The following is a 72,089-nucleotide window of genomic DNA, read 5'->3' as shown; positions in this document are numbered from 1 at the left end:
CTCTCTCTCTCTTCCTTTACTCAAACTCAGCTTCTCATATCTTCCTCGTTTTTTCTTGACTTTAACTTATTATTAAACCCATAACAAAAACCAACACTTCAAGCAATCAACTATCACACATTTCCCTAACTTACTAAATGAATAACGAATACAACATTTGGCCTAAAAATCATCCAATAAATCACATGTCACCGCTATTTCGATGTTTACCTTCACACCTAAATTTACTAGACTCAAATTAAACACAGACTAAGAAGGTGCCAATCCCATTAATCCATCCTACTGAATCAAAACCAACCGCCTATCGTGACCTTAAGCTTTTTCATATCTCTGGGTGGTATTCTAGTATAATTAGAAAGCTTACTAACACCTCCTCCTTACCGATTTATTTCTCATTCTTCTCCGTTACTCTTCCGTGTTATTCATGCAATCTATGTCGATGTTCAAAAGGCATAAAGTAAACCAGAGGATAATAATGAGTAGTTTGGAAAATAAATCGTTAAGGAAGATGTGTTGGGGAGCTTCCTTACCTGACCAGCATACGGACCTTTACCTCTTTATCGTAACTACCGGTAACCCGATGTCGTACAGTTTACATTGGCTGCTATCTTCCTTTAATAAACCCAGAATGAATAATTAACTACAAATGACTTTATTTTGTCGTATTTTATCCATTTTTTCCTATTCCATCTACAGTCAAACGCCTTAATCCCGGAAGGGGTGGCCACAAACCAATCACCTTCATGTCATCTTGTTCATACCATCAAGCTGCCCTTTCTCCTATAATACTTACACTACCCTCCCTCATATAGCTCTCCATCCCATTCTTCCATCTCATCTTCGGTCTCCCTCCATCTTCCCCCTCAACCTCACATACACTCATCTATAGTCAGCCCTCCCATTCTCCATCCTCTCCACAAGGCCAAACCATCTCAAAGTATTTCTCTTAATTTCTTCCAGCACATCCACAACATTATTGCAACAAAGTCAATATTCAACTTTCTTTATTTTCCTACCATATCAGATCCAAAAAATATTTATGAATCACCGGTATGCTAGGTAGGCCGATATTCATCTTCACACAATATTCTGTCTTACTGAATCGGAAACCAATAGCCTATCATACGAGGTTAAAGTTCTGCAATTTCTCATTATTGCAGCCAAGTCAATATTCAAGCTGCAAGTTTTCCTTCCTTACTGTACTCTCCCCCAAAATTAAATATATATGTAAAGCAATAATCAGCTTTTTTCAATATCCCCATGAATAAAAAGGGTGGCCTGAGAGACTGACTAGGAGTGAGTGGGATGGAGGGGAAGGTGGGGACGGGGAGACTGAGGATATGGAGGGATGGGTGTGAAGAAGGGAGGGGTGAGTTGAAGAGAAGGCATCCTGATGAAGAAAGGCAGAATGGCATGGGAGTTACTGAGAAACTGATATGGAGAGTTGGGGTGGGGAGATATGAATGAGAAGGGGGGAGGTGGGAGTTGAAGAGAAGGCACCCTGATAGAGCAAAGAATGGCGTACAGTCGATAAGTTTATGGCCACCTTTTCCAGGATTAAGGCGTCTCACTACCATATATATATATATTTTTTTTACCTTACCAAACCCTAATACACAAACTACATAAGCCAATCTTCACATTCACCAATCTTCCTATAAATGCTACTGGATGGACAACAAACCGTAATATCCTACAACCTATACCCTTTTCACCAGAACTTGGCCCAAAATTGCTATCCCTCCATATTGCATGCTGAGCTATGAGAACAGATTAATACTGGAATACGATGCTAGTCACAAAGAGCTAATATGGAGATGCAAAGCCACAACACTGTCTTTCCCTGCTACTGATTTACGTTATATAAGCTGTAAAGGGACGAAAATCTGGGCCAAGTCAGAGTAAAAACAATAGCTGAAGTTTCCAGTTTCTCATCGGTTTATTGTAGCTAAGGTAAGACTCACCCTATGTAACATTAGGCTTTCTTATTATAAAAACAAATACGTAAGCCATATCAGTATATATCTTCATACATCTTCCTCCCATCGACCGCATCAAAGTCAATATTTAACTTATATGTGCCTCACTTTCCTATACGGTGTGCTAAGAACTATAAACAAGGTAAGCAAACACGCCTTCACTCATATCCTTGCTTTACAGACTCCTAAACAGACAAATATCCTGAGAAAACGTTTGTCTCCTGTAACCTAACACTGGCTACACAATGCACGAGATGACCCCACCCAATACGGCCTGACCAAAAAATAAATAAATAAATACCGGTAAATCAAAATAAATTGTTCTTAATTATGGGTAAAGCTTAAATACCCAACACAAAATTACTGTTTTATGGTTAACTAGGAAAACGTGTTGGAGAGATGCCTTCATGTGGTGGCACTGTTATACATGAGCGACTCCACTGCCCGGTTGTAAACATCACTCAATTCCCTCCCCATACCCCAAAAAGCTGAGGATGGTGATCTGCACAGACGGGCAACTTCAGCCTGCAGTACACCGGGCTCACGTTCAGAGGAGCCTGGGGTTGCAACTAATATGCTGTATAAACTACGCTGATTTTACACCTAACCAAGAAAACCTCAAAAAGAAAAAAGAAAAAAGGAACTAGTCTGAATTTAGAAACATCCACAACAACCCGATTTTACGACTAACCAAAAAAAAAACTCAAAAAGAAAAAAGAAAAAGAAAAAAGGAAAGAACTAGTCTGAATTTAGAAACATCCCCACCAATAACCTAAAAACAAGTCTAACAAAACTCAAAATGCAAAAATGAAAAAGGAAAATCCAGTAAAATGCGTCCAGTGACAGGTCATTAGGCTATAATCCATTAAATCTAACGGGGACCAATAACAGTAGCCATAAACTTGCCCAAGATACAACTAAAAAAAAATACATTGACAAAAATACACACACACACACACACACACACACACACACACACACACACACACACACACAGAGTTAAATCTATTATAATAATCAGCTTGCAATCTAATATTATGGTCCAGTCAGTAGCGTAGTCTATTCAATATAATACCCTAATGACATTTCCATAAACCAGGCAAAAAAAAAAAAAGTTTGTCAACCTACGCTAAATAAATAGTACATAAATAACGAAAATAATTTAAGATGTATTGTATTTGCTGTTTAGACCATTGTTATGTAAATGCGTAACATGCACACGACCGCACATAATAATAATAATAATAGCAGTTGCAGTAATAACAATAGTAATAATATTTCTCGAGCAACCTATAGCCTCCAACATGACTTTTTCCCCGCTTCGGTAACAGGGAATGCAAGATCTGACGTATCAACCCATGCGTCACTCAGCTCACCTAGTTTGACGTATCTTTTGGGCGAAATGCTGTCGTGCCAAGCGTGTGTGGCCACGGAGAGGAGTGCCACAGCCGCAGCCGCAGCCCACAGTAAGAACACCTGCACCCCCATCTTGCTGTGTGATTCTGTACCACGGTGAGACGAACGCTGTGTGCTGAGTCTTGAGTATTCGAGTTTTCGGGATGTATCTGAGAGTTATTTATCCCTATGCCGTGTTATCCACCAGTAGCTATTTATTCTGGTATTCAGTGATGCTCCCGTTATTTCGCTATGCCGTATTATCTATCAGCAACTAATTTATTCTGGCCTTCAGTAATCCTTCCCTTATTTCACTATGCGGTATTATCCACCAGTAGCCTATTTATTCTGGCCTTCCGTGATGCTTCCTTCATTACTTGTTATCCAATGGCTTTATTTCTTACTTTTTGAGTATTAACGCTGTGTGCTCGGGCTATCTTGCAAACTAACAAGCCTTAGGAACCAACAGCCTATTTTGCCTTCAGTATCTCCTTTATTATTCCTTACTATTCCCCAGCTTACTCTATGTTATTCGGCTTACTTTGTTTATTCAGCACTGCTTCCTCTATTACGCAGCATCCACTGGCTTTACTAGTACAGTATAAATGCTTTATTGTTGGGCTAGGTTGCAAATGAGGCCGTATTAACCAGTACCTCTTCCTTTATTCCCTTAATTACCACTTGCTTTATTTCCCACTGTATAATCACTTGTGTATCTGATCTTACCTACTTGAAGACTTAAGACCAGTTCACGTCAAAACAATCTATTCAAAACACAGCTATATTTTGGAGATTGGAATTTTATCGGTACACAAAGTAATCCTTTATCTTTCCTCCTGGGTTTCTCTTACTTTCGCCTTCCTTTCCTCCGTTTCTCTTAATCTATCCTTAATCTATCATTCGCAGAGTTGACCAGAGGGTAGATGAGGGTAATCGATAGGACACTTTATAATGGGGGGCGGTCACGCTTATTTCCCTTGATACTTAAGGCCTTTATACACACAGAATTGGGGTGATGGGTAGGACACTTGCGTACACAGACTACAGTGAATGGCGAAGGCGTAAAGAATCCACCAAACAGGAGCGGCGTAGAAGTGTACTATGATGTATCACTTAAGCGCAGATATGCCAAATACAAACGCTTGATCTAGTGGAATGCTTGATCCGACCTCCTTTTTTCACCACTTCTTTACGATGATTTCTGAGGCTGGTATAGATGTGGTGTGGATGTGGTATGATTCACGGGTTTTCTCTATCCCACTCTCTCTCACATGGAAGACAGGTTCAGGGGAGAATGTGAGAGTAGCAGTGAGAGGAGTCCCCCACACCGCTCCCTTGCTCGCCTTGTCTCATGGCAGAGCGATCTCTCCCTCTCCTCTCGTCTCTCCCTCCTGGTCGCCGCCGTCTAAATGGGGAGCATCAGCCTAAAAAAGTAGGTTAGGACTTCTTTTTCACTCTATCTCTCACATCACGTCATGGTCGGAGCAATAAGGAAAAAACGCTAGCAAGAGACGCCGGAGCCGAGACGCAACCCTCACCTCACGGCAGCCTACTGTTAACTGCTGCCCCGCCACGACTTGTTTACAAAATCGATGGCGGAGCGACCTGTGACGTCACACGCGCAGCATCACTGCCATCTCTTGGCCGCCAAAGTAACTAAACGCCTTTCTCCCTTTCATTTTCATTCTAAAACACACTTCACCCGTGCAGAAGTGTACCAGGCTTAATGCAGATCAATTAAAATCACTTCAAGACACATTCAGTAACCCAAAAATCAAAATAAATCGGGTTTATAAGACGATAACTGGAAAAGCTACACTTCTGTCCCTTACATCACCTCATCTCAGTACCCACACGGCAACAACGAGAGCACTTCATTCACTTTTTCTTAAGGATACTTCTTTCACTTCCATTCTTGAAAACGCTTCAATCACTTCCATTCCTGAAAACACTTTTCACTTCCATTCAAACACTTCATTCACTTCCATTCTTAAAAACACTATTCACTTTCGTTTTCGAACACTTCATTCATTTTTTAAAAACACTTCATTCACATCCATGTGTATCATACTTCAAGCAAATCAAGGGAAATAACTTCAGAACATATTAAGCATTTCAAAATTCAACATACACTTGTTTCAGATTTGTAGAATGCAACATACGTAATCCAATATTAATACAGCGATCGTATTTCAATCATTCATTTAAAAGAAATTCACCAATAGCCAACTTCTCTACTTAAATCTAATCAAAGGAAATACTCTTAACATATATACAATAACCCCCCAAATCAGTATGTTTTTAAAGACTGTAGAAATTTATATTACTATTTTTTATAGCTTAAATCTAATCAAGTGAAAGGAATTAACATATATACACTTAGCCCAAAATCAACATATACTGTGTTTTTATAGATTGCGGAATTCACACTACTCTTCTTAGCCTATCTTCATACTTATAACGATACTATTACATTCATTTTCACACTAAAACACACTTAATCTAGATCCAAGTGTATCATACTTAATCCTAATCACGGAAATTAAACATTAATTCGAAACTCAACCAAACTCGTGTATAAATGAAGATAACTAGACACTTTTTACTCTAACTTGGCCTACGAGTGCCATCTCTCCCCCTTGGTGCTCAAAGGTAACAGATTAATACTAAGTTACGATCCTAGTCACGAAGAAGTGCTATGGAAAGGTTGTAGAGCCAAAGTATGTATATCTGTGCCACTGATCGACATGGAATAAGCTGCAAAACGACGAAAAATTAGGACCAAAGAAAAAATACAAATAAAAATACACGAAAGCTAAATATTTTTCTCCTCTCAAAACAATTACAGTATGAACGGGCTCCTATGACCCACTTAGCAAAAGAGTCATCTGACGTGACATCGAACTGAATATCTGAGTTGTCCCGATCATGAGAGGGTTAACAGATCCATATATAAGCGCATCAAACCCGTATCTAACGAGCGAGAGGAATAATACACCTTAATTCCGAATTCGCCAACATCCACGCCTCGCCACACACCCACAAAGACCTTTTATTTCGCATTAGTGGAGATTCGGTAACACGTATTTCCACGGCGATATGTATTTCTCTCTCTCTCTCTCTCTCTCTCACACACACACACACACACACACACATTAACCTTCTAATGATCTGGGAAACTCTAGCACCCTATTCTAGCAACACCACACTAGTATATTCACCCGAGCGAGTCATAGGAGCTCTGGAGTTAATACACCCACAAAATACGCGTATCAATCATGTATCTGAGTAGTGACCACAAATAATACACATTTAATTCCGTATTCGTCCACATCCCCGCCTCTACACACATACACACACACACACACACACACACACACACACACACACACACACAGACTCTACTCGTGCTACTGGATATTTCGTATCTTATTTCCTCGGTAATGTATATTTTGCTTCTGTCCCTTCAGTATCAAGACATCAAATATCTACCTATCTATCTAAAGCAAGACGCCTTAATCCCGTACAGGAGGAGCCACAAACCAATCGCCTCCGTGTAGCCCTGTCCTCTGCCATTTGGATGCCTTTCCTCTAATTCACACATCCCATCTCTCATATCTCACAACTCAATCTCTCCATCTCATCCTTGGTCTCCTCTTCCACCTCACTCACATACTCTTCTAGTCGTGTCATTCTCGGTCTACACATGGCCAGATCATCTCAGAGTATTTCTCAACATTTACAATCACATCCAAATCAGCATCGTAATCTTCCTATACTTCCTCATTTGTCTGTCTGTTTCTTCATGTAACTCCACATGCTCATCGTAGGTATAACTCAATTCTAATGCTCTACTGAACTGCATCCTTCCAACAGGGTCCAAGCTTCACTTCCGTACGTTAGAGTGGGGATCACCATTCGGTCATGCAGCGACTTTTTTACTTCCATACTCACTTCCCTCTTCCTTATCAGTGCTACCTGTGAACCAGCAACCTTCATCCCCTGCTGTACTCTTATGCACTTCATCCTCTCATCCTTTACTGCATTATTATTCACTTCCTTTCTTTCGCACTGTATAATCACTAAAGGTTTGTGTAGCTGCTCTTTTCTGCTTGAAGACACCTCACCCAAAATTAACTCTCTAATTAGTCAAAAGTAGCCTGGGAGTTATTTACCGTCACCACACTCCTTCACGGTCGGCACAACTCTGGTACACACACGCACACGAGAGAGAGAGAGAGAGAGAGAGAGAGAGAGAGAGAGAGAGAGAGAGAGACATTCCTAAGTAAATCAGCGTCAGTACGATCACCCCTCCAACAATACCAGTCTTCTATTCCACATAATTCCAGACGATTTGATTCGGCGAAGAGTGAGTCACAGGAAGAAGAGTTAACAGATTCATAAATACGCGTCTAAGTCATGTATCCGGGGAGCGGTCACGAATAATGCAGCTTCATTTCAGTGCTGGCAGACATCCACGCCTCTCTCTCTCTCTCTCTCTCTCTCACACACACACACACACATACACACACTTTGAAGTAGCGCAAAGGATAGGATTACGTTGCTTTCGTTTCAACGCATTTACCTACTTTACATTATACTCTCCACACCCTCAACAGCAAATACATAAGGTAAGGCAAAACATGAATAGCAGAGACGATACGTGTAGAGAAACTGCACAAGAGAATCAGCATACGTATGTCTTATCGTTAATGGACAGGTAAAGGAAACTCATGTATATCGTCAAAGAAGAGATGTCACGTAATAATAATAATAAAAATAATAATAATAATAATAAAGTCAGCGTTATCGTAGTGGAGGGACTGATAAGGAAAAATATGGAATGCTTGTGTAGGGCTTGAGGCACATTTTAACTGACGAAAAATGGAAATACCGAAAGGGGAGTGTGTGTGTGTGTGTGTGTGTGTGTGTGTGTGTGTGTGAGAGAGAGAGAGAGAGAGAGAGAGAGAGAGAGAGAGAGAGAGAGAGAGAGAGAGAGAGTGTGTGTGTGTGTGTGTGTGTGTGTGTGTGTGTGTGTGTGTGTGTGTGAGAGAGAGAGAGAGAGAGAGAGAGAGAGAGAGAGGTGTGTGTGTGTGTGTGTGTGTGTGTGTGTGTGTGTGTGTGTGTGTGTGTGTGTGTGTGTGTGTGTGTGTGTGTGTGTGTGTGTGTGTGTGTGCTTTGATGTGTGGCAATAAGCAGATATTACCCGTGTTGGACCTGAAACGATTCCATTATTAGAAATTCACAGGGGTAGGGAGTAGCCATCATCATCATCATTTTCAAGTTTAAAATAATTCCAAAATCATCTTTTTCTTATATATTCAATTCATACCATCTATCATCACCTTTATCATCATCATCAAAGCAGCGACAGCAACAACAACAATAATAATAACTAATAATAGTACGGTAATAATAATAATAATAATAATAATAATAATAATCTGAACTAAGGTGCAAAACCGAAGTACTCAGATGACCTCAAGGTAATTTTCGTAATAAGGGGGCCACACCTAAATAAAAAAGCATGAACTAAGTCTCGTCACTCAAACTTGACTTAAAACTGCCCTCTTTCCATCGTCAATGCTGAGTTGTGGCAATAGGTTAACACGAAAACATGGTACCAGTCATGAAGAAATATATAAGAAGCACAGATAAAAAAAAGAGTGAGCAGGGACAGGGGCTGCACAAACTTAGTCCTAAATCCTGACCGGTCTCAGAACTCCCTGGAGAATATGGGCCCAAACTTTTTTTTTTAACTCATATCAAAGTAAATGATGGCTCCTGCTAATATAACTTTTTCTCGTTTTACGTTATTTTTTTTTATTTTTTTTAAGGCTTAGATCTGGCCGCCTGCCGTTCTAATGCCGCTTCCCCTCCGCTGGGTGAACAGGAATAAGGTAGAAACAAACTCGGTCCTAGATCCTGACCGGTTCTAAAGTGCCTACAAACAAGCCAAAAAATATATAGGCTATACACATATACAAGTAAAATATGGAACAAGAACAAGGGCTAAACAAACCTAGTCCTAGATACCTACCGGTCCACGAATCCCAGTTAATATACAAAATAAGGAGGGCGAGAAAAACAGAAAAATTCCTACACTCATATTAAAGTAAAAGGTGGCTGCTACTAATTTCACTCTTTCTCATTTTTACACACAACACTTTATATTTTTACCAGCTTAGATCTGGCCATTTCCCGATCTAATACTGCTTTGCCTCGCTGTGCTAATGCGATTTTTATGCAGCGTGTGTGTGTGCGTGTGTCGGTGCGATGCAGTGCTTGATAATGTTGTTAGCTGATTCTTTTTTTCTTTTTTCTTTTTTTTTTGGCTGAAATTTCATGATCTTTTTTAACAGGTTTAATCTGCGTGCGAATTTGTTGGTGTATTTTTTTATTACACACATGGATGGATAGATGGACAGACAGATGGATGGATGGGTAGAGAGACAGATCGATGGATGAATGGATGGTTGAAAAGATGGCTGACTGATATAGAGAGACAGATGTGAAAGTATATACTGGAGAGAGAGAGAGAGAGAGAGAGAGAGAGAGAGAGAGAGAGAGATTCATATACACCCATAAACATGCAGATTAGCTTTCTTCCACACTCTCCTCCATTTATACATACAGATACTTTATTTTTCTGGCTTAACTAAGAAAATTACACAAACACCCATCTCTCCCAACACCACCTCTCTCCATATTCACCCGGCCCTCCAACAGGCTACTCTCCCTTCAACTCACATCACCCTGAATCACATACCTATCCCCATATTCACCCTACAAATTGATTCACCCTGCCCTCCCTGCAACTCACCACCCCCAATCACATAAACCCCATATTCACCCTACACAATGATTCATCCTGCCCTCCCTTCAACTCATACCCCCTTCAATCACATCCCTATCCACACATTTATCCTTTAAGTTCACATCCTTTATGAATATTACTTCTGAGTGGTTAACATCCCCCGAAGACGCAATTATGCTGAAAATGCACCTGTCTCAGCATTTTCCTAATTACTACTGTTAATAAGTGCTAATATCATGGTAGTGTGTTGTTGTAGTAAGCCCTTCAGCCCGATTACGTCTTATATAGGGAGCCTGAAAGTGCTGGTACGGCCCCCCACTACCCCTCTCACGGTCGGAACAACTCTAGTGCTCTACTGCAATTAACCCCAGACGATTTTATCCAGCCGAGTCGGTCACAGGAGCCTGAGATTATATGGAGGTAGAACAGGTGACCAGGGTTGCCAAGGTCGCGGTTTTCCCGCCAAATTGGGCTCGTTTTGAAGCTCTTCCGCGGGCAGATTTTACCGGTCGCGGGTTGCGGTTTTTTGGGCTGGTTTGAAAACTGTCGCGGTTGTTTGGGCTAGTATGGAGTTAAACCACATCACGACAATATACTGAGAGAGAGAGAGAGAGAGAGAGTTTAAACATATGGCGGAGAGAGACCCCCTAATACTCCCACAGGGGACCAGTGGATGCGGCCAGTGCGGAGACTCCGGAGAGAGTTTTGTTTTATCCCAATTATCGTTGCCAGCAAGCACTGCTGCAGTAGAGAGGATTTTCTCTCAGTATAATTTAGTGAAAAGTAAATGAAGAAACAGACAGCAACATGAAACAGTTGAAAACACTCTTCATGTTAGAGCAATATGCGGACATAAAATCTGTTGTAATGATTTCACAAACAAAATTATGTTAGCAAATTTCACATATGACGTACACAGCAACGAAACACAGTGATGATGATCATATAGATTTTTGAATAATATAAGTGTGATGGAAAGTTGACTCAGAGGGAGAGAAAATACCTTCACTTGCATGTTGTATTACCTAGTGTAATGATAAGTATATTTCAACAGAATCATTGTTGTTTTATGGGCAATAGTGTTTTTATGGGAAATAGGGAAAGTTTAAGTGAATCAAGTGATCATTTCAGGCATTACTAGGGACCTATATATGAATTATTAATATAAAACACTAATTTCGCATAAATAGAGGATTTTTAAAATAATTATTGGTGTTGGGCTACTTTTGGGCTGGTTTTCCGTTGGGTTTCCGCGGGCAGAGCAGGGTGCGACTTGGCAACCCTGCAGGTGACTGCTACTCTAGTGTGGGATGGCCAGAACACACACACACACACACACACACACACACACACACACACACACACACACACACACACTCAATCTTCCACTTTTTCCTGACTCCCTCAATACATTTTCTGCTGATCTGACCTCTCTCTCTCTCTCTCTCTCTCACACACACACACACACACACACACACACACACCAATTATTTCTCTGCTTCACAACTTAATTATTTCTTCAGCAGGGCAGGATCTGGGTACAAGCGATCTCTGTCTCTAATGGCCCCGAAATAATAAATATATACGGTAAATGAATAAGTAGTTTAAATTCCACTATATCAAATTCAGCTCAGATGAAAATGAAGTTGAATAATAATAATAATAATAATAATAATAATAATAATAACAATCTTTATATATATTTTTCATCCAATATAGTGACCTAATCAAGAATCAACATCACTGAAAAAACAAACACTTGATAGAAAATTGACTGGAAAAAAAAAAACAGTTCGATTACACTCCTTTAGGCACTACTAAAAAACGCACTAACCATATAAAACACATTAAAAGGATCGGGCTCGTTCTAGCGATTTTTCGGGTCATGCAGAGCGGGATTTTAATATTCTTTCCGTACAGATTTGCTCAGTGTTATGTGCCATTACCGTAATGCTTATGAGCTTAATTGCCAACAGGTAAAATCCAGGTAGATATATTAAGGGGTCGCCGAATATAATCCCGCTTTGGGCTCCCAGACGGATAGATCTGGCACTGATTTGTTGATTTGACTTTTCCCTTCCTCCCTCCCCCCCCCTCTCTCTCTCTCTCTCTCACACACACACACACACACACACACACACACACTCTGTTGATATTAACTTTCCTCATCCCCTCTCTCACTCACACGCACACACACACACACACACACACACACACACACACACACTTGCTGATATAGCTTTTCTCATCCCCCTCACACACACACACACACACACACACACACACACACACACACACCATCACCCAAACACCTATTTCTTCCCACTCAACAGAAACATGGGCAGCCAAACAGGTCATAAAGAGAAATTCACAAAACAAATCGCTAAGGAAGAGGTGTTACGGCGCTTCCCCGACGAGAATACAAACCCGGATCTTCCACTCAAAATCCGCGAAGAAAATTATGAGCAAATAAAATATCCTACTAGGGACGCGAAACTCTAAATTCCATAAACATGTTATTTTCGTTTTTTTTTTTTTCCTGCCTTTGACACGGAGCTCATATATAAATTCATTACTTTGCCTACACAGACGCCCCCAAGCAAGCAAGAATGTAATATAGCCAGAAAAGCGTGGAGATTCGGCTTCTCGTGTATTTTTATTTTTTTTCCTTGATACCTTCCACCCGAGGACGTAATTTCCTTTTCTCTCTACCTGCACCAAGATTTATTTATTCATTTATTTACTTTTTTTTTTTTGCTACTTTCTGCCCGAGAACGTAATTTCCTTTTCCACCGTACCTCCCCCAACGAAATAGGAAGAGGTAATCTATGTTGTTTTTGTCTGTCTGTCTCTACAATATATCTCAGGAAGTTGTTGTCGGAGAGCAGTGGAAATTTTGTAGATGCGTGGACACCGGGTCAAGGAACAGGTGAGTTGATTTAGAGGTGTATCCGGATGCAGGCAACCATTAATGTTATTGGCGCTGGTGGAGGTATGCGCTCTCTGTGATTGTGTTACGGGAAAAACAAAGGAACAAAGCAAAAGGGTATACCGGCTAATATGATGCAAAATTACTCGGTCCATTCCAACATTACGAAAACCAATTTGGTAAGACTAACACTAACTAAAACGATGAATAAAGAGCTAATTAACTGTGAAGCAAAAAATATAAGTAGTGAGGCAAGAGTATGTGCAAGAAAGAGAGAAATCTAAACGATGAGGCAAGAGCATATACAAGGAAGAGAGAAATCTAAGTAATGAAGCAAGAGTATGTCCAAGAAAGACAGAATTCTAAGCAATGGGGCATGAGTGTGTGCAAGAAAGAGGAAAATATAGGTAATGAGGCAACGGTACGTGTAAGAGAAAAATATGTATGTTCATGTACACACACGATTAATTTAAAGATAATTAATAGTGGACCAGTTTATGCCAACTGGGAATTTCATAAATGATATAGTTTACCCCCTTAAAATAGCTGCCAAGAAAGAAAACGGATAGTCATTCTGGTACACGTTTGTATTACTATTCCTATTATTATTATTATTATTATTATATTTATAATTAATTTAAAGAGTATGTGCGTTAATGTTATACTCTTAAAAGGTGAAATGTATATGATAAGGTTTGGCAGGCTATTTATCTATACAAATAATTAATAATATTAATATGCTAAGGGTTCCCTCACACCTTTCCTGAGCGATTCATTTTATCACACCTTACTTTTCCGTTACATAGATCCTTCCAATATGGTCAAACTCTGCACAAATAACATTCAAACGGATATTAACCAGTCATATCCAAAAATAAATCGCTAAGGATGAGCTGTTAGGGAACTTCCTTACCCGACGAGAATGCAAGATCACATTAGTCTATCAAAACACCTCTGCTCAATATTTCCTCTATGTTTCACCGACAGTTTATGAACACGGGATATATAAAATGTATAAGACGATTTAATACGGAGGCTCCTATGACTCACTCAGCTGAGGATAATCGTCTGACTTGCTGGTATAAAACAGTAGTTATAGTAGTAGTAGTAGTAGTAACGGCGGTGGTGGTAGTAGTAATGCTGTAGTAACAGTAGTAAAATAAACAGTAGTAGTAGTGGCAGTAGTAAATTATTAGTAAAATAAATAGTAGTAGTAGCAGCAGTTGCAACCCTAGCTCATTTGAACAACACAGCGTGCTATAAAGCTGCCCTCCCCTTGCAGTTCACCATCCTCTCTTGGGGGGATAGGGACGCAGCTGAGGGACAAGCGTAGAACCACGCAGTGGAGCCGCCCGGCTTTATCAGTGCCACTCCGTGAAGGCCTCTCTCTCCAACGCCAGCACGAGGGATAACCATGACATTTAGCGGGTGTGAAATAAATCGCTGAGGCGGGGATGCTGAGTAAACCCCCCAACGCTTGTTTCGTGTGGAGTGGATTATTTTGTGATTAAATTTAACCTCGGCCCTGTCATCCTCGCAGCCCCCCATCTTTTACAGGCATGAGAGAGAGAGAGAGAGAGAGAGAGAGAGAGAGAGAGAGAGAATGGCGTGATGGGATAAGGGAGAGAGGGGAGAGAGACAGACAGGCAAAAGAGTGGGGGGAGACAGAGAAGTGAGATATTGAGAGGGATGACAAAATGGGAGAGACAGAGAGGTAAGGAGATAGAGAAGGATGGTAGAGGGATAGACAGGGAGATGAGGAGACAGAGAGGGAGATAGAGCTGAGACTGAGAGGAGTAAAGAGACAGAAGGGGGAGAGATCGAGAGTTGAGGAGACAGGGTGAGGGATAAACAGAGGGGAGGAGATAGAGAAGGCGACAGACAGGGGGACAGAAAGGGAGAAAAATAGAAGCGAGCGAGCGAGAGAGAGAGAGAGAGAGAATGTGTGTGTGTGTGTGTGTGTGTGTGTGTGTGTGTGGTTCCAAGAGTAGTGTGCATTAATCCATATCTGTATGTACATGCATCCGTTGTATTTAATGTTGTACGGCACGTATTCCGCATGTGTGTTTGTACAAGATTCCTGTACGTGCGTGTATGCATGTACGCATCCATGTGAGTGTGGCCATGTATGCGTATGGGATCGTGTGTATGTGTCTGTGTGTGTGTGTGTGTGTGTGTGTGTCGGAATCTAAGCGAGCAAACTGCAGCTTCTCTTTAAAAGCCTCAAAAATACCTCCCTAAAGCGGCCCGTCCCTGCCCACATACACCACCACACCACCTGCCCTATACACTCTGGCGGATAATCCCTCCCCTCCCATGCCTCCCCCTGACCCCTCTCCCTGCCCTGCTATGCCACCCTTGACCCCCACTGCTCCCTCTCATTCCTATCTCTTGCCCTCGATACCTCCTAATGCGACCTAACTTAACCTACCCTAACCTTCCCCCCTGCCCACCACACCACAAAACCTGCCCTACACACACACTGCTGCATGATCACAGCCCTCCCATGCCACCCCTTGCCCCCTCTCCCCTCACCACCTACCTTCTGATTCCTGCCCCTTGCCCTCCTGTACCGGTACCTCCTAACCTACCCTAATCTTCCACACGTCCCATCACAACACACTAACTTGCCCTCTACATTCCTGGTTAATCCCTGCCCTCCCCTGCCTCCCTGTGCCCGATCTCCCTTGCCTTTTAACCTCCTCACCCCTTGCCCTGCATTCACCACTTACCCTCTACGTTCAAACAGATACTACTTGCACTCCCTACTCCTTGCCTCTATCCCCTATCTTCCCTATCGTCTCTACTCCCTGTGCTTGCCCTATTCCCTACCCACTGCCCCTAGCCTTGTTTTCCTGTCGTCCCTATTCTCCCTAACCCCAGCACCTGCTCCGGTCTCCTGCTTCTTACCTCTTTTCAACTTCATCCTTTCCCTGTCTCCATATTTCATGTCCCTTGTCCCTACCCCTTGCTCTCTGTCCCTCCTGTCCCTGTCGCGTCCTCTGTATCCCTATTCTCTGCCGTCCATCTCACAATCCCTATCTCAAGTCTTGTGCACCCCCGTTCAATCCCCCTACACACTATGCCACACCACCACACCACACCACACCACCATCCTCATACGCCGAGCTAAAAAATCCATACCCCCAGTACTCCCTATCCCCCTGTCTGCTCATCACCCCGCTTGCACCGTTTAGTGCCTCCGCTTCTTGCCCTCTGTATTCTTTTCTCCTTGTCCTCAGTCTTCTGCTCCTTGCCCTTACACACACACACACACACACACACATTTATTCTCCATTCTGTCTTCTGTTCCCTGCCCTTACTGTACACACACACACACACACACACACACACACACACACACACAGCAGACTAAAATACCAATTACCCACAGAACACAATGACGGGGACTCCTAAGTACATCAAAATCGTCTGGTAGCAGTAAACACATAAATAAACACTAAAAATTACGTCCTATGGCTGAACTGATAGAAATACCACATATCAAAATCTACATCACTCTTCAAAGTAAAATATGACATAAGTAAGATTATTAAGTGATGCAAATATATGAGTACACTAAATGCTGCCATCAACTCTCTCTCACTCTTTCCCCAGCCACTTAAGTTCATTTAAAAATTCCAAATGGAGTAACCCGACCTGTTCCATCCCTTGTTTCACCCCTCTGTTCCCCATCTCTCTCTCTCTCTCTCACACACACACAAACTTTACCCATTAGTTTCTTCACTCCCTCTCCCTATTTTTTTTCACCTTTTTCTGATAGAATTTGTTGGCTTTTCTCTTTTCCTATCAAACCGCTTCGTTCCTATGACGTATTTTACATCCAGTTTTTGCAATCTATCTTTCTGTTATCTTCCTATCTATCCATACTTCTGTATTATCTTTTTATCTATCTATCCATCTCTCCACCTATCTGTCCATCTGTCTATCCATCCATCTATGTGTCTCCATCTATCGATCCATGTGTCTATCTATCTGCGTATCTATCACTGGTCAGATCTCTTCCTCCCAGACTGGGTGGTCACGTACGAATTCCCTACATTTCATCCAGTCCTCCGGCATCAGGCTATCCTTTCTCGAACCTACCTCCCTTCACTCATACTGTGTACCCATCCACCCCTTCCCTCCATCTCATCATGTCTACCTCTCCTTCCTCCCTCCCTTTCCCTCCATCTCAACATCAGTTCACCCCTTCTTCCTTCCTCCCTTTCCCTCCATCTCTTCCTGTCTCTCCTTTCTTCCTCCCCTCTCCATTCCCCTCACATAAACTTTCCTAGCAACCTCTCGTTCTCCATTCTCTCCACATCTCAAGTATTTCTCCTAACGCTTTATGTTGCACCCACATCACAATGCTCCTTTACTTCCTCATTTGTTTGTCTGTCTCTCCATGTAACTCCACATGCTCCTCTCTGATAACTCATTTCCACTGCTCTCACTCTTGATTTGTGTCCTTTCACAACAGGGTCCAGGCCTTACTTCCACACATCTGAATGGGGATTACAGTGTTAAAGCGCGGATTTTTTTTTACTTCAATGCTAACTTACTTCTTTCTTTTAACATACATCGTACGAACGTATGTATGTATGTATGCAAGTATGTACCGGTATGTATGTATGTGGGTCCATTCGCGAGTAAATATATAAATAAATAAAAAAAAACGATTAGTGCTTTTCATCCCGTACGCATGTTACGATTATTAGCTTCAATTTTACTTCTACTTCCTGCAACTCACATTGGAAAACCTTCAGGTAAGTAGTGGAAGGTGTGGCTCTTACCTTTTTCCTATAGGGCTGACTGTCGGGCGGTGTGGTCGGTGGGGGAGGGCCTTTTGGGTTGGTATCCTTTTCTTGCACTTCTGTAAAGAGATTTTTCATTAATATTTGGATCCGGCCACCTCTCTCTCTCTCTCTCTCTCTCTCTCACACACACACACACACACACACACACACACACACACACACACACACACACACAAACGTTATCAGGTCGGGGGGGGGGAGTAAAAGATGGCGCTGATATACTCTTTCCACCTTCAGTTTATTTCACGCACCTCAAGGGCAGAAATAAAGAATGCCTTGGCCCTACATCTCTCCCACAGCACTTCTTCGTTACTAGCACCCTACCTAAGTATTAATCTACTGCTACAACTCAGCATTCAAGACTGAGAGATGGTAATTATGGGCCAAGGTAAAACAGAGAGAGTATAGTACCAGGTAATACATCCTTTATCACGCTAGAATTAAAGAATATCCGCCTCTACCATAAGTCAGTCAGTTATCCGGCTCTATACCTTAAACCAGTCACAGTGTATCACAAAAGCCACAGTTTTCAGGGCGATATGATAGAGCAGCGGGGGTAATCCTCACTCCCGGTGGTTAAACAGTATTTTTGAGTGGCTTGGGAGGTCAAAGCCATCACAGCGCTAACGAGGGCAATTATGTACCGCTTCCTAATGGCTGGTTCGGTAGTTTAGGCGAATACACAGGCTCACACACAAGCGAATACACAAACAAATACACAAGCGGATACACATGGGAATACAGGAGAAAACAGGCGAATACACAGGCGAATACACAAGCTGATACAAAGGTGAATACACAGGCAAATACACAGAATACACAGGAGAATACACTCACCCCACTAACTAAAAGATGCACGGTCATCTCTCATCCCCTCCCTGTACCCGGGATTATGGGGATGATTTTAACAGGGCATTTGTCAATAGTATGAATGATGAGTGATAAATACGCGTTTTGATAAAGGGGGATACTGCCCTACTACCACTGGAGAGAGAGAGAGAGAGAGAGAGAGAGAGAGAGAGAGAGAGAGAGTGTGTGTGTGTGTGTGTGTGTGTGTGTGTGTGTGTGTGTGTGTGTGTGTGAGAGAGAGAGAGAGAGAGATTTTTAGACCCAGTTACAAGTGTACAATCCTACAGGGAGCAATTTCAGGCCAAATCGAAGAAAGGCATCAGCAAGAATACACCCAAATCAGCCTAAATGGGCATAATTAACATTATGGCCGCAGCAATTACAGTAGCCCAGTTCCGTCAGATAAAAAAGAAAAAAGCTAAAGAATCCTCACTAACCTTTGTTCTGTACAAAATCGTCAGGTTGTAGCAATACCGAACTAAATCAACCTAAATGGGAATACTTAACATCATAATCACAACAATTACAGTAGGCCAGTTCCGTCAGATAAAAAAGGAGGGGGGTTACAATATCCTCCACTAATCTCTGTGCTGTCTAAAATCGTCAGGCGGTAGCAAGAATGAACTAAATCAGCCTAAAAGGGCAAATTTAACATCATAATCACAGCAATTAGATTAGCCCAGTTCCGTCAGATAATAAAGAGAAGGGGGGGAGGGCTTACAGAATCCCCACTAACCTTTATGCTGTCTAAAATCGTCAGGCGGTAGCAAGAATGAACTAAATCAGCCTAAAAGGGCAAATTTAACATCATAATCACAGCAATTACATTAAGCCAGTCCCGTCAGATAAAAATAAATAAAAAAATAAATAAATGAAGAAGAGCTTCAGAACCAGAACCAACATTAACCTCTACTCTGTATAAAATCGTCAGGTTGTAGCAAGAACGAAATAAATCATGCTTAAAGGGCAAATTTAACAGCCTGGCTACAGCAATTAAGGGTGGGTGAAACTGCCTCAAACTTCTGCCTTTTCTTTTTCCACACAACACAAACCATAATTAAACTTTTTAAAACTTGGACCAAACCACCAGATAAATACCCTTTGATGAAAACCAGGAAGTTGGGAGAGAGAGAGAGAGAGAGAGAGAGAGAGAGAGAGAGAGAGAGAGAGAGAGAGAGAGAGAGAGAGAGAGAATTTTCCTTTTTTTTTGGGGGGGGGGGGGGAGGTCGTGCGGAAGAGTTGACCACCGATGAAAGGAGAAAAATAAGTGAGAAATATAGGGGAGAAATGAGAGAAATATCAAATGAATATAAGACAGAAACATAACGAACATTTAAGGATGAAATAAAGGAGAATATATTTCGCATAAGACATAAGGAATAAATTAGAAACAAAAGACAAATGCAGGAGCCATTAACAAGTAGAAGGGAAAATATAAGAAATTTTTAGTGAAATATATATACACAGAGAAAATGAGAGAATATAAAACAAGTATAAATAGTATTAAGGAAGTCTGGCTCGTGGAGTTTAACCCTTTCAGCCCAATGACGTACTGGTATTCTTCTATTTTTGTTAGAGCTGGCGAGGGACGCCTTTACGCCGTGGTGACAAAGATATAACCAGGTCACTCTACTCTCTGGTTTTACAAACGCCTCTCAACTCCTTCCCTATCCCCAGAAAGGAGGATGGAGGACTGTAGAGGGGAAAATGCAGCCTGCAGTCCACCGGGTTCACGTTAAGATATGTCACAGGCCACAACAATGACGAATTTACACACCTTAGGAGCAACTTGTCGAACGTTAGATAATGTCAGATAAAAACTGAGTTAAAGTTTGTTAGATAAAATGTGCATAAGGTAAGGTCTGATAAAGCTAAATAAAGTTTGATAAGTTAGCAAAATAGTCAATGGAATGAATGTTACTGAGGTATTTAATTTCAACTCGAAAAGTATATCTCAAGGTAAAGAAAATCGTCGGAAAATGGAATAAAATGAAATCTACGTCACCCGGTTGAAGGGGTTTACACACACACACACACACACACACACACACACACACACACACACACAATAACCACCTCCCTCTTAAACTTCCGTTCAGTCGTTACCAGTACTTCATGTATCGCATGTTTTACATGAAGAGGAACTCATCATCATCATCATAATTATCATCCTATACTGATATATGAGGTGGATGAGAAAAACGAATTATAGCTTCATTCTAACCAAGAAAATCATTATCATTGTCATCATCATCATCACCACTCTCCACTCACAAACACATGGGGTAGGTACCAAAAGAAAATATACCGTATGAAAAATATTCTAATCCATCACCATCACCATTACTACCACAATCACCACCACCACTACCACCAGCACCATCACACCACCACCACCATCATCGCCACCACCACCACCATCAATGCCACAACCATCAACACCACCACCATCCACACTAACACAAGGGATAGACACAAAATAACCAAAATCTAACTCTAATACCCCTTTCAGTTTTCAAAAAGCTAGAGACGCAAATAAAAAAGCATCGGATTCTGTAACAAGTAGTATTTAATTCCACTGTGTGCCTGAAAGACCGAAATGTTTGCTCGTTTTATCTAGATTTGCCACTGCGGAGAGAGAGAGAGAGAGAGAGAGAGAGAGGCGGGGGGGGGGTACATGCACTTGTTTCCAGATATATGCACAAACCCTCAGAGGTAGAGAAACACCACAGACAAACGCACACACAGACACAGATGGACACAGCCACAAACGTACATTCAAACTTGTGTAAACATGGACTGACTAATGCACAGACACTCATGCAGACGTACAGCCACTCACGCAGACGAAAAAGGACGTTAATGAGCACACACATTCATGCAGACTAATACGTACACAGCCACATGTACCGTACACAGTTATGCGCCTAAACAACAAAGTACACAAACTCAATGTACACACACACAACGTTCAATACATTCATCCAAGCAGACAGACAAGGACAGGCGTAAACAACAACCATGTAAACAGACAGATCAAGACAGGCATACGCAACATAAAAAAAAAAAGGCCGGCGTACACATCAAACATACACAGCCACCCACGTACACAACCAGCCATGTAGACAGATGGAAACAAACCATGTAAACGTACACAGCCAAGCATGTACACAATCAAAACACGTACACAACCACCCACAGTGACACTCACGGAATCAGACATGTACACAAACACTGATGTGAACAGACTGACAGGCAGACTAACAGACAGGGAGAGATGTTTTTCTTATGGACAGAGTTGTGAAAGCAGTGAAGACAAAAATGCTGTCAGCTGGTGAAAGGTGGGCGATCACACACACACACACACACACACACACACACACACACACACACCATATTACCACACCCACATATACACACGCCATACAACCACACTCCAACTACGCACGCTCACATACACACATACAAACACCCCATACATCCACACACCATGCCCTCCTCACACACGCACACACCCACTCCCCCAAATATACACACACCCAAACACCTAAATACGTATATACACCCAAACACGGCCACACAGAGCCATGTTTGTTTATGCCATGAATAAATGGAAAAAGGCCAGCTATCTGATCGAGAAATTTTCACCCTCAGATGAACTCACGCCGCATGTGTGTGTGTGTGTGTGTGTGTGTGTGTGTGTGTGTGTGTGTGTGTGTGTGTGTGTCAGCCCGGGTAATTGTGAACGTCTGTCTGTCCCTCTACTTAGGTGACTGTGTATGTATGTATTCATGTCTGCATGTGTAACTGTCCTAGCATATGTCTACATGGTGACTGTGTGCGTGTTTGTCGACATGGTGGCTGTGTGCGTATCTACATGGTGGGGTGTGCGTTTATTAACATGGTAGATGTTTACATGTATACACGGTGGCTGTGTGCGTGTGTAGGCTACATGGTGGCTGCATGCGTGTTTGTCTATATGCCAGATGTGTGTGTCTACATTGTGGGAGGGTGCGTGTTTGTGTACATGGTGGCTGTATGGTGGTCGTGTAGGCGTTTGTCTGTATGGTGGCTGGGTATGTGATTGTTTACATAATGCTTTTGCATGTTTGTGTACATGGTAGCTGTGTGTGCATGTCTATTGGGTGGCTGTGTGCGTTTGTCTACATGGTGGCTGTGTGCGTTTGTCCATATGATGGCTGTGTGCGTTTGTCCATATGATGGCTGTGTGCGTGTTTGCCTACATGGTGGTAGTGTGCCTTTCTCTACATGGTGGCTGTGTGCGTTTTTCTCTACATGGTAGGTCTGTGCGTTTGTCTAATGGTGGCTGTATGCGTTTGTCTACGTAGTCGTAGTGTGCATGTCTACATGGTGGTAGTGTGCGTTTGTCTACATGGTGGCTATGTACGTGTTTGTCTACATGGTGGCTGTGTACGTGTTTGTCTATATGGTGGCTGTGTACGTGTTTGTCTATATGGTGGCTGTGTACGTGTTTGTCTACATGGTGGCTGTGTACGTGTTTGTCTATATGGTGGCTGTGTACGTGTTTGTCTACATGGTGGCTGTGTGCGTGTGTCTACATGGTGGCTGTGTACGTGTTTGTCTACATGGTGGCTGTGTGCGTGTTTGTCTATATGGTGGCTGTGTACGTGTTTGTCTACATGGTGGCTGTGTGCGTGTGTCTACATGGTGGCTGTGTACGTGTTTGTCTACATGGTGGCTGTGTGCGTGTTTGTCTACATGGTGGCTGTGTACGTGTTTGTCTACATGGTGGTAGTGTGCGTTTGTCTACATGGTGGCTGTGTACGTGTTTGTCTATATGGTGGCTGCATGCGTGACTAAGCTTCATGTACGACTGTGTGTATTTACGTGAGCGATCGTGTAAGCCTGACAGACTTTTCATGGGTGGCTGTAGGTGTACAAGCACAGAAATATTTTGAGGGAAATATGGGGTTGCGAGATGTTTGCAAAAAGTGAGGAAAAAAGTGACTCCTGTTAGGCATATACATTGCACGGTATAATAATTACGAAATCCACGGTTACACTACTCTTGCTAAAGGAATTAGATAAAACCTTCATCAACCGCAAGACACTGAGTTGGAAAAAATATAGTCGGATGATGACAGGGATAACACAAAGTCGTTAACAGTAAAAAAGCGTCAGCGTGCTCAACCTGAAGCTTCCTGTGTAATGGCGGCTCAAGATGATTTAAACTGCCCAGTGAGATACAACAGCAAAACATAAACTGTGATCAAAGCATCCTTATTAATATGTTCAGTATACTCTATACATATTCGCAGTTATTTATACTTACGGCCTGCCTCCCCTAGATGAGTAAGACGCCGAAGAATCGACAAATTCAAGGAAGAAAAGCACACACAATACATAAAGGTACGAGTGAAGTGCGAGGAGGTTGGCGTCCTGTGTATTCCTCCGCGGCTGCCGAGTGCAGGTGGGCAGCACCTGTGTATTCCTCCGCGGTGGCCAGGTGAGAGGTGGGTTGCGCCTTCGTATATTCGTCTGAAGCTGAGGATGTCTTCCCTGACTAAATATTTTGCTTATTACCCCTTATTTTCTTCAGTTATTTAACAGATGTAATATTCTTTTTTACATCAACACTGCATTAACAGTAAAGTGTCACAGACAGTAAGAAACTGGCAAGCAAAAGCTGCTTGTCTCCCAAACTGAAAAGAATGTGTCAATTGGCGGAGAATAGTAGTGCGTGATGGGTTAGGCTTTCCAGTAACTCCTCCCTAGCTACTTCACGTAGTGTGCATAATGCGCCCTATCACTCCCTTGCAATATCATTTTTAAAAAATATAAATCGACACTGTTATAGTGCCTCAAAAAGAAATAAACAAGTAGGGAAGAGAATCTTCAAAGCTTCTGACGAGAATGTTGCTCCGCCTCTGACAAGAAGTGTTGCTCCCCGAGAAAAAGTAGTGCGTAAAGTGACAGGTTTTGTATTAACTCCTATTCACCTTATACACTTCGTGTACTGCGCCCTGCCATTCTCTTGCAATACTTATAATTTTTATATCGACAATGACTCCATAAATAATAAACAGAGTAACATTAAAGGACCATAGACTAAGGAAAAGATGCTGATTTGTTTCCTAAGATGACGAGAGTGCGTGTTGCTCCGTGGAAGAAAGTAGAGAAGTCGGAGATGTGTTTGGCTTCTCCCTAATTCTATTATGCCCTATCATTCTCTTGTGTGTAATTCATAAGACAAATGTACGTTCCTTGTGTATGGTTTGTCTAATAGCCTATCTGTGACCGGATCAAGTCACTCTCCATCTTCCTACTCAACACCCAACAAGGCCATAGCGCATTTCCTCTAATCTGACAAAGCGATAATTCTACTACTAATAAAATTCCTTGGTAAAATGCAATACATAATACTACCACCACCAATAATAACAACGTAAAATACAGTATCACCACTGCAACAACAATAATAATAACTATAGTCAGCACCGCTGAGACAAATTTGTTCCTTCATCAGTAGTTTTATTATATACATACCAGTACGATTTTTTTTTTTTAAGGGTATTAATCATGGATTTCAACATTTTTACCAAAACGTACACCATGGGAAAATTCCGCCTGCCAGTTGGGACCTTTATGCGTGAAACAACGACTACTGAAGCAGTAGCCAGACACTCAAATGTCCGGTAACACTCTGTGGAAGGGGAGAGGTTAGGGTAGAAGGCATGGGGAAGCTGATAGCTCCTACCCCTCCCTCTTCCATCTCCATCCTTCTCACCCAGTTACCAGATATATGAACGTTGGCTACTGCTTCGTTTAACACTTGTCTCACATATACTATTTCGAAGTGGTGAGCGAGTGTATAACGCGGAACTTTTCCCGGCTGTACATAACACCGAAATATCACGCTGTCATCTATAATTATCCAGAGATTAATAACTAACCTGATCCAATCTAATCTAAATTAACCTAACTAACCTGTTAATAAATTGAAAACCGCATCCTGTCTGGTGCTCAAATATTAATAAATAATAATAATAATAATAATAATAATAATATCAGATGCAAGATAAGTTTACAAGGGGAAAAAAAAGGGGGATTTTTATTTGGGTAATACACAGCACGACATAAAAATAACCAAAATCCATTATTACACTACTTAAAAATCTTGACTGTGACCTTTCAAACTAAAGTGGTTAGATGCAACCTTTACTAACCGTTGGACCTCTTCTAATTCGGTAAAAATCGTCTGAAAATAGCAGGGATAAGACAGAAAAGCCGAATGTCAATGAGAGTAACCTGACGCTTCTGGGTTTGTGGGGGCTCGAGATGATTTAAATTGCCAGGTGGGGCAGAACAGAGACACATAAACAATGATCAAAGTGTCATTAATAATATGCTCCGTACTCTCTCTACATATCCACGATTATTTATACTTACGTCCTGCCTCCCCTAGATGAATCAGACGCTGAAGATTCGACGAATTCAAGGAGCAAAAGCACACACAAAATATTTCTGTACGTTCGGAGTGAGAGGCAGCCATCATCTGGTGTATTCCTCCCTCCGCGGCCGTAGAGAGTAGAGGTTTGTGTCTTGTGATTAAGGATGTCTTCTACTTTACATTCCCTGATGTTCTATGTTACTTAATATGCCTTACACTCTTGAAAGTTATTTTATGTACGTTATAAAACTTTTTACATGAACATTGCATAAATAGTGGAGAGCCACAGACAACAAAAAACTGGCAAGGAAAAGATGCTATGGTAACCTGGAGAAGAAATTAGTTCGTGGTTTTCTGTAATTCCCTAACTACTTTACACAGCTTGCATACTACCCCCTATCATTCCCTTGCCATCTCTTTTTCTTAATATATACATCGACAATGATGAAGGTATTATTAAAGTCCTATAAACAGAAATAAACTGGTACGGGAGGGAATCTAGGAAGCTTCTGCCGTGTTGCTCCGCGAGAGAAAGTAGTACGTGAAATCTAACAACACCCTGTCCACTCTACGTATTTTGTATATTATGCCCTGCCATTCTCATGCAATATTTTCCTATAACAATATTGACTAATTACAGCATTAGGCAATATTAATGTGCCATAAACTGGCAAGAAAATGATGCTAAGCTAAAAGCCTCATAATGCAGAGGAATGTGTTGCTCCGCGGAAGAAAGTAGTCCGCGATGGTCTTGGCTTTCAAGTAACTCCCAACTAATTCTTTTCTGCTATGCCGCATCATACTCTTTTGTTCATATATTTTTACATTAACAATGTACAAACAATAAGCAAGGTAACAGCACCACAAATTAATAATCTAACAATGTTTAAAACCCCCTAAACTAACGAGAATGTGTGGCGCCATGGATGAAGGTACAGCGTGATGCGGCAAAGCACACACACCTGCTCGAGCAAATGATCGACCGGAGGAAACGAAGCACTGGGTTAGTAGCCTACTGCTGCACTTGAGTTTAAACCTTTGACGAAACCCTGTGCTTCCTTTCCTCACGGCGATCACATGCTTCGGGCAAATGTGTCCGCGTCCTTACGTTAACCTCCGTAATTTGCGACCAACATGGGGGTAGACTTACCTTCACCTCGGGATGGAAGTTGGGTAGATTCTCCCTTACACTCGCACAGACACTCCTGGAAATATTACTCGTCACTGCTAGGAATATTATTCGTCGTTTGTGCACGGAAACCCGCCACAAAGCGTCTAAACCCGCCGTGAAACGCCACAAAACCATACAAACAACAAACGTTGATCCACCTTCATGCACTCCATGTCTGAGATGCATATGGTGGTGGCGAGCAGGGCTTATGCGGTTACGTCCCATGGGAATCTCTTGACAACCACAAATTGAAATGTTCAGCTTAACCTATGTATCGATACTTTGAATACTTGGGTAAAGACAAGATTTTATTTCAATAGGCTACCTAGATTCGGGCTGAGAACACTGGATTTTTAAAAATGAAAACTAATATACCCATGAAAATTGAACCTGGGATCCTACCGCAAGAAATAAACTAACTGAACCTTCTCTCCTGCCATTCAACCCGAGGACGTCACTTACATGATTCTTGACATCACACGATCGTTCTCTACAAATAAAACAACCCCCTGCTGGTTTGATGGGCTAGGCAGGACAGGGACTGACCAAAAAACAACTATAGTAATTAGATGGTTGCATGTGTACCGTGTTTGAACGAGGGGGTCAGTACCTACCTCCATTAACCCCTTCAGTATGATTTCCTGTTTAATTCTGGTACTGGATTTTTTTTTTCTTTTCTTGTTAATCCATTATACACACCTCTTCCACCGAAGGGATTAAAGCAGAGTGGACGCCTTTTCATAATTTACAATGTATTAGGTCAGTGACTTTACTTTTTTCAGCTAATTAAGCCTCCCGTGTTTAAATTAATGGTAGTATCCTATGTATTCAGAGAAGGAGTCACAGGAAACACGAGTTAATACTGGTATTAACAGACCTACTCATGGTTAGCACAGCTCGTTTCTACTCAATCTGTACCAAACAATTTTATTCAGCCGAGTCACAGGCACCCAAGTTAATACTATGATCATTAACCCCTTAAAAAAAAAAAAAAAAAATGAAGGACTGAATAGGGAGGCTGCCAGAGATCGAGCATCATGGACAGCCGCCATTAGGTGACCAATTCCAATGCCTGTATGCATGTTTGAGACTTTTCAAACAATCCAAACAATAAAATTCGACACTTATAGCAATGTTCCAGCTAATGGCAAATAGTCTGTTTCAGATGAGTGAATCACAGAAGCCTGAGTAAAATAAATAAATAAATAAAACTACATATGGAGATGGTCTAAGAGGAGTGTCCTGTCGGTGGCACTAACAGAACTAGGCAGCTCCATCCTCTGGTTAGGCTCTACGAATGCATCTCAGCTCTCATCCCATATCACCTAAGAGGGGAATGGTGAACTGCAGGAGGCAACAACTTCAGCTTGCAATCCACCGGGTTCAGCTTGCAATCCACCGGGTTCAGGTTCAAATGACCCTGAGGCCACTACTACTGCTACTATTACTACTACCACCATCACCATCACTGCTACTAGTTACATATGTGGTACAACTCACCAATAATTCCATGACATGAATTGGCACACATACAGCATCACAGTCCTTCACCCCGACACATCTGCGCGTCACACCACACTTTCAAAAACAAAAACCGGAAAAAATTTTACATGATTACCTTTGATCATATTCGTGGGGATAATGTATGCAGATTTGACTCGGCCCAAACACAAATTTTTGAGGACAAAGGATGGGTTGAAAATGTGAAAAAAATAACAACACTTCACAGGGGGTAGTATTACCATAATTTTATTTGCTGTCATACATGGCACCAAAGTGACAAACAAAAATTTAATTCTAACCTGAATATATCCTACATATATACCAGTATGCTGCAAAGGCTGGCTTTACTTTTAATCCTTTCAGCCTGAGTAGGGCATTTTAATCTGATCTTTGCTATTACCAGATTTGATTCAACCTGGGAAAGCATCCAAGTCATGAATGGGTTAATATGTATTTTTTCCTTTAATGTATAGTTCATCTTTGCTACAACCAGATTATTTGCCTCAACTTAGATGACCCATACAAATGCAGGGGTTAATAAAAGCTACACCTACACCCCTCCGTTCTGAAAACACTTATGGTAAAAATAAAAAAATAAAACATCAGGAAACAGCAAAACTAATGTAAAAAATTACATCCTCTTGCTGAAAGGGTTAAAAATAACTTGCCAAACAAATTCAAATTGGAACCAATGTTGACTCAATGTTCTTTACTTCCACTTAAGGTTGTATAGGCAATCCTCACAAAAAGTATAGGGGATTGTAATCATATTAGTTAAAGGCTCGTATTCTTGTTAAGTTGAGGAAGCTCCCTAATAGCACTTCCCAGGAGATTTGTTTATTACATTTTGCCATTCTCTTGTGTTATATCATTCTAATACTGCCACACTCTGCATACATAACGTGCAAAACAATAATAACTACTGATATCCAAAAACAAATCACTAAGATGATGATAGGGAGCTTCCTTACCTGATGGGAACATGCACTGAGGAGGCTCTCTTGCATCTCTACCAGTTTATTTCTGTATGAAGCATCTTAATCATCGCTTGTATGTTATATATACAATTTATCTTGGAACTAACAAGACATAAATAACCTGAAAGAGAACAATATTGTGTAGTTAAAGGTCCCAGAAAGCCTCCAATAATCACAAAACTACCTTCCAAGAGTGTGCTGGCAAATTGGTACTCTAAATTTAAAACTTCAACACTCTCATGATAGTGACAACTCTTACAATTTGTTGTGGCTAATGCCAGACAATTTTATTTAGCTAAGACTACTAGGAAACTGAGAATGCCATTACTGTTGCCATTCACCCTTTCACCGTTCAGATAACTCTATTACAGATGGGTCCTGTTATACGAGCATCTGCTATATAAGAATCCGATGATATGAGAATGGGCTACTTACACACAAATTTGGTGATGCAAGCTGGGTCAGTTAACCAAATCCTATTTTTTCCCACAAGATAAGTACTCCGTAATATGTCACAATTTTTTTTTTTTTTTTTAAAGAGCCTTTTAAGTGAAAAATAAATGCTAATTCCTAAAAAACGTACAAATGAAATAATTTTAAGCCAAACAAATTTAGATGAAGATTAACTATACAACATCTCTCACTCCAGTTAACAGACACTCTTCACTACTTTAATGTCTTATCAACCCCTTCAATACAATAAGATCCTGCACTTCAATTACTTTTTCTTGCTATCTCCATACAATTTTATTCAGCTTGGGGGCTATCTACAACAGTGAAGGGATATATATAATCAATATCTAACTTCTCTTGCCTGAAAAGTCACTCTTAAGTAAGTTTCCTGGAGATGACGCATGCCAAAGAAAAAAAATAATACTGTACAACACTGGACTCAAGGGCTAATTACTCATAAATAAAGTTTCCTGAAGATAACACCAGTAAAACAAAAAATACCGAGTGAAAGGTTAATTTCATTCTTAGTATGGCCATGTGCCACTTAGCATCCACGATGTTCTGAAAAATAGGCCGTTAAGTGATCTGGATGTTATGCGACCACGGTAACTTATGCACTGTCTACTGTAGCTATACTGTACTATATATACAGGTATGTGGTATACACTGTGCTATATATTTCTTTTAAAGTACAGTACAGTATAAAATGACTAAATTGAGATTTTTGTTTTTCCCCTATTGTACTCTTATGGGACCCTCCACGTTAAAGTGAACAGATGTTGTACAATCAGATGTTGTGTGGTGCATGACTGTACTGCAAGATGCCAGAGACCTCTAGGAGTGAGGAGATTAGGGTGATGAGCAATATTCCAAGTGCCGTACAAGACTTCATAACACCTTTTGCTTAGTGATTTTATTTTGCACATTAACTTTACACTCTTGTACGCTATTTTTACTGTTTTAATATCATTATACTTTGCATCAATAACAAACATGAGGATACTGAGATGTACCTGGTAGAATAAACTGCTGAGGAAGAGGCATTAGGAAATATCAAAAGCCACCTGAGTATGATGCAATATCCAATAACCATTTCACTACTACACCTCTCCCTCCAAGCTGAATAAAATCACCTGGAGATAGCAATGCTAAGATTTTAAAAATGAACCGACACTTAAAAAAAAATAAAAAAAAAAAATAATAATAATAACAGTAATAATAATGAGCTATACTGGTTGCCATGAATACCAGAAACAAACACTCAACCACTTGAACCCCTTCAAACCCAGGACATACTCTGTTTCATTCTTACTACCTCCTGACAATTTTGCTCAGTTTCAGCAGACTTTTTGAACTAACGAAGAGAGGTCAGACGTGGTTGTTGATATGAGGGTTAGATATACAACCGCAGAGGATGATCCATTGTGACAAGTGGAAAGGTTGGGTGAGAGAGAGAGAGAGAGAGAGAGAGAGAGAGAGAGAGAGGTTAAAGCTTTAATTCTTTATTTTCTTTACCATTACTGGCTCTCTGACGATGGGTTCTGTGTAGCCCAAAACATTAGAGAAAATATAGAAATCAAGCGCTAACCCATACCTCTCCTGCCCAACCTTTCCAACTGCATGGAAATTAGATACAAGCTAGAGCAGCTTTCAATGACCTCTTCTCCACAAAAGGTCACTACTGAGATGAATAAAAATGTCTGGAGGTCACAAGAACAGAGAAAAAGTCATCAAGCTGAAGGTGTTACTGAAAAGCATGTTCATACTTATTATCAACAAACTATATATATATATCTAAGCAATAAATAAAAGTGCATACTCCATTAAACAGAATCAAGGTACTTCTGTAACTTTCTACATCACTTTACTGATGTACAAATATGGACATCAATATCAGTCCACTTCCCTGTGATACAAAATGAAGCAGTGAGCAATGACTTCTGAAACCCAGTAGTGCAGCCTTTAGAGTCTAATAAATTTTTCAGAATTCTGTGTAAGTTCCATAAATGTTCATATGGAAAGTGGAACAATATTTCTGCCAGTAACCACACCTCTTCAGTTTTACTCCTTCAGAAAGATGTCTTATTTTTGTTCAATTGTTTTACCACCTATTTATTATTTTTTTGCTTAAGCTTTGGAGAAATATTTAACAGTGAATGAGTTTAAAAGTGATAGCTATTCACCACTTCACTACGAAAGGCTTCCCTAACGTTGAATAAAATCACATGGAGGTAGAAGTAATACCACAAAAATAGGCATCATCTGAGTGAAGGGGTTAAACTGATGGATCTGGAGGCAAGTAATGCTGGGTTCCATGCCAGGTCTCACAGAAATTAACAGATTCTTATTCCTGGCTTCCATTATCCTTTTCAATTATATTCCTGGACAAAAATAAGAACAAAATCACATACATATACACTCAAACACACACACACACACAGACACCCACCCACACACAAACACACATACAGGGGGAGGCACCACCACATCACTGCAACTTTAAGGTACGGTAAGTGTTAGTACAGAGGACAACCAAACAGGAGCACAATGACTAGACAACTGCAGCAATCCACACCTGAATATACTAAGCTGCTTTATACATACTGAAGCTGGGTTGGAGAGAAATAAAGAAAGGTAACACGTATTTTAAACTCATTGAATTAGGGGACTGTATTTGACGTTTTTTTCCTCACTACCTCCGGACGATTTTATTCAGCTTAGGAGAGACTTTTGGGACTGAAAGGGTTACATAAAGCCTTCAAATACCTTTCATTATGAGAGATTTTTTTCTAAATAAATGTCTGGATAAAAAAAAAAAAAAAAAAAAAAAAAAAAAAAAAAAAAAAATCATAATCATCCAGACCTCCTTTCCCACCCCAGGCAGGGTAAAAGTCACTTGAATCAGATGACATATTCTGCTGATTTACGTTTGCTTCCTCCAGACCACTTTATACAGTAGGGAAAACTGGGTTCATGAAGGCAATATGTTACCCCAACGGTTCACTAAAGTTACCCCTAAACTAAATAACCCTGAGTAGGAGCAAACGGGACTGAGGCGTCTGGCAATAGATAGATAGAGATAGGAGCAAGAATAATGTATAAAAACATGAATTACGGGAATACAATTTGAATCTTTCAATATATTCAATTTCTGAGGCTAGAGCAATGGGGAACATGGCAATGAAAAGCTTCCATGTTCATTTATAAATGTTATAACCATCAACTGTTATTGTCTTTTGATGATCACATGTAATAAGAAATGAATACATGTAAAGGTGACGCTTTCATGGATTTGCTGTACACTGCTGTATAGGACTTAAAGGTCAGGCCTGAGAGTAAACTTACAGTGTGTGTGTATATATACAGTATATACATAGATGAGAGAGAGAGAGAGAGAGAGAGAGAGAGAGAGAGAGAGGGGAGAGAGAGAGAGAGAGAGAGAGAGAGAGAGAGAGAGAATTTGTATTTACACATGACCTGGTTAGATCAACAAAAACCGTTTTACCTACAGTAATTTGGATTTTCACACAAAATTATCTGTACCACCAATGCTAAAAAAAAATCATGGTTATACAGGATCTAGGGCAGCCCTTCTGTCCAGAGGTTAACTTTTATTTTACTTCTGCTACTTCCAAGCAATTTTCTTCACCTTCAGAAAGATACGAAGAACTGCAAGGGCTGATAAAGACCATACAAAACTCCCCCAGTTTGAAATTATTTTAAGCTGACTAATATTGTCTGAACGCAGAAAGAATAAAATAAATACAGTCTTTATGGTGAAGTAGTTGACAGGCTTATATTATTCTGTACAGATCATCTTATTACTCTGTAAACAAAAATTGAGCAAAATCATGTAAGCAAAATCAGTGACTGCAAATAGCTGAGTTAGCTAAGTACAGGAAAAACACTTAATTTTCATGACTGCTTTCACATTTGCTGCTTTTGGTCAATAAGCTTGTCCATAAAACTATCAATCCTCTGTTTTCCACTCCTACAGTTACCTTTGGTGGTGATGTCAGTGAGTGCATGATTCAGCGTGAGTCAACAGAATCATTACCAGAGTAACCTTTGACACCTCCATACCTCCCTCCCTTAGGAAACCTACCATGTTCGAGATTCTTTTGACTGGGATGTAAGAAAATTAATATTCGAAACGGTTATTTAGAGCTATAACTAATAACTTATATCCTCATAAAATTTACAAAGTTTGGGAGTATTTTCACTGGGATGCAAATAAATCAAACAAAAAACCAGTCCTCAGAACTACACCTAACAAATACAACCGCAGACAATACCACTCATTACCACACTGACACATCAAAACCTTGCCTTCACCACATCACAATGCTATATCAAAACCACCATTACCAAAACAGTAATCCTGAATCTGTCTGTCTGTAAAGAATTCATAAACTGCACTTTCAGTTATGGGTATAATATAAGTGCAGTTTTCCTGTTAAAAAATGTATATATTGTACAGAAGATATTTTCCACCTCTAACCCTTCAGTATCTACAACATTATGGTACTATAAACTGATCCGTACAGGCTGCTCTCTTATGATTATAGTGTGAGAGAGAGGGAGAGAGAGAGAGAGAGAGAGAGAGAGAGAGAGAGAGAGAGAGAGAGAGAGAGAGAGAGAGAATCACATTGATGGGCATTAATACCAATATCCATCATTCATCCATCACCTAATCCTGTGTTACCCAACGTGAAGCATTACTTCAATAAAATCAACCCATACTCCCCCTCAAAATTGTTTTTTCTTTTATTCCTTTTGCATCTCACTTTCTTTTGTCTCTTGTCTTCCATTCCTCTCCTCTTCCTCTTTTCTTTCAATCCTTTCCTCTGCCTCTCATCTTCCATTCCTTTCCTACTTCTCTCTTTTCATTCCTTTCCTCTTCCAATTTTCTTTCATTCCTTTTACTCCTCAATCATTCCTTACTAAATCAAAATAAACTCCAACCTGACACACTCCTATATCATTCTAACAATGTGTCATGAATTTACCAAAGCCAAGAATTGTACAAATGAAAGAATTGCATCCACGAACTCATATAAATTACACCCACACCCACTTATATAAATTACACCCATACCCACATATACAGAAATGCTCCTTATTGAAGTGGCACAACAGTCTCTGCTCAAAATGGACCCAGTTATGATATCTCCCCAATAAAAATGCACTTCCATATGTGGGTACCGTATAAATTTCTCTACAATGTTATAGTATTTTTCTCTTACCTTGTTATGATTTCCCTCCAAATAATTTTCATCTCTTCGTTTTCACACCCTTCATCTTTTTTTTTTTCCTTGCTCCTCTTCCTTCACTTTCCAAACCATCACCAAACTATAGTCTTGTTTATTTTAACATCAATTTTCCTCCATCTTCTTTTTTTCTTGCCTTTCTCCCTCCATCTTTTCTCTTCATCTTCATCTTTATTTTCCTGCCTTCTTCCTCCATGTTCTCTATTTTACTGTTGTCTTTCTCCATCTTCTTTCTCCATTTTCTTTATTGCCCTGTGTTCCTCCATCTTCTTTATTCTCCTGTCTTCTTTCTCCACCTTCTTTATTTTCCTGTCTTCTTCCTCCATCTTTATCTTCATTTCCTTCTTCCTTCACTTCCTTATGGATGCCACCATACTCTTATTTCCTGTTCTTCTTTCTTCACTTCCCAAATCATGCCAATCACATCAGTAACCTACGAAAATTCTTATCAAATTTAGTCCATGCACACTTGCCAGAGATTTTTGTCATCATGCAGTTTACACAGCTCAATAGCATGTCAAGAAAATTCTAAGGCTTTAAATCTCTTCCATAACACTTCTTCATGACTAGCATCATATTCTTATGTTGATTACTTGTTGTAGCTGAGCATTAAAGAGGCAATTTTAGGCCAAGTTAAACCTTCTGTAGTAAATGATGCACCTAGGAATTTTATTCAGGCTAACACCAATTTATTCTTAAATATGGTGAATCGTACTAGTAAGGTGAAAAATCTATCTCACAAACCCCTTGTTAAAAATCTCGACCTAAACACAAGTCATCTGGTTTTAGCCTAGACAAAATACCCAACTGTATCAATAAAGTCAAAAACGTTAAAGCACTCTAAAGGTAATGTTCATCATAAATCAAAGATGCATTCCAGAACAGCAAAAACTGTCCTTGTAACAGGTACTGTAAACTGAAAAAGAAACTGGCAAATTAGTTTTACAGGTAGCAATGGAACTTCAACAGGTAGTTCTTCTGTAAATCACTGACAGCCTTGCAGTGGGAGAAAAAAAAAAGTGGGGAAATGGGAGAAGGATTTATTGTAACTCCTGTTGCTACAGAGAGATGCCTTCATGTGGTGGCACCAAAATGGCAAGGTGTATCCAATGCCTGGTCATACAAATATTCCTCCGTCCCCCTCCTATCCTCCAAAAGAAGGATTGCAGAATGCAGAGGGGCAATTTCAGCCTGCAGTCCACTGTGCTTATATTCAGATGAGCCTGGGGTTGCCACTACTACTGCAACTCCTGCACAAAGCACTCAACTACAATACACTCTCACACTAAGCTGCTTATTTTCTCCCTTCCCCCTCTATTTTTTTTCTTTCCCCCATCAGGTCCACAGTGACTTACAAAACGTTTGCTTATCAGTGTTCCATTACTACCTTTAAAGATGATTTAACAGTTTAACTCAATTTACAGTATCAGCTGTTAGGATTTATATCTCTAGTCTTAAGAGAAGCACCATGAGATGGTTTGGTCATGTGGGGAGAAGGAAGGGTGAGGACTGAGATATACTGTACATGTGAGTCAGGTGAAGGGGGAGAGCAAGGACGGGGTAGAGAGGTATATTAATGAGGGTTGTGACATGGAGGGATGGCAGCCTGATGATGGACATGACAATGTGGAGACAACTTGTTTGTGGCCATCCCCTCCAAAATTAACATATCTCGCTATAAGAAGAGGGGACAGATTGATAAGTAGATAGACACAGATAGAAAAATACTGACATACAGACAAACTGACTGATAGGAAAAGGATGTGATATTAAAGACACGTGTCTAACTAACAATGATAAATGATTACACTTTGGATGCAACTCTTCCACTTCTCACTCTCCTTCCTCTTCTTGTGCCATTTCCTCGTCGTCCCACTTAAAGGCATAGTTCTCCTCCAGTTTCATGTGGTTCTCTCGCTCCTCCAGCTCCTCAGCATTTGCACTCTGGTGTACAAAATGGGAGATATGATTAAAAATATATCATCATTATCACCATCTTATCTCTACTTCCACCCAAATAATTTGCATATCATCCAGACCATTTACCCCACCTAAGGAGAGGACAAAAATGGATCCAGAAACAAGGAAAAAGAATATATGAAAATGGGAGAATGAAAATGGGAGAATTATCACCAAATTATATTCATCATTCATTCAGTCACAATCCAGTACTATATTACCCATGAGGAGCGTAAAAGCCCGGGGCTGGGCAAGTTGGTACTGACATTTAAGACGAGAGTGACCAGCCTCACTCATCCCTGAGAGGCATTACATGAGCAATAAACCCCAACCATCCCTTGGATATAAACCTTCATCGGTTCAATCCGACTGAAGTGCCGTTATTACCCACTAAACCACCAGGTGCCAAAATTTGGTTATGTGGTTACCACCCAGCATAGTAAATGGTTTCCTGGTGTACAGGAAACCATTTGGCTTGTTACTCAGTGTAGAGTCACCCACAGGCAGAAAGAAGAGGAAAGAATGAAGGAAAGAAAGACAGAAGAGGGAGTGTAAAGTCACCCGTAGGCAGAAGGACAAGGAAAGAATGAAGGAAAGACAGAAGAGGATGGAAGGAAAGAAGGATGGAGGAGAGGAAAGGGCAGACAACCGATTGCAGTACTTCATCGAGTGAGTGGATAGTGAGTGTCCCCACCTACCACATTACCAATAAAAAAATTAAATTAATTCCAACACAATATGCAGCAGTATGAGACACCACAAGCAGATATGACTTAGAAAAATGGTAGTAAACGGTACAGTGGAGCCTCTTTTATCCAAAAATCATGGGACTTTCAAAGTTTCGTTTAATCAATTTTTTCGGATAAAAGATACTGTAATAATATGTAGGATACAAGGGAACAGTATTGTACTCCCCCATCAACCATTTCTGGTGACGTCTAGCCCACCACCACCACCAGCACCCCAAGAGCCACTCAACCATCACCAAAACACTTAATACACTGTAGTAACTACGTATGTAACTGCATTTTTGTTAATGTAATAAAACTGTCAACTTAAATAAATCTTCACTCAAATAAACTTCAATAAACCTTCACCAAAACAATTACATAATTCACTGCAAGCATTTCAAACAAATAAAGTCTTAAACCTAATTGTTTTTTCATATTTTCTGTTTCCTTATTCAATCATTTCCACATTATCTCCCACATCATCCAAACAGACTGAGGGGGCTGGCGCAACCAACGTTCGCTCTAGTGACTAGCGGAGCAACCACAAACTAACGCTAGTGGCGCAAAACAAGCCCGCCGTGTTTGAATTTTCGGATAGATTTCAGATTTTTGCGGTTAATCGAAATGAGAATGTTTAGTAAAACTTACAGTTAATGGCATATTACGGTTAAAAGAATTTGGGATAAAAGAGACTCCACTGTATTTAGTTTCTTATGTAAATGTACTGGGTATGAAAATGTTGGCAAATGTGTATATTTATTTCTACTTATGCACTGTACTTAAGAAATTCATTTGTGTAACTGTAAATGTAAACCACCTCAAAATACATATATATATATTCAATGTACAGTCCGAAGCATTTTTTCAAAGTACTGTAAGCAACTTTGTGTGCACCATGTGTGTGCACATGCATAAATGCATGTACACATGTGCATGTATGTGGGTGAGTGAATGCATATAAATTTTTTCTAACCAGAAGATTGACGATCATATTCTGGAAGGCGTGTGTCTCCTCCTGTGACAGCAGTGGGGTGTTGGAATCTTCGTCCTCCAGGGAACTACCCGTCACTATCTTCACCTCAAACTTCCGGCCTGCATAAAAACACATATAAATGTTCCATTCTTAAGATTATTCAGATCTGCAAATGTATATAATAACTCATAGGAAGACTGTACAATGACTGTCGTGTGGTGTCCTATCTGACTTCCCTTCCTCTCCATTGTATCATCTTTCCTACTGTTATCAGCCTCTGTATCTATCGATCTACCTATAATTAGACGTTTTAATCATGCACGGGGTGGCCATGAACAAACTGCCTCCTCTAACATTCTCCAACCATCTTCTCAAAAGTTTCATCCGATTTTCTTTGTACCCTCTTAGCTATCCTCTCAAACATTTTATCATATTCCCAATTGGTTTGCACATTTTCTTTCCAGTCTTTTACCTAACAAACTTCCATATCCTATCCAACACTTTCATATCATCTTCCCTAATATTTTTGCCATTTTTCTATCTTTTCATCTTTCCAACTTCCCTCTTTCACCAAGATTTTATAATTGCTTTCCCATTTTTTTTTTCTTCACATCTCCTTATCTATCTGACTTCCACTTCCTCTTTGACATTTTTTTTCTATCATCTTCCTAAGTGTTTTTACAAATTTTCTATCTATCTACTGCACTTACTGACTTACCTATCATCTCCATCTTTCCCTTTTATCATTTTCTCTAGTTTTGTATATTTTCTCTCTATCCTCCTACTCAATCAACATTCCTGTTCTCACCAACAGTTTTATCAACAACCTCTTCATTACCTTACCTATTTTTTCCAGGCCCAGCTTCTGCAGTCTGTCTTTGATGGTTTGTTCCATTTTTGTTTTCTGTGACTCATCCTCTCCTTTGCTCCCCTTTATTATGCGTAACTGTCGGGTTTCCTCCTACAAGAAAGAGAGACAACGTACAATTAACAAATAAACATGGCTCGAGAAATCACAAACATAGTCAGTCTTCACTGTATGTCAGGGATGTAGGGAAAAAAAAAAACTACAGTAGCTAGCTAGAAAACAAAGGATGATCCAAAATGAAGCTTTGACACACGTTTCAGACTCTTAAGGTGAGGATGGCCAGTCACCATTCCTTGAGTGGTATAATGTAAGCTATTAACCCCAACCACCCTCAACATTTACATCTATAAGGGCAACATTCAGCTAAGTACCTTCATCTAACACATCCACCTCTCTCTCATGACAGTCATCAGACTGACTCTGTCTAATAAGTAATTATGATGTGAATAAGTTTGGAAAGGGGTGCCTATGAGATGGCATCATGTCTCCAGGAGTTTTTATGGTGAGAAAATGAGTGTGTCACCCATTTCACTGGCTACTGTGACAGTTTTCCCACTATCATATTTTTTTTCCCTCCCTAGGTTCCTGGACCCTCACGCACCCTACTTCTAGATGGGAAAAAAATGGATGATGATGACATGAATATGCTTGTTGACGTACTGCAGGAACACAATGCTTTATACATAGGAAAAATTTTTACTCACTTTATCAGAGTCCTTCTTGGGATCTTTAGAACTGCCATCTGTTGGTGAAAAGGACTTATGAATCAATGTGGTACATAAATCAAGAAACTGTATAACTTCATATCACTCAGTCTTTCATTTTCTTAGGTTACAAAATTAACAGAAATGTAAATAATAGTTTAATTACTATTGTAATCCTCGTACTGAGAGGTCTCTCAGTATATTCACCTCGATAAACAAACAACCTATGTAATTATGTTTACAGTTCTTTATACTGATAGCAGGTCAATGCAAGACAGAGAATAAAATATATACATGCTATATGATATACAGAAATACACTTGGAAAACCTCAGTAGTGGATAAGTTAATATCTTATCACCAACTCAAACACAAACCATTATGGCAATGCAGTGTAGTCAATCTGCTTGTCAGTTACTGGTTAAGGTAATTGTAATGCTTCACAATCAATATTCTGTATATATTTACACCCTGCCCAAAATGCAAACTCTCCACACTCATAATTAGAGAAAAATTCATCAAAATATACATAGACCAAATTAACCCCTTGAAGCCAAGTGATGTCCCTTTTAGTTTATCCTTCCTGCTACAGTTCTTTCACCTTAACTTGGCCCGGATTTTTGTTCTTCTGCGGGTTCTTTAACGTAGCTCAGTGGCAGGAAAAAGGAAATACTATGGCTGCACATCCTTTCCATAGCCCTTCTACTGGACTATCATCATATTCTAGTGTTAATATATTAGTACAGCTTAGCAATCAAGACGGGGAGGGGGCAATTTTAGGCCAAGTTAAAGTAAAAAGAGTACGCCTGATGATATTTTTCAGTTTTGGGAAACCTCTCATACTGAAGGGGTTTATGAAGGCTACATCTAACCCCTCCAGTTTGAAACTCTTATAAAAAATATATAAATAAATAAATCGCTTAGTAAAATTAAAACAAAAGACATCCCCTGACTCAATGGGTTAGAAAAGGGAAGAGAAAAAGAAATATCTCCAAGTCTAAAAAATAATCAGTAAGAGATTTTAAACAGTCTGTCCTGTCCCTCAAGTGATTTTCTGCACCACTGATTAAAAAATATTAAGTGATCAAATAGGGATATCACTCCTTTAGTCATACTCAAGCTACAGGGTATTCAACAAACAAGGATGGACACTGGCTTCAAACGTCTCCCACTACCATTAATTCCCTCACTAAGATGACGTGCTTGTTAGGGGGTGTGTTTTCTTGCTACCTCCGTTTTGTTTTGTTTCATTTATGATGGCTCCAACGTGCTTGCACTTGTTGGCCTTGGTTGCCTAATGGGGGCTCTCCACCCTGTTTGATCTCTGGTAGCCTCCCTATTTAGTCCCTTATCTCTGAGGTCACACTCTCGGACACTGTCCCAGGTTTTTTCAGTCTGATACAATACAGTACTGCATATACAGTACAGCCTTTCTATATCATTGCCTGCTACACTCCATGATGTAGGACACATGATGATGAGCTCAACTATTACAGGTATTGTATAAATGACCATAAAAATTTTGTTGGCTGCTCACACCCTAAGTTAAGAAAAAACAACCATTAAAGATAACCTTCATTTAAGGTAGAATTCCTAAATTGTGCTATCCTAAATGGCAGATTCACAATATGCAGCAACAGTTTGCAACATCAGTAAATCACAAAAATTACATGAAATTTGCAGATGCAGCCTCGAAAGTGAAAGTTTTCCGATGCCTCGTGTAATATGTGCCACCATTACCTAAGTCCACGTGTCTAGTCGGCCGTTAATTACTAAACCAATCATAATCAAGCATACCACTTCCTCTATACTAATCACAGCACTTCCCTCCCACACCAAGCATGAAGGGTGCGAGCACGTGAGCCCCGACATCCGCCAAGCTCAGTGCACTGTCTTCTTTCTGTTCACAGCATGTGGTTCTGGTGTGGTGGACGAGGATTTTTTTTTTTCCCCATATGCTGCCTCTACCTGCCCACTGCTACCATGGGCAATAGCAACCTCCTAAGCTTACAACTTCTTTGAGGACAGGGAAGAAGCCAACATTAACTTACACCCAAAAGTTTGATGTAATAAGGAGGATTAAAGGCAGTGAGAAAAAAGCCAGAGTTGCCCATCATTACCGACTCACCAAGGACGATCTCCCAAACTGGCCGTGCTGTTTACCAACCACCAGTCCGACTGGATGTGTCAGTGTATTACATAATCTAAATCCTTATTTATTGCTTTCAGAGGTATGTTTAAAAAATTGCCCAGTTGCTGTGGTAATCCAGGAATAGTAACCTGTGAAAGACTCACATCAATAGAAAATATGCCTAGCCCCGGGCTCCTACGCTCCTCGTGGGCCAACGTAGGATTAGATGATGGATGGATGGCCAAGCCCATATGCTAAAGAATTATTGTAAGCTCAACAAATTGACGACTCTTACGACGACGCGGAGGCAGCTGAGGGTGATGATGACACCACTTCCATTGCCTCCACACTGGACTTTCAGGGGTTCCTGAAGGAGACTGATGAGGAGGAAGCAGCATGGAGGCAGCAGCATGATGCAGCAGCACACTCACCTCATGCTAAGAGGCAGTAGTCTGCCTCAAGCCTCGGAACCCCTCCCCCCCTCCCCCATCCATTCAAGCAGTGTCGTCAGTCTAAGTCATATAAGATACATACAATATTGTTCATTTAAATTAAATATGCTTTACTAATTTCTCTTCCAGGTTGTTAGAGTTCGCTGGTGAACAGTCTGATGTAGGTTTGGGGGTAAGGGGAGCAAGTTTTCCAAAATGACAGACTCATAAGTAATTTTCCCCATGAGATTAGTTTATTTCTAACTAGCGGCATTCTTAAACTGCGGTGTGTGCTCAGTCTCATAAAAGCGTGATTTAGGAGATTCTGCTGTACTACTGCAACATGAAACGGATTTGCATGTTTTGGCCCACTCAACTGTGCAGACTTTGGTTAATTTATCATTTTTTTTTTTTCTGGCTCTCTGAACCCTACCTCACTGCATCCTAGGCTGAAAAAAAAAAAAAAAAAAAAAAAAAAAAGTCTGGATGATTAAATAAGATCATCCCAGGGTAGCAAGAAAAACAGTTTAATACCCAACATCAGAGTCAAGTGGTTACCTTAGGTCAACACTCCAGGAAAAAGAGAGGGAACCATATTCTCAAAGCTTAGGAGGCTTCTAACACCTCTTCCTTATCAATGTATTTGCACATTAAACCTGAATACTGTCTTGTGTGTTAGTCAGAAACACTAGGCTATTTTTTTTTTTTTTTTTTTTTTTTTTATGCGAGGAAGAAGGAACCAAAGGCCATGAGCCCGCAGTAACAGTTCCCTCCAAGAGAAAAACAAAATACAATATTGTGGGTTGGTAAGTAAAAAGAGTACCCAGGGTGACACCTAAGGGAGATAACTGTGATAACCTGGATGATGCAGTGGCCTTGTGTCCCAGAATAGTGAGTGAACAACCTGCTGCAGACTCAAAGGCCAAGTTGCGGAAATAAGTAACATGACTTAAAACAACCGCCTCACGGCATCTGCCCCCACTTTTACCTTCACCTTTCTGTGACTGCATACATGAAACAGAAGACAATATTAACATGTCTTGACTTAAAATTGCCCTGAATTGTCCATTTAAAAAAGAAAGAAAGAAAGAAAAAAAAAAAAAAGGCATGATTTATTATTTTTTGTTTTTTTAAGAAGACAGTTCTGGCCCAACCAGGGCCTTCAAGTATGAAGAAAGTCACAACTGAAGAGGGTTTAAATAAAGCCAGAACTCTTGTCTTCCTAATAAACATTTCCACATGGGGTATAATTTTTCCGATAATGACATGCTATATGCAGAAACAAACTGGTATAAAAGTGGTGCTAGGGAGCCTTCTTAACTGCTGAGAATATGGAATAAGGAGTCTCCCCCCATCTACTGCAAGCAATGGAAGTGCAAAGGAAATGGCACTCAGGTTCCAGCTCTCCCCTGTACCTATGTTTGAACGTGGGAGTTTGCGACGGCTGTGCTTGGCGCGTTTGTTGCGGTGAGAGGAGGAGGGAGAAAGAGCAGAAGGGGAGAGAGAAGAATCGGAGATGGTAGATGTGGACTGGGATGAGAAGGGGTATGATTTTGATGATGATGAGACATGGAAGGATGGTTGTGAAGATGGTGAAGAATGAGAACCAGATGGTGGTGATGATGATGAAGATGATGACGATGATACTTTGGAATTAGATAGTGAAGATGGGGAAGAATAAGAACCAGATGAAGAGGAGAATGAAAACGATGATGATGATGATGAAAATGATGAGAGGGAATGTTTTCTGGATGATGCATGAGAAAGTGATGATGAAGAGGGGCATTGTGAAAATGAGGAAGACTTATTGGGCATGAATAATGAATAAACATGAGCATATAATGAGGGACATGAGGAAGAGGAGGATGAAAGAGAATGTTTTACTGAAGAAGAGGGACATTGTAGAAGTGAAGAAGATTTATTGGGCATGAATAATGAATAAACATATGCATAAGCTGAGGTACAAGATGAAGAGGAAGCACGATAATTTGATAAAGACTCTGCAGCAGTGTCTAAAGAGGAAGAGGAAGGAGAACTAGACAAAATGGTGGAGGCTGAAGATGTGGAAAGTGAAGAATCATAAGAGGGAAGTGAATCTGATGGTGGAGTGGTATGTAAGGAAGAGGAAAATAAGTTAGATGGAGGAGAGGAATCTGTCGGAGGAGAGTCTTGAGATGAAGATGGTGAGGGAGAGGAATCTGACATAGATGTTGGGGAAGAATCACCAAAAGTAGAAGATGAGTCAGAGGGAGCGTCTTTAGATAAGGAGGGAGAGGGAGATGAGTCTGATAAAGAGGAAGAAAATGAAGACTCACCAGAAGTAGAAGCATCTGGTGAGAATGGGGAAGGTGAAGATGGCAATGCTGGTGAAGATGTAGAATGAGAAGAACGTAAAGAAGAGGAAGGAGAAGAGGAGGACGATGACGAGGACAAATCAGAGGAGGAAGAAGAGGAAGAAGCTGAGGTAGACAAAGATGCACCAGACGAAGCAGACTTGGCTATATACGAGGAAGAATCAAGTGAAGAAGAAGAGGACATTCTCGAGGGGTTGAGCTGTCCCCTGCGAATCGTATGGGGTTTCTTCTGGGGAGTACCTGAGTCCCTGGGGGTGGGGTCCTGGGAGGAGGGTGTACCTTCTATAGGGTCCTCTCCCTCACCCCCCTCAACACCAATCTCTTCCTCCTGAGTGTCCAGGAATTCTTTCAATGTTTCGATCTTGTGCTTGGCCTGGGAAATTGAAAATGAAACATTAGAAATTACTGCTTATTATTACTTCATTATGTGAGAAACGTAATGATGATGATTATGATGATGATGATGATAATAAACTGCAACAGAAAATTGCACAAAACCATTATCAAGCATGACTAAGGGATGAAAACCAATGGAGCAGGTACCGTACTGTTCATCATTCATTCATCATCCAATCCTATGTTGCCCAATAAGGAGCGTAGGAGCCCGAGGCTAGGCAAGTCGGTCTTGACATTTAAGATGAGAGTGACCAGCCTCACTCACCCCTGAGTGACTTTTATTACAGCATATAAATTTCAAATTACAGTATACAGAAATGGTTACTTATGAAAAAAAGCTCACAAAGCACTTAGCCATTACAATTCATAAGAAATATGTGGACAAAGTTACAGTGGCTGCCAAGAATATGTCTGTGGTATTTATGATATGGTTGATGCTGTAGAAAGATCTTTAATCACAGGGGCAGGGGACAGGATGACATGGAAGCAATTTGCTTGTGGCCACCCCTTATGGCATTAAGGTGTCTGGCTATAGACATATAGATAGACCAATATAACCAAATAGCTCTGGTGCTCATTTATAAGAAAGCCCCTCAACTCCCTCCCTATCCCCCAAAAGTAGGATGGTGGATTGTGAAAGAGAGAGAGAAGAAAAAAGTGATGGAGGGGTGGGGGAGGCAGTTTCAGTCTGTAATCCACTGCAATCACATCCAAATCAACGTGGGATCACAACAGCAACAATACGATATGAGGTAGTTAATAATACACTGCATACATTCCACACAGAAATCAGCGTTTTCTCCTGGACAACAGTAAGGACATACTATGCAATAAATATACAAATAAATAAATAATCTGCTGCAGAAGAGTTGCCACAAACTCTTTGATGCAGAGTCCAGGCATCTCAAAATGAACCAATCTTGAATTTGACTCTCTGTTATCTTGTTATGTTTTCTAGGAAGGAATAATTTGCGGGCTTCTGGCTTTGGTTCCTTCATCTTTACATTATTACACACAGACACACTACTCACGGAAGTTAGTGTCTTCTCTGTCTCTTCCAGCGCGGCCACAAGAGCAGTCAGTGCCTCGTCCATCTCTTCATCATTGGCCTCACCATCATCACCTCCCCCCAGCACATCATCCTGGAATAGCACACACATTTCAGAAAAATAGAAAACTGAAGTAAAGCATCATCACCATCATCATCATCATTGTCATCGTCACTGTCACCATCATCATTGTAACTATTTATCTTCTTTAACTGAAGTAAAACATTATCATCATCCCCGTTCTCATTCTAAGTATTTATCACCACCATCACATGAAGTGAAACATAATCACCATTTTCATTCCAATCATCGTCATCATTCTCTGTTCATCATCATAATCATAACCTTTCTTCCCACCTAAGGATGGGGTAAGGTAGTATCAGGAAGAAGGAAAGAGAACCATTAAGGTAGGTGAACTATCTAAGGCATGCCCAGTGAAATGGATCATATAATCATCTACACATCAACCAAGCAACAGAAATCCAGGCTACATATCAAAGGTCTAACATTTTTTTCTTTTTTAGAACAAGAGAATACTGAATTAAAGCTCTTTGGATAGTTGTGGTAGTACTGGTAAAATGACACTGCAGAATATACAGTAAGAGTTGGTAATAAAGCACTGAAGCGATAGCCACACTGTAGTCCAACTTACAATTACCTTACTGAGTATGGACACTTGTGTAGGATGAATGTCTGGTTGGAACTTTGTAAAGGATACTGTTTGGTTGTAGGCTCTGGATGGACATAGCGGTAGCAGTGAAATGACAACACCAAGTAAAATTAGGGGTTGATACTAAAGAGAAGAAATGGACAAACTGTGGTCTCATCATATGGCCTCACATTTCTATAAGATGGATAATTTCTGTGGGATGACTATCAGGTTGCAGGTTTACTAGGAGATGGTATAGGTTGTGTGTTGTAGGCAGGCATGGTGGTAGAGAGGACACTACAAAATATAACAAGATGGTACTGTGAGAATTTATGTACACACAGTAGTCTAGTTATGTTTCTCTGGGTCTATGGGATGACTGTCAGGTGGTAGTCAGTGATGAATGTTATCTGCCTGTAAGTTCTGAGTGGCGGTGATGATATTAAAGACACTACAAAATAAAACTCAAGGGCCACCAAACACCAGATCAAACCTTGCTCGATAACTTTTTGGTCCTTTCCTTCACCTTATCCAGGTCCTTCATATGGACTTCTTTGATCTTCTCCAGCATCTTCTTCAGCTCTCCAAATTCATCGAGGCTTTCTTCAGTTCCTTCTGTCTCACCTTCTCCTTGTACTCCATCCTTACCAGCACCAGCTTCCTGCAGGTTGAAAGGATTATATTTATCATCACTACCATTATCACCAATGTCATCATCATTACCATGTCATCATTACCTCATTGTATCGTCTGTAAAGGTTCAACATGCTTGCATGCATTGGCCTTGGCCACCTAGTGGCAGCTCTCCACACTGCTCGATCTCTAGCTGTCTCCCTATTCAGTCCCTTATCCCTGAGGTCACACTCTATGACCACGTCTCAGGTCTTTTTTTATCTGCCTCTCGCAACCCTACCCCCGATATTCATGCTTCCCATTTTCCGCACCCAACTGTCATCCTCCATCCTCTCCACATGCCCAAACCATCTCGAGCTAAACCTCCTCATCACAACACCAATATACTTCAGTTCCAAATAAAAAAGCAGTGACAGTTGTTGAGTGACAGGGTGATTCAGTGTGTGATATAGGCTATGAGGAATTTGAGAGATACTTGAGCTGGTGGAAGATTCTGACTGCTTCAGCAAAAAAAAAAAAAAAAAAAAAAAAAAAAAAAAGCAAGAGCTATGGACGTCTTGATATGAAGGAGAGCTGAAGATAAGACTGCAAGGGGTGAGCATAAGGGTGTGTTTGTGCCTACATTGTTTACAGCCTCTATAAGTGCTCGGAAGTAGCAGGCAAAAATTACAGTAGGACTCATTCTAGTGAAGGAGTTAAAAAAAAATGCCAATCAAGCTGACCTGGTTTGGGAACATGTTGCCAAGGTGTCGCAGCTGCTTGTGTAGCTTAGAGAAGTGGTCGCGGTGGGTAGACTTAGAGCCCTGTCGCCCTTCACCCGTCTTCACCAACTCCTCCTCATCTTCATCTCCATCATCTTCCAGTTCATCCTCGTCTCTCAGGTAAGGATCGCCAGGCTGCAGGAGAGAGAGATAGGCTGTGACGCGGTTGATATTAATGCGTGCTCTCCCCCTCTACCTCATCTCCAGCGACGTGTCTGCTCTCCTCACATAAGGTACAGCACAATAAATAAAAAAGTCCTGTATTGACCTAATTTATTTTTTATAACCATATTAATGCTTTTAGGTTTAAATGGGGGGGGAATAAAAAAATCTTGCACCACAAGGGTGGAAAAAGTGGACTTTGGGCAGGGGTATGGAAGGAAAAAGGAGTTTTCAAGAGTCCCTCTAACGCGATAGGCTATTTGCCTAACGCGAGGTTGGTGCGGAAGCATATGCCCGCGTTAGTGAAGGAACACCTGTATAATAAATAAAAATACAATACAATAATCAGATAACCTGCTGGCCGGGAGTGTTAACAGCATGAGCCTGTGAGACATCCAGCAAACGTAGCAGCTCTCCCGCCTCCATGTTGGTCAGAAGCTCCCCAGCCGCACCACCAGGTCCCCCAATGCCGCCGTGTCCTGTCCCGCTCTGTCCTGCACTGCTAGACTCTGCACTGGCAACTTCCCCATCCTCATCAGTGGCAGTAGGGGTGTCCAGCGTGGATGCGTCGTCATCTTCATCTTTTTCGTCTGTGGGATATTGATATAGACTTATGTGACACTGCAAACATAAAAAAAACTCTCACAATTCTTCATTCTCTTCCATTCTCTCTCTCTCTCTCTCTCATAATTTTATATTCTTCTCTTCCACACCCCCATCTCTCTTTTTAAACCTGGCTCTGTAAATGGCTATTGTATTTAGGAATAAAGACCTTCTATGAAGGGAGTTCAAAATAAAATCAATTAACCCCTTCAACCAGAGGATGTCTTTTATATATTCTGGGTATTGCCAGATTAATGTACTCAGGAAATATGTCCTCAGCCTGAAAGTGTTATAATACTCAATTGCTAAAACATTTTCTACAAAGGGAAATCCAAACCTGCATCTTACAAAGTGCTTCCATCACTTGACTAATTCCAGAAACACAATGTGTGAGAATGAGAGGTACAGAAGGTTATGATGGTAAGAACTGACATGGCAATGAGTTGGTTGGAAGAGGTATGTTTGGCGAAGCATATGGCAAGGGTTTGGTGAACGCACGCATGCATGCAAACACAGACACACTTTTCTTCAATTTGACAGTCAATGAACTGACTCTGTCTAATTGGCGAAGCATATGGCAAGGGTTTGGTGCACGCACGCACACATGCAAACACAGACACACTTTTCTTCAATTTGACAGTCAATGAACTGACTCTGTCTAACTGGTGTATTTAATATAACATTAAAAGAAAAAAAAAAAGTACAAATTGCAAGTCTTTTGAGTGGAGCCAGGATTCTGAATACTTGAATGATGTGTGGATAACTGTGAGGCCCATTTCACTGGCCAAGCCACTGATTTTTCTCCTACCACTATACTTTCTCTTTCCTTGTTTCTGGATCGCATCCAACTCCATCCTTAGATGGGAAAAAAATATCATGATGTTAGCTATAATAACCTGACTCCCTTATCCCTTAACCTTTTAAATGTAAATCACTCTCCCTACTTTGCAAATACTGTATTTCATATATTTTACTATTCCTCTGGTGCTGAAGAGGGATGACTTCTCGCAATGGCATTAATATAACTGGTCAGCTCTGCTGCCCAGTTATACAAACACCCCTCAACTCTTCCTAGCCTCCAAAAGAGGACCGTGGTTTGAAGAAAGAGAACAATTTCAGCCTGCAGACTGCCAGGTTCACATTCAGATGTGCCTGGGGTTGCAACTACTACTACTTTCATTACACCCACCTGTTTCCTCCAAAGTAATCTTTGTCTCCACTTCCATTACATCAGTGTGTTCCACCTCTCCACCTTGCCCTCCCTTCCCACCACCCTGTTTCTTCACGGGGGAGAGTCGGAAGATCTTGATGTTCATTTTCATGTCGTCTTTCTCCCCTTCCCTACCTTCCTCTGGGACAGGAATGGGCTGAAGGATGTTTGATGATTGTTTCTTCCTGCTAACTCCTTCTCCCTCGGCCTCCTTCAGTAATTCAGCATTCTTCTCCAGCCACTTTTTCTTCTGCTGCTCCTCTTCCTTTTGTTTCTCTGTGAAAATTGCATAAATTACCATCATCATCATCCAGACCACTTTTCCCACCTAAAGATTGGGTTAGTCAAGGTCCAAGAAGCAAGAAAAATCCGACAGAAGGATAAAGGGCAAAAGTTTGCATAATAGGCCACACTCTCATTCACTCACCCTTCAAACCCACATAATCATGAATCTACCTCACACAAAATATCATCATAATCATCCTAACCTTTATTTCTTTGCTATATTGGGAACACAGCCATACTAATCACATAAAATATCATCATCCTGACCTTTCTTCCCACCTGAGTTAGAGGTGAGGTAGGGTCCAGGAAACAAAGAAAGAGAAAATACAAAAGAAAGGAGAACAAAAGAGTATGCCTGGTGAAATGGGTCTAAAACTCATTCACATATAACTCAAGCACTTGGAATCCTGGCTCCACTTCACAGGCTTAACAATCATCTAACCTATCCATTTATTTATTAATACTTTTTGTGTGTAATTTTCTTCACAGATGCCCTTCACATACACAGGCCATTCAATTCATACAAAAAGGGGGGAGGGGAGGGGGCTGCCAAACCTCTGTTGTGTGCTCCTCTGTACAAAATTCATCCAACCTACTCAGTCTTTCAGTTCCCTTGCCTCAGCAACTTATGTACCTCACTTTCTTACACACACATTAACCAAAGCTATTCATTCACCTTCTTCTTGGCCTACTACACCTCCTCCCACCTTTAAACTCACTCACATACTCCTTTCATTACCCCATCTACAGTATATCCATCATTTCTCAAAAGACTTCTGTACTCAGTATCTTTAAAAAATCATATCACTTCTTATCCTATCCATTCCACAGACATCACACACCTATCTGTTCTACACACTCCATACACATTCCTCAATAACCCCTTTTCCACAGCTCTTATTCTTGGCTCTCACTCTCATGCTTTTAAGAAGTGAATATGAAACCTTTATCCAGATATGTAACTGACTCTTAATAGGAACAAAAGAAAGAAATTTATGAAGTACAGAGAACCTGCATGCTTTTAAAAACTTAATACTGTGATACCTTAAACTAGACTCTGACTGCCTGTAAGGATGAAAAATACTGGAACAATATGCAAAACTTAAAAGATTAGTGAACATACCTGCAATGGAAAGTTCTGGGGTGCATGAAAAAATGAGTAACGTACTTATTAAACAGTGACTTCAAGAGAACGGTGCACAATGAACATATATAACTAAACTTAAGTGAAATTATACCTGTGAGTATATAACAGTCTTACCTCTCTTTAAATCTCCCAACTCGAGTCTCTCTCCACCTCACCAATCTTAGACTATGTTCATCCACCTCATCACCAATAAGAAGAGAATCAATATTCATCTACTCTTAATACCCGCATATTACCAGTACATTAGCGCACTAAATTGTATCTACTTTTACATGTCTGACAAATAAAATCACTGTTTCATAAATGTTCACAGATACAGCTAACCTCTTTACTACGACGATAAAATTTTGTAGTTTATTACTGATGTTACCTGATGGTTTACTGAGCTTAGAAGAGCCCCTGAATAGTGGCAAGGTTAGTGAAGGCTATGTCTAACCTCTCCAGTTCATAATCTATCTCCTTCTGTAACAGTCCTATCCTTATATCTCTCTTTCTGTAACAGTCCTATCCTTATATCGCTCCTTCTGTAACAGTCCTATCCTTATATCTCTCCTTCTGTAACAGTCTTAGCCTTATCTTTCTCCTTCTGAAGCAATCCTATCCTATAATGATAATCTGGATACACTTCGGAACCTATCATACAGCAAACTTGCTCTATCATTACATATAGCAATCAATGATAACAATGGCATACACAGAATACAATGATAACCACCACCACTAAAATCAGCCATCACCTTCTGCACTCCAGACATCCACCTCAAACACACCCCTCCCACGCCAACAAACTATCAACTCATCTTAGATACAGTCCATCCATCCGTTATCCAATTCTTTACGGCCCCATAATGAACAAGGCTCAGAGCTAACTTAACCCAGATATTTAAGGTAAGTGTAATCAACTGCTTGCAACCCATACAATCACTTGGTATCCTTTTACTGGTTATGTGGTTACCAAAGAAAGGATTATTTGGTATCCCTTCAATGGTTATGTGGTTACCAAAGAAAGATCCCAACATTCCTAGACCCACACTGGATAAAAATATGACTTTTTCTTAACACAAAAAACATCACTGTAAAGATTATCAATGCACTGAAAACTCACTACCACCATTTCTGGGGAGGGGAGTTTAAGTGAAAATATTTTACAAACAATTCACATCCATGACACTGAACTATCTGACCTCTGACATCAGTGGCTCATACAGAAACCTTCTAAAAAATGCAAAACACTTAACGTTTTCACTATGATGACATGTATTTTATCTTGTTACTACCACATCACTTAAGCAACAGAAGGGAATACCCCTCTTTGTGAATGAATTTGAAACAGCAATCCATTTTGTTATGAAAGGTCTCAAGATTCACTGAAGAAGATCACTTAACCACAAAGACGGTGTGTTAACAATACTCCTATGGTGATGAGAATAGGGGCAGAAACAATAATGCCATGAAGTATATACACACTGTGATGCAAGGCAAGATAGCGTAGATGTTGTGCTGGTGTGAGGGCCGGGGCACAAGTGATGGGGTGTGGTGTGGCAGCAGGGTGGAGACGCAGGTAAGGGTGGTGACACACACGAGTGGTTGCCACGGTAACAATGTACCGGCACGACTCAGGCTCATCCACACGCTGCAAGTAGTCGCCTACGCCATCCTCGCAGTGGAACTGGAAAACATTGACACAGACTGTAAAGTGCACAAAGAATCTAGGAAACATATTATGAGCTTAAGAATTCTCTCTCTCTTTTTTTTTTTTTTTAAGCAAATATTATTTTGTGCTTCAATTTCTTTTAGGATCACAGACTGCAAAAATAATGTACACAAGATACTGATGCGGCCTATGGAGAAATAAACTGGTCACGAGGAGATGCTAAACAGACTCCGTAATTGATAAGAATATGCACCAAGCTGTGCCTTAAGTGTAACAGTTCAAGTCCTAGAGGTATCACAAGGTTTTTCTATCTTGTAAAATGCTGCTGGAGACATAGAGCATCTCCTACCTTTGGCTATGTGCTCTGGACCACCGTAGTCTAGTCTCACTGCCCTATATCCTGAAGGGTGTTATACAGAACTGATAATTTTTATCATTTTACAAAGTATATCTATGGCAAGTGAAGATCTGCAACTATGATAGGCAGTCCACAGGAGGGAGAATATTATAAAAATAAGCTGGTTTGTTAATCTAGTATATGTACATCAACCACTGCAAGAGCTTATATATTAAGACTGCATGCAAAAAATGGAGAACACAAAAACAATTAATGAATAACACATCAAGTTCAATTTTATCTGGCTACATCAAGGTCTATAGCTGTCTTCTGTGGGGCAAGCAACTGGTTACTCTTGCCTTAAATACCTTGACTGAGCAACCTAGCCCTGAGCCCCTACCCTCTTGATAGAGTAACAAAGGGCTGCATGATGGATGGGTGGATTTAATACTAGTGCTCACCCTGACTTCAGTGCGTCGAGGCTCCCCAGTGAGGTCACACTTGGTGCCGTTCACGTAAAACTGACTGTGGAATCGCTGTAGTCGGTTCTTTGTCTCGGAACTGTTGCGCCAGTTGTACTCGCTCTCATACTTCCCAAGGATGATGATTGCACCAGAGGCTTTGTTGTCTGTGGAAAACATAAATATCAGCAAGGAGATAAAAAAAAAAAAATATAAGTACCGTAAAACAAAGGGCACCATGGCGAAACCTATACAGGTACAGTACTATCATTTGTTGTTTTATCACTCTGAACAAATGTAATAATAATCATTACCAACCTGAGGCTAGTATGTCTGTGTCACTTATTACGAAGCTCACTACAAGACCGAACCTTCCACAATGAAGAGCAATGGCCATGATTAATCCTTCCTAAAGATGTCCAACAACAAAAGAGTGTTTGTAGTCAGAGTGGTACATGTGAAACTTGACAATTTATAGTGGTTATGTTTGTGTGTGTTAGAATCTGAACAAATCAACCAAATGAAGTGATGGGATGTAAACATGAGTTAGCATAGAAGAATCTGCCATGACAAGGGTTTCAAACCTAAACTATGCGACCATGTTACAATTTGCTACACGACAAGGGCTTCACCCATCTCTCTCTACTTTGACCCGTTGGCCAGCAAATTAGCAAATATAACTGTATATACTAGTAGCAAGAATAAAAGTTAAAGATATTCCTACCTTCCAAGTGGTACTGCTTGATGACAGAACCGTAGCAAAACTCATACGTCCACCAATCCACTGTCTTGATCAAACACGGGGCTGTCTCCATCGGCTTCAACAGCACTGCAGAGAAAGACAGATGTGAAAGAGTAAAACAAACAAACACAGCATCATGTCTGTGAACAGAAGGTTATGCAATCTTTCACACTATCATGTATCTCTCATGCCACTTCCTGCACAACATAATGCGAATGTGCATTTTTTACAAGCCTATCTATCTACTGCTCGTTACTGCATCCTGTGAGGGGTGGTCTTAGCAAATGGACATCCAAGTGTTTCTGTCCGAACTCAGTAACAACCTGTCTTTCCAAAACACACCACCAATCTCCCTTATAAACTCTTGCAACTTCTCTCTCCATCTGTCTCCCCCTCCTATCCATCTCACTCTCATCAGCTCTTCATGCTAGTCTCTCACTCTTTATATTTTAGAAATCCCTCAATATAATAATGAGAAACAATAATATCATAATACAAAAAATCATAAAAATCAACATTTCCATGATTACATCAGCTCTGCAACTAAACAGCAATTAAAACAACTGAATACAACACGGACCCCACAGTGACCTTCAGTGGGGATACCAACTGCAAGCTAGATGCTGTAAAGTGAGGGAAAGACAGGAAGGGGCATATGTTATTTGGTGAATTTCGTTAATGTTTCGCACTATACACAGCCTATTTTTAAAGGGAATGTCATGAAGATGAGTTGGTCCAAAACATCAGAGATGTTGTTGGCTTAAGTTTTCCCTGTCCTTCCCTCCCATCCATATTATCCATTCATCTGTTTTATCACAACAAATCAATAACTAAATGTTGTTGCTGCTGTTGTGGTCCCAGGCTCATCTGAATGTGAAACCAGTAAACTCCAGACTGAAGCTGCAGCACATATGTGACATGAGGACAAAGTAGTCTGGAGGCAAATTCTGTCAAAGATATCCACTGTCAGGGGTTCCTGGGAGGAATTAAGGAGTCACAGATGATGATCATGTACAGTATCAGATATAAGTGCCAGCAGAGCAGCAACTACAGTACAATATACCCACCCGAGATGTCCACCAGCTGGTCTAAAATATCATCATCCCGCTTGGTGTCGGTGTCAATGGGTGGCGGAATGTTTGGCAGGGAGCAGTGGTATTCCTGACCAAACTTGTTTACTATCGTCATCACCTCACCTTCCACTGCCTGAAAAAATGAAAATAACCAATGCTCATACAACCTGGATCTGATGCATGGCTAAAGACTTCCACTATAATTTGGAATAAAATTACCATCTCTTCATCCCAATTACTGGGCTGAAACAAGTGATTAAGAAATAAGAGATTAACACTTGAACATGATGGTAAGCCACGAAAAAGTTGTCAAAGATGTAGAACCACAGTATTATTCTATCACTGAATTGTAAGAAGATTTTAACACTTGAATATCAATTAACACTCAAATATCAATTAGTCATAGTGTTAAGGAAAATGTAATCATAATACTGTCTTACTCTACCACTGAGCCATAACAAGACACCCGGTACTACTAAAATAAGAAGTGTCAATGAAAGGCTCCACAGCTATATTATGGTACTGTCTTGCCACTGAGCTACAGATGGTAAGTTGGTAATGGATGAAAATTCCCTCTTAGTTTGGCCTCATAAACTTTACGAAGACACGTATTTTATATATTTACTACACGCAACTGAAAAAATATTATAAGTAAATGAGAAATCAACAGGTTACGTGTATATTCCCTGCATTTTATTTGCTTGAAATTACTGTATTTAATCTTAATCCTTACAGGCATTTTTGAATATTCTGTCATTCTTTCCACTCTCTTATTGCATTCCAGTACCTTGTAATAAGCATACTAGCATATTGGTAATACTTCTGCCCTTATTCTCATCCACTCTGAATATTCCCTAAAACCTCTTTGTCAGCAATTTTTTTTTTTTTTTATAACATGACTGGTTAATATCCATCTGTGTGTTATACAAGGAAACTATGGCAAAATTGGAAAGATTTATATAATGCAAAAGATGACACTAATGCAGAAAAAGCAGAGTAAATTGCTTCCAAAAAGATGTTGGAGGGATTTCTCAACATACGAAAATACAGGCCTTAGACACCACTTAAATAATGATGGATCATCCTAAAATCTGTAGTATTGCATTATGATGATTCTATACACACTACTCACTGTAATATGAGTTTTATGTCAATATTAAAGTTATGCTTATAGTGCCACCGACAACAACGGTATGCTTTTTTTTTTTTTTGACATACACAGAGTGGTGGAGATTTTATTACTACCGTATACCAATTTATCTAATCCAATACACACCTAACCATGGTTGGAAATTTCACTACGATGATCCAATTTTATATCTTTTTCCTGCCATCTCCATCATTAAGAATAAACAGCTTTTCAGACTAAAGGGGATGGATATTACCTTCACCTTCGCTATGGGCACTCCTAAGCAAAATAAAATTGTCAAAATAATAATAATAATAAATGAAAAAACAAATACATAGCCTACAGGTGGAGTAAGACTAGGAAACAAAATTATATTGAAAAACTGAATGAAGAGAAATAAAACAAATCTTCTTCTGGTGTCATTCTTAGTAATGGTCTGTCAAAAAGCTGCTTAGAATAATTAACAAGGCTTCTTATTTGTACATTTTGTAATATTGGCTTAGGCTTAACGTGACGTAGCACTTACTGAAGCAAAGAAGTAGCTTACCTGTCCCTTCACCACAGGCTTATTAAGTATATCTACGGCATAATGGATGGAATTGATCTCGTCCACGTTAAGAATAGTGTTGAGAGAGGCTGCCAGAGATAGAAGACAGGTAAACAGGACAAAGCCAGCAGACACAAGCATTTTGCTGCCTACATCACTACCATAACAAACTACTGCAGCGTTGACCGTCTCGGATTCGGGATTTACCCTACTGACACAAAAACGCGTTATGCAAATGCTTGTCATGATGTAGGTGATTTAATATTTACCTAACAAAACAGGGAAAATTAATCGCAATAGGAGTACTTTTATCCATTGCAACATTTTACGGGTTACAAGGGTTTGGCGACTTTGGCTCCCTCGGCCTTTTTTGTGCCTCCAATCTTGAAAATTTTATTATACTGTACAGAATACAAAGAAATGAGAGCCCAGTGCTCGATTCTAGCATAACCGTAAGTAGAAGATAAGGATATTCTCGTAAACCTACTACTCTTCAAGCTGATTATGACGAGGGGAAAAAGAATCCGCAAAGTCTACCATCCAATCTTTCATTGCTCATAATAAAAAAACTGAAAATAAAAACAGGAGAATTTAGAACTGAATATCTATAGACACCGACCATAAATTAAAAAATATCAATTAATTTAAACAAAATGACACAAACCCAAAATACCAACGTTACCCCCAGCAACAGAAAAAGAAAATGGACCAATCTTGCAAGAGAAAACGAGAGCGCAAAGGGCCGACTACGCTACTTTGTACAAACCTTAATAGGCCTGTGAGCATTCGCTTTTCATGAATGGCGACATCTGAACGATAGCGAGGTCACGGAAGTTGCTGTAGCACCTGACGAGGAAGTTGCAGGCTACTCACGAGGTGATGGGGTTCCTTCGCATATTTGATACACTAGCCCTCAGGACTTTTTTGGTTGACGTAGAGTAGTCCAGAATGGTCTCCTGAACATTACCCTCCACCTGTCTTCATCACGCAACATCTATACAGTACTGCACTTAAAACTTATAATAGCCCCAGCATCAGGTCTGAGGTGGGGTTGGGGGAGGGGAAAAAGAAAAAACCTCCACTCCTTTTCCCGGTGAGGATTAAATAGGACATAATGGATTTTTGTTTAACACTACCATTTTTCTTTTACGTATCCTTTCCTCCAACTTCCTCTGTTGAAGCCACCTCTCCTCAAAGCCTCGCCTTCTACTATAAGAGATCTAGCTGTCTGAAGATAACAAACCCATCCCTGTATCTTCCTTACGCTTTACTACTCACTGGCTTCCATGTTTCCAAACCTGAAGCTTCCAAATTCTTTACTCTGGGGTCTGGTTAGGCCTATCACATTAATCTCTATCAACAGAATAGTGTTTCTCTCTTAACTGTATAAAAAATGCTATGTAATCTTTGAAGTGGAACGCATTCATTCCATCTCGCCTTCCTCAGAAACCTCCATTCTTAGCAATTTCAGTGTTCACCATCACTTCCGTCTCCAGCTCCTCTCCTACTGACTCATCCATTGAACAAGCGTACATCTTTTCTATATGAAATGACCTAAAGCAGTTTGTACAGCATCCTGCCCATACCCCTAGAGGACTCGTGACAATTTTTTACTACTAAGCCCTCCGACTCTCACCTTCCTTCTGACTTCCCAGTGTTTATGTCCCCCACCCCACACGCCAACACCAAGAACCACGAATCTATTTATAGCCAGACGCCATAATCCCATAAGGAGTGGCCGTTTGTCTTTGAGTTAGTTGGTTTTACGGGGAGGGACACTATAGCCCTCCTCCAACCCACATGTTGACAAGGGAGCACGTACGGGTTAGTGATATGGTCAGTGCCGTTTCTAGCCTTTTGGGGGCCCTATGCGAAATGCTGTTTGGGGGCCCCTTACTTACACTACTCACTTTATGGCACTTACAATAATTGACGGGTACACCGTGCCCCCTACAAAATTTGTTTCATGAATGCAGAGTGACTTAACACATTTTAATTTCTAAAAAAGGCCAATAATGGCAAGTCGGGGGCCCTCTGGTGGCTTCGGGGGTCCTATGCAACAGTGTAATTCGCATATAGTAAGAAACGGCACTGGATATGGTTATATAAATGGTTTTCTGGCTTTACAGAAAACCATTAGGCTTGTCACTCAATGTAATGTCATCTGGAAATGAAAGAAGAGTAATAAAAGGTGACAGGAAAGATGGGGAGAAGCAGAGAGGAGGGCGGCCACTGAAAAAGAATGATAAAGGTGAAGAAGTAGGCAGCACATCAAATGAGTCGATGATGGTCGCCACCACCTACCACCAACTAAATGAAACCTACAGCAAGCCACCAAGATCGTTAAACAAAACCACGCTTAACGATGGACAAGGAATACACATCTTCCCAATTTATCACAACTTCAGGTGGACCAATTTCAATCATAAAGCAGAAACTCACCTCAATAAAAGAATAAGAGTAAAACAACATATAAGTAAATAAATAAAAGGTTACTCACTAAAACAACAGACTACAATGAACTTCAAATGTTAAGAATCACAGCTATAACAATGAAATCACAGCTATAACAAAGCTGCCACTATAAAATACATAACAAAGAACTTACAACATAACTACAGTATAAAAAACTACATAACTAGTGTACAAAAATACAAAACTAATATTAATAATTACCCTACACCCATACAACTCTGAATAAATAAATACAAACTACATTACTACTACTACTTATTACCCTACATCCACACCACTATTTAAACTTAACCCCTTCAGTCCGAGGACGTAATTCAAATGCTACTGCTACTACCAGCCGATCTCGTACACTCTCGATCCGAAAAGGGTAACATGGAGTGATGAAAACCTCTCGTGCGTGTGTATGTGTGTGTGTGTTTCCTCTGGCTCCGAAAGGGTGACACAGATCGATAAACAGCTCGTAGTGAAGGGGTTAATAGATATACTGACACACGAAGCGCTGCTGGGAGTGGCACGGAGCGTCATGCAGTACTGGATGCCTGTCTCTCCGTACGCTCAAACACTGTTCAACGGATCTCCTCTCGTCGGGCTGATTACTTCCCCAATCTGCACTATCCACCGGCTGTCCGTTCACCCACCGCCATCCGCCATCTATCCCGTGATCCATCCCTCCTACCCAGACCGAACGTGGACCTGAGGAAGTGGAGAAGAAATTATTGGGAACACTTTACTCTTCTTTCTTCTTCTTTGTCTTCTCCGTCCTTCCTACCCATAATGAACTCTCTCTCTCTCTCTATCCATCTATCTATCTCCGTTCAGCTCCACATAAGGACATAACACAATCTTTGACACACATTATCTTTCCTACTGATTCGTGCCTCTCTCTCTCTCTCTCTGTCCAGCACCACACAAGTACATAACAATCTTTGGCACACATTATCTTTTTTTTTTTTTTTATGTAGTGCCCCTCTCTCTCTCTCTCTCTCTCCAACTGCACACAAGTACATACCGGGTAACAATCTCTGACACACACTATCTTTCTTTTTCGATGTAGTATCTCCTTCTCTCTCACTCTCACCTCGGTTGTCCTTGATGAACGCCTTGAGTGCATACAGGTGCTGCGGTGTGGCCAGGTCGCCCCCCATGCCCCTACAGGTGTGTCTAGCGCTGTGCCACGGGAGCCCGTCGCTACTCAGGAAAAAACACTCATCCACCACTCCACTGAACGGGTAGGGGCAGCTCCGCCTTCCACCCTCACCCTCATCCACATCTACGAGAGAAGTATCCATTGCAAATATCTAAACCTGTGCCTTGTAAATCTTGTATCTATTGCCAGACACCTTAATCCTGCAAGGGGTGGCCACAAACAAGTCGCCTCCATGTCGTCCCGTCCCCCGCCATTTCACTGCCTTGCTCCCAGCTCACACCCCCTCCCTCATATACTTCTCCACTCCTTGTAAATCGTCTGTACTGTAAATCTATTGTCGTCTACGGTACTGTCCTTCCACCACTCCCCTAAACGGGTAGGGGCAGCTCCACCTTCCATCCAGTCATCCACATCCACGGGGAGGATCCACTGTAAGTCTCTAAACCTATGCATTGTAAATCTAGCAAGGTGGATTGTAAATGTAGCACTTTCTGGGGTGTTCGTATGGGATGCTCCACTTTTCACCCACTCTGTCATCCACACCTGTAAATATAACGTAAATAAATATAAGGTAATGCATTGTAAATCTAGCCTTGTAAAAATATCGTTGTCTGTTCCTCCATCACTCCACTAAACGGGCTCAACAGCTCCACCTTCCACCCACACCGTCATCCACATCGGCTACGCATGAAGAGTCCACTGAATGCATTTTTTAAAATTTGTTTTTCCTTCCTCATCCTCTGTAAAAAAAAAAAAAAAAAAAAATGTGGCTCCTATGGCTCGCTTTTAACTGAATAAGAAAATCTGGTATATGCTGGAGTAAAAAGAAAATTAAATTCATTCACTTTAACTTGGCCTAGATTTTCACCTTTTGGGGGCTTTTACGTGGCTTACTGGTGAAAAAAGACGGTTCTACATCCTCCGTGGCACTTCCTCGTGACTAGCATCATAGTGTTAATCAGCTATTATAACTCAGCAGTCAAGATGGAGGGATGGCAATTTTGGGCCAAGTAAAGTGAACAGACCATAGCAACGTGGCTGATACATTGCTCCGTTTGACCAATTTCCTTTCATTTTCGTTTTTTTTTTTTAATTAATTTGGTAGTGAGTGTTCACATGGATCGCGACATAATACCGCTAGCGAGTGGTGTAAGGTATAACGGGGTGGTGTTGTGTGAGGTATAACGGGGTGGTGTTGTGTGAGGTATAAGGGGTTGGTGTGGTGTGAGGTAGGAGAGGGTGGTGTGGTGTGAGGTATGAGGGTGTGGTGTGGGGTGAGGTAGGAGGGGGTGGTGTGGTGGGTAGGAGGGGGTGGTGTGGTGTGGGGTAGGAGGGGGTGGTGTGGTGTGGGGTAGGAGGGGGTGGTGTGGTGTGGGGTAGGAGGGGGTGGTGTGGTGTGGGGTAGGAGGGGGTGGTGTGGTGTGGGGTAGGAGGGGGTGGCGTGTTGTGAATGGTAGAGGGTATAACTGGAGTGTGGTGTAAGGTGTGAGTGAAGTGAGGTGGAAGGTAGGAGTGGGGTGGTGTGAGGAGACTGGTGTGAGACAGGTGTAAGTGATGTGGTGTGGGAAGTTTTAGTGGTGTGGGTGATGTTAGATGTGGGACAGGCGTGAGGAGGAGTGGTGTGGTGTGTGACTGGTGTAACTGTGGTGTAACCTGGAACACTTAACTATACCGCTATCTTTCTCTCTCTCTCTCTCTCTCTCTCTCTCTGTATGTCTGTATGTATGTATGTACTTCTGTATTCAGTCGTGTACCTGTCATACCAAGCCCTTCATAACAAAACCAGATTAAATATTACACACACACACACACACACACATGCACACGCACACAAAATGTATGAATGTATATCTATGTATGTATGTATATATGTGAATGTACGTATGTGTGTAAGTATGTATATGTTTATGTATGTATGTACAGTATGTGTATTTACTTCCTCACCTGACTTAAATCTCGAGCAACACATGTTATTACTCTTCGTCACGTTGATAAGCTCCCTGAAGAACTGAGCCTGCTGAGCCAAAATGAGCTGAGACATGGCCACCGCTGATCTCACGTCCTCGGGGGAAGTGCTCTGCATCGGGAAAGCTCCACAAAGCTCCCCAGACAACACACAGGAAGCTGCCAGGAAGAGGAGATAGAGCTTTGAGGGCATGCTGACTGGCTGGGGGTGTTGGTGTGATGGTGGTTCGTGTGAGACTAAAGTGAAGATCTTGCACGAGGGAAACTTGCAATTCACTCTCCTCTGTCTGTCTGTCTCTCACTCCCTCCTATTCCCCCGTGCCTCTTTTCCCCTCATAGCCTATTTCCCTCCCTTCTCTTTCTCTCCTCTCCTTTCCTCCATTTCTTGTCTCTCCTTTCTTCCTATCTCCTTCCACTCCTCCTCCTCCTCTTTCTCCGAATTTCACATCTCCTTTCCTCCTCTCTCCCTCGATTCCTCCTCCTCCTCCTCCCTTTCCATCCTCCAGTTCTTCTCTTCCCTTTCTTCCTATCTACCTCCATTCCTCCTCTTTCAATTCCTCATTGCCCCTTACCTCTCCTCTCTTCCTATTCTTCTCCCACTTCTTCTCACCCTTCCTCCAATTCTGCTCGTCCCTTTCTTCCTACCTCTCTCCATTCCTCCTTATACCTCTCCTCACTTTCTATCCTCCTCCTCCTCCTCCTCCTCCTTCCTCTTCCTCCTCCTCCTCCTTCCTCTTCCTCCTCCTCCTCTTTCCTCTTCCTCCTCCTCCTTCTTCCTCTTCCTCCTCCTCCCCGATTCAGCAATAACAACAAAAGGACCATCTTCTTCACCATGATCACGGATTGTCGCCTCTCGGTTCAAAAATAATAATAATAATAATAATAATAATAACAACAACAACAGCAACAACAATAATAATAATAATAATAATAATAATAATAACAATAATAATAATAAGACGAAAAAGAAGAAAAGAATTAAGGAGGACGAGAGGAAGAAAGACAAAGATGAAGAGGAAATATAAAGAAATAAGAAAAGAATGAAAATAAAAGCAAGAAAAATAATTAAGTCGGATTGAGAAGTCAGAATAAGTCAGACAAAACTTCCACGTCACTGTTCACTATTTTCCGGGAGGAGGAGGAGGAGGAGGAGGAGGAGGACAGAGAACATAAGAAATTCGAAGAAACGAATGAAGATGGAGAAGGAGGAGCAGGAGGAGGTGGAGGAGGAGGAGGAGAAGTGTAGGAATATGAGTAGGAGGAAGAGGGAAGAAAAGAAGGTGAAGAAACTAAACAGGAAGGAGAGAGAGAGAGAGAGAGAGAGAGAGAGAGAGAGAGAGAGAGAGAGAGAATCACATCCACTCATCTCTCAGTCACAACTCACTGTAAAATAACCGTAACCGACAAGAAACCAGTTAAAAAAAGGAAAAGAAAAAAAAACAACGTGTGTCCTGGTGGTGTGGTGAGCGTGCAGGAGCGGGAGAAGGAGCATCGTTACGGAGCGTGACTGGCAGCTGTGTAACATAAAAGTAACAGTTTAGTGTGAGGTGATGGTGATGATGATGATGGTGGTGGTGGTGATGATGAGGAGTAAGAGGATGATGATGATGATGATGATGATGATGATGATGATGATGATGATGATGATGATGATGATGATGATGGTGGTGGTGGTGGTGATGATGAGGATGAGTAAGAGGATGATGATGATGATAATTTGTCATCATCATCATCATTATCATCCTCTTCCTCATCCTTAACAGTGTTGATGATGATGATGATGATGATGACGAGGAAGAAGAAGAAGAGACGGATAACGATGATGATGATGATGATGATGATGATGATGATGATGAGGAGGAGGAGGAGGAGGATAATACTGATGACGAAAATGATAATAATGATGATGACGAATATGAGGAGGAGAATAACAATGACGATGATGATGATGATTTAATGAAAATGAAAGCATTAAAAATTAATGAATGAATTTAAAGAAAGACAAAAGATGGAAAAATAAATAAATGAACAAAAAATAACTAGACAAAGAATAAGGAAAAAAATAAACGTCGAGTACGAGTTGGTAGGCGTGTTACAGTTCGCTACATTCAGCCAGGCGGGTCACAAATCACCAGTAGGAGTGGGTGTGTTTTGGCGACCTCGTTTGTACTGCACCATGACACGTAACGGTGTTGGGGGGGGCCTTCATGTGGTGGTACTGATATAACCCGGCGACTCCACTGCCTCGTTATACAAATGTCCCTCAACTACTTCCCTATCCCACGAAAGGAAAATCTACTACTACTACTACGACTACTACTACTATTACTACAGCTACAACTACACTACTACTACTACTACTATCACTACTTCCCTATCCCCCGAAAGGAATATTACTACTACTACACGAAATGGTGTGTGTGTGTGTGTGTGTGTGTGTGTGTGTGTGTGTGTGTGTGTGTGTGTGTGTGTGTGTGTGTGTGTGTGTGTGTGTGTGTGTGTGTGTGCTTTATGTTAATAGCTCCAGTGTCAGATAATATTTGCAATAATCAGATTAACACTCCCTTTTTTTTGTAGTTTCCTCTTTGCCTTCTCTCCCTAGTTCTTAGTCCTCTCTCTCTCTCTCTCTCTCTCTCTCTCTCTCAGGGTGTGGGAGAGGGCCCGCTACTCGTACTAACCTACATAAACGCAAGGGCAATCGGTCACACAGCCTTCCTCCTCTTTCCTCAACTTTCTTTCTCTACCTCTCTTTTCTTTCTTTTCTCTCTCCTTCCCTATGTTATTTCCTTCCCTCCTTGTTCCTCTTCTATCCCCCCTTTCTCCACCTCCCTCTTCCTCCCATCTCATTCTCCTCCTCTTATCTCTTTCTTCTCCTTATACCTACTCACGAGGAGGAAGAGGGAAAGAGCAAGCAGAGAATTTTAAGGAAAAAGAGAAAAAATGAAAAGAGAAATGAAGGAAACGGAGCTAGATCGTAGAAGAGAGAAATAAAGAAGAGGAAAAGAGGAGGGTTAAAGATGGGAGGATACGGAGGTGTGGAGGAACATGGAGGACTAGGAGTGCAAAGTATATACATAGGAGTACAAAGGAAAGCAAACAGCAACAGACCTATTCGTCCTTTCGTGGCTCTGGTATATGGAAGGTTTTAACTAATAAAATTATTCTATCACTTTAAAGTCAAGGATAGAAAAGCGGAGGGGAGAGGAAGAAGGAGGGGAGTGAGGAGGAGGAGGAGAGGGTGAGGAAGGGAGGACGGCAGAGATGGGTGGAGAAGGGAGGGGGGAGTTTAGGAATAGGACAAGGAGGGAAGAAAGGTAATCGAGGGGAGAGGAGGGAGGGGAGTTGAAAGGGTAGGCAGGAGGAAGGGGGAGCGTAATGGTGCAGATACAGGGGTGGACAGAAGGGGAGGAAAGGTACTGCTTCAGGGAAGGATGCTGGGGAGATGGAGATGAGGGGAGGAAGAGATAAAAGAGGGCGAGAATGGGAAAGAAGAACGATACGAGGAAGAAAGGTAGGAAGATGATAGGCGAGAAGGCAGGCAGGCAGGCAGGCAGGCAGGAAGGAAGGAGGGAGGGAGGGAGGGAGGGAGGGAGGGAGGGAGGGAGGGAGGGAGGGAGGGAGGGAGGGAAGGAAGGAAGGAAGGAAGGAAGGAAGGAAGGATGGAGTACGTGAAAGATAGTGACTGGGTTGGTAAGCAAACTACAAGGACAGGAAGGATGGATGACAAAGATAGGAAAGGAGGTGAGAAAGGAAGGTACCGTGGATGGATAGGGAGGAAGTGAGAGACAAGGGATGGGTGAGAGGTGGAAGAGGGGAAGTAGGAAGGATAAAGGATAAGAATGGAGGAGTGAAGGAAGGAGGAAAGGAGGTTAGTGTACAAAAAGGTAGGAAGCAATGCGGACTGATTAGAGTGAGGAAGGTAAGAAGGAATAAGAGGAGGTTAGTGTAGAGTTGGGAGGAATGAAGGACTAGGTAGGGTAAGGTAGGATGGAAGAAAGGATGGACGGATGGAGAATGAGAGCGAAAAAAAAAAAAAAAAAAAAAAGAAAGGAGGGTAGGAAGAGATGCAGCCTAAAAAGGAAGATGGGCATGTGGAACAGAGGGGTGTAGAGTATAAGAAGGAAGGAAGGAAGAGAGGAGGGAGGAAAAAAAAAAAAGGGTAGGAAGAAAGGAAGGAAGGAAGGAGAAAGACAAGAAGACAGGAAAGACTGTGGCAAGTAGGCTGGTAGAATAGGATGGAAGGAAGGTGAGAGGGAAGGAAGGTGGGAGGGAAGAAAGTGACAGAAGGAAGAAAGGATGGAAGAAACAGGGAAGACAGAAGGGTATTAGTGTAGGAAAGAAAAGAGGAAGGTAGAAAACCATTAAGAAAACACAAAGCCGATGGAAAGAAAGAAGGAAAGAACTGAAGACAAAAGACACGTAAGGAAGACAGGATTAGCCAGGATAAGTCGGAAGGATGGCACAGAGATAACAGATAGATAGAGGGATAAAGCAGGGTAGGAGGGGAGACAAGAGTTTAAGAGAGAAGGAATCAAAGGAAAGAATACGGAGAAAACAGAAGGGATGGAGGGTAGGGCAGGGTAAGGGCATAACGGTGTCGATATCAGGTCACACAGAACACACACACACGCACTCAGTCTCTCCCCATCTCTCGTCTCGATAGCATCTCTACCACAACCACACCTACCACAACTATTACCACTATCTACCACAATTAATAAATCCTTCACTTCACACCGACTACTACTCTACGACTACCACTAACCTACCCCAACTACGACAACAATCATCAGAACGACCACAAGCTACCACAACTACTACTACCACATACTGTATATTACCACTATCACCACTATATACAAACCAGCACAACCACTACCACACAGACACCGGTACTCTCTGTCTATCACAACTACCACCACTATGACCACAACTACCACAACCACCATCACACAGAACCATACACTATAAGAGGCAAGTCTCGCCATCTTTCGCACCTCCACCACAACTACCACCACCACATCTACCGCCACACCCGTCAGTCCGTCACGTCGAGATGCTTCAGGTAATAATAGCCTTTAAGTACACCTGCAATTAGAGCTTTAGGTAAACCAGAATCTCTCTCCCTTTCTCTTTCTCTCTCTCAACCTCACCTACCGGTACGTGATCAATTTTTTTTCATTTACCGGTAATTATTTACCTCCACCACGAGCTTTCATTTAACAAAGGGAAACCATCATCATCATTACCCGTTATTACAGTATTATTATTATTATTATTATTATTACTATTATTATTATTATTATTATTATTATTATTATTATTATTATTATTATTACTCTTATTATTAGCTATTGTACCGGTATTACTATTCATGTGGGCGATTGTGTGTGTGTATGCGCCAATGCAAGATCGTGCTAGAAGAGTGAGAGAAGAGTTCTGGACATATGTAGAAGTGTGCATGGAAAAGTTTGGAAGGAATGAGAGAGTGTTTTTGATCGGTGATATGAATGGTAAAGTTGGGAATGTGAAGGTGGATGGAATAGTTGGTGAGTGGGGTGAGCCTGCTGAGATAGATGAGAATGGGAGTGCGTTAGTGGACATTTGTGCTGGGAGGGGGTTGGTGATAGCCAATACCCTCTTCAGGCATAAAATGATCCACAGGTATACATGGCGAGTGATGAGAAGGGTGGGTGGTGAACTGAATGAAAGGAAGGCAATGATTGATTATGTGTGTGTGGATGAAAGGATGCGAAGATGTGTAATGGATGCAAGAGTTTATAGAGGTTGGGGGAGTGGACTTTCTGACCACTACTTAGTGGTGGCCAGAATTATAATTCAAGTAAGATGGAGGAATAGAAGGGAAAGATGAGAGGAAGGAGTAGTTGCAAGGAGAGTGGAAAGGTTACAAGAGGATGAGAAAAAGGCAGAGTATAAGAGAGAAGTGGAGGAACGATTGGGCAAATATGAACTGGAGCAGATGGGAGACGTGGAAGGTGTGTGTAGGATATTTACAGAAGAAATATGTGCAGCATGTGAGGTGGTGTGTAGAAGGAAGAGAAGACGGAGGGGGGGTGCAAGGAACAGCGTGGTGGACTGAAGAGGTGAGACAGGCTGTGGCACAAAAGAAGAAAGCATACAATGAATGGATGAGAATTAGGGGCGTGGAAGTTGAGAGGCGGAAGAGAGAGTTATATGTAGAAAGAAAGAGAGAGGTGAAAAGATTAGTAAGAGAGAGTAAGAAGAGAGTGGATGAGGAATTTGGAAGGAATCTGAGTGTAAAGTGGAGGGACTGTAAGAAAATGTTCTGGAAAGAGGTGAAAAGAGTAAGACAGGGTGGAAGTGAAGTTAGCAGGGGAGTGAGAGATAAAAATGGTAGATTACTAGTGGAGAAGGGAGAAAAAGTGAGCAGATGGAGAGAACACTTTAAGGAACTGTTGAACATAGAGGATGGAAGTAATGCGAGTATAAGTGGCTGGGGAATGGCTGGGAGAAAGAGGGAGGTGAGAAGACAGGAAGAAATCAGTGGGACAGAAGTTGTGGAAGCAATGAAGAAAGTTAAATCGGGGAAAGTCCCAGAAATTGATGGAGTGTGTGGTGAAATGCTAAAGCATGGGGGAGAGATAGTAGTAGAATGGATGTGGAAGATGTGCAGATTGGCCTGGGAGGAAGGTAGAGTCCCGGAAGATTGGAAGTCAGGTATAATTATTCCCTTGTACAAGGAAAAAGGGGAAAAAGAAGCGTGTGGTAATCATAGGGGCATTTGTCTTCTTAGTATAATAGGAAAAGTGTATGGCAGGATACTTATTGACAGAGTTAGAGAAAGAACAGAGAAATTAGTTGGAGAAGAACAGGGAGGCTTTAGGAAGGGAAGAGGTTGTGTAGATCAGATATTCATTCTTAGATCTTAAGTGGAAAAGTTTCTAGAGAAGGGAAAGAAGTTGTATGCGGCTTTCATGGATTTGGAGAAAGCACATGACAGGGTGGATAGGCAAGGATTGAGGAAAGTGTTAAGAATATATGGAGTAGATGGGAAGTTGTTGAATGCTGTGAAGAGTATGTATGGATGGTGCGAAGGCTGCAGTGCATGTGGATGGTGAACTACGTGAATTTTTCTCTTTGAAAGTTGGGTTGAAACAGGGATGTGTCATGTCTCCATGGCTGTTCAATCTGTACATGGATGGGGCAATAAAAGAGGTACAAGGTAGGGTAGTGGAAGTTGGAGTGGCCCTGGTGAGAGAGGATAGTGTTTGGAAACTTCCTGTACTGTTGTTTGCAGATGATACTGTGTTGTTGAGTGAAGACAAAGGGGAGCTGCAAGGCTTGGTGGATGAGTTTGGGAGAGTGTGTAATAAACGGAATCTAAAGGTGAATGTAGGGAAGAGTAAAGTGATGGTCTTTGAGAGAGGTGAAGTCAGTGAATGTACAGCGAGGTTGGATGCTGAGGAATTGGAAAATGTGAGTACGTTTAAGTACTTGGGTAGTGTGATGAGTAAGGATGGAGGTTTAGAGGGTGAAGTGCTTGAAAGGGTACAGCAGGGAAGAAAGGTTGCTGGTTCTTTGAAAGCAGTGATAAGAAACAGGGAAGTGAGCATGGAAGTGAAAAAGTTACTACATGACAGTATTGTGATACCAACTCTAACGTACGAAGTGAAGCTTGGACGTTGTTGGAAGGACACAAGTCAAGAGTGAGAGCAGTGGAAATTAGTTATTTAAGAGGAGCCTGTGGAGTCACATGGAGAGACAGGCTGACGAATGAGGATATAAAGGAGCGTTGTGGTGTGGATGTGGATGTGATAGGAAGCGTTATGAGGAACACACTGAGGTGGTTTGGCCATGTGGAGAGGATGGAGGGTGAAAGACTGACGAAGAGAGTGTATGTGAGTGAGGTGGAGGGGGGAAGAGGGCGGGGGAGGCCG

At 41.2% G+C, this 72,089-nt stretch overlaps 2 protein-coding genes across 2 annotated transcripts; both read right to left on the bottom strand.

Moving 5' to 3' along the window:
• Window positions 1–36,212: 36,212 nt before the first annotated feature.
• Window positions 36,213–58,733, bottom strand: LOC145416933 (uncharacterized). Its single transcript, XM_080285789.1, has 15 exons — window positions 58,584–58,733; window positions 56,902–57,040; window positions 55,817–55,921; window positions 55,093–55,259; window positions 54,108–54,309; window positions 51,188–51,484; window positions 49,750–49,985; window positions 49,195–49,368; window positions 48,333–48,500; window positions 47,173–47,283; window positions 45,986–46,118; window positions 40,831–40,868; window positions 40,102–40,219; window positions 39,259–39,377; window positions 36,213–37,539 (listed from the first exon to the last, which is right to left on the bottom strand). The coding sequence occupies exons 1-15, from the start codon at window positions 58,722–58,724 to the stop codon at window positions 37,429–37,431; spliced, it is 2,259 nt and encodes a 752-aa protein (XP_080141915.1). The 5' UTR covers window positions 58,725–58,733; the 3' UTR covers window positions 36,213–37,428.
• A 2,691-nt stretch (window positions 58,734–61,424) lies between these two features.
• Window positions 61,425–64,363, bottom strand: LOC145416932 (perlucin-like). Its single transcript, XM_080285788.1, has 3 exons — window positions 64,150–64,363; window positions 62,131–62,328; window positions 61,425–61,751 (listed from the first exon to the last, which is right to left on the bottom strand). The coding sequence occupies exons 1-3, from the start codon at window positions 64,361–64,363 to the stop codon at window positions 61,531–61,533; spliced, it is 633 nt and encodes a 210-aa protein (XP_080141914.1). The 3' UTR covers window positions 61,425–61,530.
• Between the last annotated feature and the right edge of the window lie 7,726 nt (window positions 64,364–72,089).

This window comes from Coenobita brevimanus, chromosome 108 (assembly GCF_032717465.1).
Source record: "Coenobita brevimanus isolate Jiangsu-jjx chromosome 108, ASM3271746v2, whole genome shotgun sequence".
Classification (NCBI taxonomy): domain Eukaryota; kingdom Metazoa; phylum Arthropoda; class Malacostraca; order Decapoda; family Coenobitidae; genus Coenobita; species Coenobita brevimanus.
Note: the sequence above shows the minus strand (reverse complement) of the source record. Positions and strands in the feature narration are given on the sequence as shown.

Bases quoted from the DNA above. Each gene is read 5' to 3' on its own strand.
- LOC145416932 (XM_080285788.1), bottom strand. From the start codon at position 64,363: ATGCCCTCAAAGCTCTATCTCCTCTTCCTGGCAGCTTCCTGTGTGTTG. The intron at 62,329-64,149 runs GTGAGGAAGTAA...CTTCTCTCGTAG, and splicing joins TTGCTCGAGATTTAAGTCAG to ATGTGGATGAGGGTGAGGGT. The intron at 61,752-62,130 runs GTGAGAGAGAAG...CCACTTCCTCAG, and splicing joins CAAGGACAACCGAGGTGAGA to GTCCACGTTCGGTCTGGGTA.
- LOC145416933 (XM_080285789.1), bottom strand. From the start codon at position 58,724: ATGCTTGTGTCTGCTGGCTTTGTCCTGTTTACCTGTCTTCTATCTCTG. The intron at 57,041-58,583 runs GTAAGCTACTTC...TCATTTTTTCAG, and splicing joins AGCCTGTGGTGAAGGGACAG to GCAGTGGAAGGTGAGGTGAT. The intron at 48,501-49,194 runs GTCAGCTTGATT...TTCAACCTGCAG, and splicing joins GCAACATGTTCCCAAACCAG to GAAGCTGGTGCTGGTAAGGA.